The sequence below is a fragment of the Vitis riparia genome, chromosome 7 (assembly GCF_004353265.1).
Source record: "Vitis riparia cultivar Riparia Gloire de Montpellier isolate 1030 chromosome 7, EGFV_Vit.rip_1.0, whole genome shotgun sequence".
NCBI classification, from domain to species: Eukaryota; Viridiplantae; Streptophyta; class Magnoliopsida; order Vitales; family Vitaceae; genus Vitis; species Vitis riparia.
Window position 1 is genome coordinate 29198673 of NC_048437.1, and position 60948 is coordinate 29259620.

The following is a 60948-nucleotide window of genomic DNA, read 5'->3' on the forward strand; positions in this document are numbered from 1 at the left end:
TAAAACTCATACATTGCCCCTAATGTTCAAGTACCGAATATGGATTTGAAATAGATGTCATCTTGATAGGAACTGATGCAAATTCATTACTTTATGATTTATAAACTTTATATTTCTAAGATGCTGTATTTGTTCCTGTTTTGGCAGATGGAGCTGATTTCTAAAGTACGAAATCCATTATCGTTGAATACAAAGATTCTTGGGTAGAGAAGGTCGGACAAATAATCTCTTTGAAATAATTTTTGTTAGGACCTGTTGTTTTCCATTCTATAGTTGGTCCTTTTTCACCTTTTTGTTATTTTAACTCCTTTAGTTGGTGCATTTAGCTAAGAATTACCTTTTTCTGGCAATTGCACCAACAATGGTGCTGTCATTGATATTTGTTCTCTTGCCATTCTTCCCTACATGTTGGTTATAGTTTTCTTATTCTGAAACTGTGAGAGAATTGCATACCATATGCCTTTGATGCTTAGTCAACTTGGTCCTTGAGTTCTAGATGATGTTTGCCCATTCTTCCTATGTACTACCATATCTCTGTGGCTTGTTTCTATGTTTTTATATTAATGGTTGCCTCTTTGAATTGATAAATATTCACAAAAAAATTGGTCTGATCTCCATTGTTTTGCTGCTTTTGAAGCAACCTTCTTGATTTTTCTATTTTTCTGAGTTCCAAATGGAGAATCCCAAGTGTGGGCTTCAGGATTAGATCCTTGAACTATTGGCTTTTATATATGGGTCATGGAGTATGCGGCCAAGTTAGTTTGTAGACTTACAGGCCCAGAGCAAGGGTCACATTATTGGTTAGTCTGATAAGACTTGGTGAAGTTGTATCCCAATGATTATTTCTGTGACACTTTGGAACTTCATACAAGATTTTCCAATTGCAGCAACAGATTGACTGGTATAGCCAAGTCATGGTTGGTACAGCTGGGTCATGGATGACATGACTGAGTTATGAATGAGTTGTGTTGTAGTGTTGAGATGGTACAAGTTCCAAAGCCGCAATTGGAGGTTCACAAGTCTGAGTTTGGTTCAGAAATAGAAACTGATAAGTCATTAATACTCCAAGATTTGAATTCTATACATCTGGAATAAACTAGGTTGCGATGAAGGGCTTGTACTCTAGTGATCTGCAATGGGATATCACCAGTAACAAATGTGGCAGAGTGTTCCAGAATGATAAGTTTTTTTATATTTTTTTTTAATTTTAATTTTTTAATTAAAAACAAAGTTTTATGAACAGAGATAATTTTTATGGTGCTACTCTGCAATTAGGAATTAGTTTATCACATTCCAACTATGCTATGTTGAGCCTACCATCTTTGCACCATTATGAAACCCATGTATTCTAAGAAATTGAAATAACCTATTATTATCAGATTCTGCATTGATAATTTTTGTCTTCACTTTCAGGGTTTGCTATGTATGCATTGTTATAGGGTACTGTGAGGGAGGAGACATGTAAGTTTATGCTTCATGTTTAGTTCAGTTATTTGACAAATTTTAGACCATCTGTTTGGCATAATGATTTCTTTGCTACATGTGTGAACTTTGTATATTGCCTCTTCATTGTTCATACAGGGCAGAAGCTATAAAAAGAGCCAATGGTGTTCATTTTCCAGAAGAGGTTGTTACTCTGGCAGTGGAGTTCATTCCACTGCTGATTTATTGTTTTAACCTTCCTATTTTAAAACCTTGCTCTATGGTACTTCGTGTCATTTCTGTCTGATACTTGAATTTGACCTATGTGCAGAAACTTTGCAAGTGGCTAGTTCAACTCCTGGATGGCACTTGATATTTGCATGCAAACCATATTCTTTCATCGTGATGTCAAGGTCAGTGGAATCTCTTGATGCAACTGGTAGAGGTATCAGTTAATCTCTTATCTGTGTGAATATCAAAAACTATTTTGCTCTAATGGTGTTCTCCAATTGCTTCAGTTGTTCGAATATATTTTTGACAAAGGACCAAGACATACGTCTAGGTAATGAATCCTTCCTCCCTCTTCTCTATTGTTTCTGTTAGGCCTTATGTTAACTTGTCAGTCACTCATGCTTGCTTCTGTTCTATATTTTAGATGTATGGACTGGTTTATATTATATTTTGGATTCAGTTGATTTTGGTCTTGCTAAGATGTTGACTTCTGATGATCTTGCTTCCTCTGTGAGTAGCATGGGCTTATAGAATGACTTTTAATTTCATACTTACACACCTGCTGAATCTAATTACCATGTGTTTCTGCTCCTATTGCAGGTTGTGGGGACTCCCAGTTATATGTGCCCTGAGCTTCTTGCTGATATACCATATGGTTCCAAGTCAGATATCTGGTCTCTAGGTAAAGTATATCACTTTGAGCTTCAAGGATCATCTAGCCTTGATATGTGTTTATTCCTTTGTTGACTATTTAATAAACATCTAACATATGCCTTATCCAGGGTGCTGTATATATGAAATGACTGCTCACAAGCCTGCATTTAAAGCCTTTGTAAGTTTCTTGTTGTGGTTTGTAGAATTATTAGATTGAGTGTTGACTGGCATTCAGAAACTCTATAACCATTACCTAATTAAAATGCTTTATCTAGGAGGATGTATAAGTAGTTTATCATACCACATCTTGTGCTCCTGTTTGGAAAGCACTCATTTCTGTGTGCGTTAGTGCTAATATTATCATTGTTGCAGATCACATTCTTGGTTTTTTATTTTATTTATTTTTTATACACTGCTCATGTCATTGATTGTCGGTGATAAACTTTTCTATTTTCTAATGCCAATTAGCTAGTTTACACCGGGGTTAACTTTATCTTAAGGTCCAAAATAATGCAACTGGAAATGTTTACACGACATCTGAAAGGAACAATTCTGCTATTGGTAATGGATCTATTACCAAAAAGAGTCACAAAAAAAGAATCACCATCAGATAAATGGTTTTTCCTTGGAATTCTAAAAAGTGACCCTATATATAATAATAAATAGATTCCAATTAAGTTAACACTAACAATTTATAATTGTTTTAAATTGCGATTCCATTTTTTTGAGTTTTGATATGTAGCATTCATGATTTGTTCCCTGCCCACATCTCTGCCCATCTTCAGTACGTGTCTTGACAATTTTTTGGTTCAGTAATGAAATATTTGCTAGTTTGTGCTCCTAGTACATTGGCAAAAAAACTTACTGTAATATGTTTTTTGTTCTTTTTTGAGCAGGATATGCAAGCTCTGATAAACAAAATAAACAAGTCTATAGTGGCTCCACTTCCAACCATGTATTCTGGTGCATTGTGAGTTTTTTCCCTACTTCATGCACATTATACTCTGCATATTAGCGATCTTTTAACACAACCTGCATTTCTCACACACACACTAACACTATATATATGGCTTTCACTACTAAAATGGTTTTCCTGATCTATTTTCCTCCCTTCTTTTCCTTCCTCCTGCAGTCGGGGACTTGTAAAAAGCATGCTGCGGAAAAATCCTGAACTTAGACCAAGTGTATGTAATATTTTGGTTTATATGGCTTTTTATTTTATTTTTTTACTTTATTTTCATTAATGTGCATACAATATTATCTTGAAATAAGTGAATGGTTTACCAATGTACTTACATCCATAGTACTTAGTACTTGCATCCATAGTTCTTAGTACTCACCATCTGATGATTCCTCAAAGTGATCTCTGGGGTATAATATCGCTCCATAATTATGATATTGAAGTCTAATACATGATCCATTTTGGAAAAACTTGCCTTCCTAAAAGATTGATCAAAACTTACTTTCACAGCGATTGTCCATAATTTAAAAATTGTAATATACTATTGACCATATATTCTTTGGGGTTGTTCTCTCTGATAGTTGATGCATGTCTTTCTGTTGTTCATGTACATTAGAGTAATGCTTCTATGCTTCTTGACTATGTTGCATGGACTAGGGAGCAGAAATCAAAGTGTGCATGTCTAAATGTTGGATATTTGACATCCAGTTGGAATATGTGAATTTGGATTTGGGTGTATAAGAAAAATGAAAATATATCTTTTGCAAATATAAGCTAGCTATACATATGGTTTTTTCATTATCCCTAGTAGTTACATGAAAATTTCTATTAGATTACAAAGGTACAGTAGAAGCATGACAAATCCACATGTAATATTCTACCTTAACACAGGGACTTACTAGTTACAGCCATTTATATGAACTTAGTGTTGGGCTTGTTTTTTAGAGAACTATCATTGTTCTAATCTTATAAGGTTTACATTTGAAAAATGTGGGCTCAACTTTGAAGATTGGACACATGTCCACACCCAGACCCATACCCATCTCCTTGTACCCCATCCTTGTCATGTGATGTCAGACATGTGTGTGATTGTTAATTTGAAAGGTATGGGTGCCATAGTCTGTTGATAGTATTTACAATTTATTCTAATCTTTGTTTCTTTGGATGTCTCCACCATTCTGAAGTGTAGCTTTATTTTTCCAGGCTGCAGAGTTGCTCACTCACTCACACCTTCAACCTTACATCCTTAAGATCCATCTGAAATCCAATAGCCCTAGACGAAACACTTTCCCTTTCCAATGGTCTGATTCCAACTACATCAAGAAAACTAGATTCCTGGAGCCAGAAGCTGTTCCTATGTTCTCTGACAGAGAGAAGCGGAGATCATTCAGCAATGACAGGACCTTGAATCCTAGTATATCTGGAACTGAGCAAGACTCTCCTTGTTCTAGTCAAAAGATGCAGGAATTCTCCAGTCATTTAAATCGGAAGTTTGCTGAATTATCTGTTGGCAGCACTCATGAAGACATTGGTATTGATAAATCAGTGGTCACAAAGTTCTCAAGTGCTACCAAAACCCCTAGGTCAACACCATCAAAAACTTCTTCTACTCCTAGGAGACAGACAGCAACATCAAAGATATCACAAATTGCTCAAATCGTGATTCAGTAAGTTTTATAGCTCAGAATATATAATTGAATTTCTGCTTGTCTTAGCTTACACAGGGGAATTGATAGAAATGAGATGTCAAGCTCCCCATTTTCTTCTCAGAAATAAAATCTTCTCTATAACCTCATCCCTAGCACCTAGAGTTAGGACCCTAACATTGATGGTGCCCTGCATTTGTAGAGGGTTCCGATATCATGCATAAGCATCCATGCTTATGATGCAAGACTTGCCCATTAGCTGTTTCTGAAAACTTTTGTATGATCTTTTTGTGGGTTGATATATACTATATTGTATCTTTATATCTGCAGTTTCCAGTGTCACATACTCCAGTGAGCAAGTCTTCCTGGTCAACTCGAAGAGCATCACTTCCATTTCCAACAAGAGCTGCTACCTTAGAAACCCCTTACAGACCCAATGTTCGCCTCCTCCGCAGCGTGGAGTCTCCAGATATCTCTGTTAATGCCCCAAGAATTGATAGGATTGCAGAATTTCCTCTAGCCTCCTGTGATGACCCTCTTTTCCCTATCCGTAAAACTTCATCAACATCTGCTCAATGCTCTTCTAACTCACCAGATAGCGGTGACTGTTCAATCACAAAGGACAAGTGTACAGTACAGATTTTGGACAAAGCCTTTGTCAGGCAGAATTTCACTGATGCAGACCATGGAGTTCCTCGAAATGGAAGTGAATGCTCAGAGCACAACCCAACTACTGGTGTTTCTAGCCGCTCATCTTCAGATTCACGACAGCGCAGGTTTGACACCTCATCATACCAGCAGCGCGCTGAGGCATTAGAGGGGTTGCTCGAGTTCAGTGCAAGGCTCTTGCAACAAGAAAGGTTCGACGAACTTGGGGTGCTGCTGAAGCCATTCGGACCAGAGAAAGTTTCTCCCAGGGAAACTGCTATATGGTTGACAAAGAGCTTCAAGGAGACTGCAGCCTAGCAGAGATACTAATACCAATCTAATTATGTTCCCACTTGTACAATGCCTCTACCTATTGACATATCCAACTTCAAAGATAGGATCTCACTATCTGTTAACCGTGTCTTCTCACTTGAAGGCTGCTTAGAGACTTGTAATATGGATTGTAATATCACCTTATTGACAACTCTGTTTGAACCCGAAAGTGTTGGGAAAAATGAGGAAAATGGAAGTTTTTGGAGTCAGTCCATGAGCTTGTAAGTATTTATTAATCTGTTCTGCAGACATTGGAACCGTTCTTAAAACTTAAGAGGAAGTTTAGTGCCCGTAAAATTCAAGTATTGATATATATATATATATATATATATATATATATATATATATAAATTGATATGTCATAATAATTAAAAATTTTAGGAATATTATAATTATTTGTGTATTTAATAATTTTTAAAATGTGATTTGCAAATATAAAATTTAGTTAATAATAGAAGAAGATGAAGTTTGAAAACTATAAAAAAATTTGAAAATAAAAGCATCCCAATGGTTCAAAAGGGATAGGTAAAACGACGTCGTTCCAAGTGCTCCAAATTTTGTAGTGTCCACCGGCTTTGATGGATTGCCAGCATTTTGGCTTGGGTTCGACATGGAAGAAGGTGGAATTGTGGAGGCGTACGAGGTTCAGTACTCTGATCTAATCCTCCTGTCTTCTTCTTCTTCAAGTGGGGTTTCATTATCACTATCAGCAGCAGAGCTGTCAAGGCTTGAATCCATCTCTACTTCAATAATGGGAGCCCTAGGACCCTCCGGCCCCGGTCTCCTTGCAGTCACCGGCGTCCCCAATGCCTCCACTCTCCGACGGAGCCTTCTTCCCTTAGCCCGCAAGCTTGCGCTTCTCAACCCCCAAGATCGTAATCGCATTCTCAAGGTAACCCAATTGAAATTGCGCTAATCATTTTCCAATTCAGAAATTGGGTGGAAAGTAGTTTCTTTTTTGGGGTATCGATTCCTTCCGCTGAGAAGGGTGCAGTTTTGGTTGGGGGTTCTCTGATTTAGCCTGAGGGTTCTCTCATTTTCTCTCCACCGCAGAACAAAGCATGATTGTGTTTTCTCCGTTGCTGTGTAGAATATGCGTTTTCTTCGTCTTCTTTTGTCAATCGTCCCAAACCCTAGCCTTGGTTTTCTCGCGTAGTCTTGTCAAGCGGCAAAACCGAGGCCTATGGGGTTTCTGTGTTCTCCGTTTCTCGTCTTACGTGAAAACACTGTGTTGGCTTTTTTTCGTATTCGTGTGTGTTTGTTTGTTTGTATTTTGGGACAGACATCTAATTATATCAATGGGTTTTCTTCATTTCTGTGTTGATCGTGTTCTCTCATTTTCATCCCCTCCATTGATTTTATATGGAATTTCCAAAATTCATGTAATTTTTCAATGTTTCCAGGTTCCAAATACTTTAAGTAATTGCTGATGTGCAATGGAAATGGATGATAAACTGAAAAAGTAGTTCCTTTGTTTAAGCTTGAACTCTTAATTACCCTGAATCCGAGCTTTGTCAACCCGTCCTCTATCCTATTTCCATCATCTGATCACCATGTTTTGTGGGGTTGTGTTTAGAGCCTGTGATATAGAGCCCCATTGAAGGTCTTGAATTCTGTGAATTTACGTCTACATTGGGTTTTTTTTCTGTTTTCTGGTGATGGGTTTGCTTTTGTATTAAATCCCTTTTGACATGCTGAACATACACTTATTCAAAATCAAATTTGTTTTAGGATTGCGACTCAGCTAATCTTGTCTTCAAGAGTTCTTCTGGTTGATTATCGAATGCCAATAGCAACATTTGTTTAGAAACTTTGACCTAGATGATTATGATGTTAAAACCACTACCAAGCACACAGCATACACATACTTCACTCAACATATTTGCCTCGTTTTGGGACCAAAGTTTGTTTGGTTAGAAATTTTTATTTTTGGCAAGAATCTACCAATGTTAATTTTATTATTGATGGATTTTCCAGGAGCACAGCTTGGGGAGTGACGTTCCTTTGAAGAATTTGGATAGAAGTGTCTCCTCCTTTGCTATGCAACTCAAATATGAACAAGGTTCAAAATCCACTCAAAGTGGACCAAGTCATAAAGTAAATGACAGTGGAAGTGAAGAACAAGATTGTAATGATGTTTATGGTTTGAGCAAAATCCAGAATGAAGAATTTAAGAATCTTGGGAGTACTTTCAAAGATCTAGGATTTTGCATGATGGAGCTGGGGCTCCATCTTGCACGGATATGTGATAGGGCCATTGGTGGTGAAGAGCTTGAGCAGAGTTTGTTGGAATCATGCTCAGCAAAGGGGCGTCTTATACACTATCATTCAACGTTAGACAGCCTCATAATAAAAGAGATGGGGAGGAGAAAGGGGTTTAGCAAACAAAAGGCTAACCACAAAAGGGACCAGGAACGCCCCATAAGGAATGAGCAAACTGCGGCAGAATTTCCCAACTTGGGTAAAACTGGAGATGCAGGTAGTTATTGTTGCGATCCTTCCAACCTATGGCAGAAGTGGCATTATGACTATGGTATTTTCACTGTCCTGACAGCTCCGTTATTTATTTTGCCTTGTCATGCACAATCAACAAAAATGGAAGATCATTTTTGCAAATATTGTGAGCAAGAATGTCCATCCCCTAGTGGACACACATATTTGCAAATATTTGATCCTAATAAGAATAATGTCCTCATGGTGAGGGCTTCTCCTGATAGTTTCATTGTTCAGGTGGGGGAATCAGCTGATATCCTATCAAAAGGGAAACTTCGCTCCACCCTCCACTCAGTGTGCAGACCAGGAAAGCTAGAAAACTTGAGCAGAGAAACATTTGTTGTCTTCTTGCAGCCAGCATGGAGCAAAACTTTCTCTATCTCAGATTATCCCATGGACCACTCTGTGGTAAGTGGCCAGCGTGATGGAATTCACTGTGCTGGGGAGGAACCCGGTAAACTAACTCGAGAAATTCATAGAATAGTTCCTCCACTTGCATCACGGTTGAAGGATGAAATGACATTTGCGGAATTCTCACGTGAAACTACTAAGCAATATTATGGTGGCAGTGGATTGCAGTCAAAGAGATAAAAAGCTCCTTGGTCTTCAGTTCTGTAAATCACTGTATTTGGTAAATCCTCTGTATCCATTCTGTACCAAATCACTTGATTCTTTTTTGACTGGAATTTAACTTGAATCCTTTTCTTACACTGCTGTTTCTTTCCTCCTGACTATTGATGCATGAAGACCATCGAATGTTTGCTCAACTTCGGTTGCTAATGCTATAGGTATGAGTACATTATGGCAGGATCGGTCACCCAGGCAAAACCAAGCCACCTCCAAGAAGAATTGGCTCTGCCCCACTGATCCGTATAGAGCGAAGTAGCTGCCCAGTGATCCCTAGGTAGCACGTCTGTTTGTTTAGTGTTCATGCCGCTGCTGCCGTTTCTAGGACCGACCATACCTCACCTGCACAGGTACCTACATAGTGTAATGTTGGCTGCATATTCAACATAGCGGTTCGACTCGTGTGCCTTCCAAAACCAGGAGTCTTGGAGCCTGCCGTGTACGATTAGCCAGCCTTGTGGCTGCAAAAGGATTAGAAGGCCCCCAAAGCTATGGTTCCCAGCTGGGCTATGATAACTCCGCATCCCGAAGCAATGCTTTACTCCTAGGCACATTACACTAAACTGTCCTTGTGTCATCACCATGTGGAAGAACAATAAGTCTAATACACCAGGAAACTCTGCCACATTAAAATTCAAGGAAAATCAAATGGATGTTCCTTGCTGAGACATTGATTCTTGCCCCGTGTTTGGGGTTTTACGTGAGTCATTGTAAATAATTTCAAACGCCAACCATGTCCTTTGTTTTAGCTGGAGGGTGAGGATGGGCTCAAGGCTTTAGTTTATTTACATATACAGAGACTTAGGATTACAAACAAAACCCTAGACGAATGTCCTTAATCCTCTGCTGATGATATTACACTTCCTTGCAGGCATATTTGTTAAAGACCCAGAAGCAAATGAACGGAGCCCACCCCAAGAAACGCCTGTGACCCTGAAACTGGACTGTGACCATGCAGATTCCAGATTCCAGAGTAGTGCTAAATGAAAGTATAGAAAGACAAAACAGTAGGGAGGTGTTGGGTCAGAAGCACAAACAGAATGTTGGTGTAGAACAAAACATTTCCACAGACAATTCAGTTCCCACTTCGCTATCTTTATCATCCCCCATCCCACCCACCAGACCATCACCACTCCTTATTCAAATTCCCTGTAGCCATGAACTCACTTTTGTCCCCCGCAAGTCACAAATTCCTATCTTCACATAGACCCATCTAAATGCACAAAGATAAATGATAATTATGATATTAGTCCCCCCTATGAAGAATGATTAGACAACATTTTTTGGAATTGTTTTCAGGGACATATGAAAAGAAAGGGTATTTGCTTGGGGTTTGCCCAGCTGAGTTTTCAGTCTCCTTTCAGCCAATTTTGAAAAATGAGGAGGAAATGGAAAAGCACATTTGAAATGTGGATTGATCAATGAGCAAAAGAGGCAAAGGGAATAAAGGCTTGCCCTTTGGGCCAGCAGTGATGTAGTAAGAAACAAACGACTTTAAAAAGAGAAAGCTGCTGATCTTCTCCTCTCTCTCCTTGCTTTTACACATACTTGAAGAACAGCTCTCCCTGAAAAAACAAAAAGGAGAGAAGCTGAGATAAAAAAAGGAGCATGATGACGTCTCTAGGGCACGCCTCCTCAGGGGTTGTGCCATAAACCAAACAGAACAGGAGGTGGACAGATGTGGAGGGTGCGCCCACATGTGGGCCCGTGGGCCCATGCATCGGGCTTGGGGATTTTGAATGGGCCCCCCACAAGGGTGGTTTGGCCCATTTTTGACCAAGGAAAAAAGGCCTATAATAACCCAACCCCACTACTGTTTCAAAAACCAAAGCCGAGCTACTACTGTCTCACTCTCTCTTTCTCTGGTTTTTTTTTTATAGCTGCATGGAAATGGACCACGGAATCGGTATCGGAGGGCGGCTGCCGGAGACCCCACCGGAGCCGATGGAGTTCCTGTCTCGGTCGTGGAGCGCCTCGGCTCTTCAAGTCTCCAAAGCTCTCCCTCCTCCTCCTTTTCCTCTTTCTTTTCCTCATCCTTCTTTTCATTCCAAGGCTGCCAGCTCCGCCACCATTCCCGTCCACGAAGACCTCGCCGGAGAGTCCGAGGAGCCGGTCACCATTGCCGGGAACCCCTTCTCTTTTGCTTCCTCTGCCACTTCTCAGCTCGTCCTCGAACGCATAATGTCGCAATCAGTTAGTAATTTAGTATACATATTGCCGATGTTTTTAGCTTTGAATTGATCAGTTTTCTCATTTATCTGCTTGTTATTTTTGCTCAGGAAGTGAACGCAATTACGCCTGGGAGGTTATCACACAGTAGTGGACCATTGAACGGTGGGCAGAGCTGTGGAGGGTCTCTTACAGAAGAAACAGACAGCCCGCCAGTTTCTCCTTCGGATGAGTTCGACGACGTCGTTAAGGTCATGCATCTTTCTTTTGATCCCTAGGTTGATTTCTAGTTTATTTTCTGCTTCCTGGGACACTGATATCACATGGGGGTCTTGGCTTCAAAGCTGAGTGAGAGCCAAGGACAGCAGAGCTTTCACTCCTACAGAAAATACCCAGAGCCCACTGACTTGGGATTGCTTTTATCATTATTCTTCCAATAAAACAATAACTTTATCATCTTTTACTTTTTTTTTTGTTTTCTCTTTTCTTCTTTGAGGTGGGCTACATAGCTAGGGGTGTCTCTTTGGATTCTGAGGTCCATGACTTATGGGTATTAGGCTTAGCTGTAGTGTGGCTGAGATTCTAGGTTTGAAAAGGGTTCCTTGGCTGAGCAGACGAAAAACTTTAGTGGATTTTGGCTCCATGACTTCAAAAGATGATAAAGGAGGAAAAGGAAAACCAACCTCACAAGTTACTTAATCATCAATTTTTCATAAGCAAAGTACTGATAAATGTACGTGTGGGACTCGTCACTGACGTCTTATCTCGTGTTGATATAATTGTTTTCAGTGACAATAGGTTGGTGATGGTACCCAACTGGGATCACATTGGAAAGGAAAATATTTTATATTTTTGATATGGGAAAAACCCCTTAAATAAATATCCTTAATTAAAAATATTACAATATATATATACAAGATTGGTCATAACATGTACCATTACAGCATTACTCCCAGGAAAAATGCTTTTCTATGGTCATATAGTACATTAGGAGAAACCCCTAAACAATTTTTGTGATTTGAAAATACAGGCTATTGGGTTGTTTTTCTACTGGTGAATTGAGAGGAGGGTGGTGCGTAAGAGGAGATTAATTTAGGGAAAGGTCATATCAGGTTTCCCAAAGCGGTTTTGTCTGTTTTGGGCAAATGAAAGAAGTTGCAGTGTGTGTGGCAGAGCCCTTGTTCTCTAGCTCTTCCCTCCCTTTTACTCCAAACACAAGCCATATCAGTGATAGGTTGGGCAGAGGGGGTGGATGACAACCGCTGTCTCCTCACTGATTATACATTGAAGCCATCTCTACTATAGCGCTGCTCGTGTTTGAATTTTGTGAATGTCCTTGATGTTTCAAGACTTTACTATTTATCTGTCATGTGGGCATTGTTCCAGAGATGAATTTGTCTAACAACTGGACCCAAAAACCTAAAATAGTATCAATTTTTATAGGAGTCCAAACACACCTTTGTCTTACTGTGGTTTTTGTTATATATATATTCGTTTTTCAAAATGCTTGAATTATTTTGAATAGTTTTAAAGTGATGAGACGTTTTTTTGTTGAAAACATTTTTTTGCTTCTCTTAGGATTTCAGTTCATTTTGGATTCTTCGTCACTTTGCATCTCGTATTCACTATTATGCATGCAGTTCTTCAGTGCAAACAACACCCTCCAAACCCAGTTCTTTGGCGGCCGGAGTGGTCCCGGCAGCGGCGGAAACACCCCTGGGGGTGGAGCTAGGACAGTTGGGAGGTGGTTGAAGGACAGGAGGGAGAAGAAGAAAGAGGAGAGCAGAGCTCAAAATGCCCAGCTCCATGCGGCTGTTTCGGTTGCTGGTGTGGCTGCTGCTATAGCAGCCATGGCTGCAGCCACAGCGGCTTCATCTGGGTCAAGGAAAGATGAACATATGACAAAAACAGACATGGCTGTTGCCTCAGCTGCAACGTTGGTGGCAGCACAGTGTGTGGAGGCTGCAGAAGCAATGGGAGCTGAGCGCCACCACCTTGCTTCAGTTGTTAGCTCTGCAGTTAATGTCCATTCTCATGATGATATCCTCACTCTCACTGCTGCAGCTGCCACAGGTACTCCACAAAAGCGCATTTTTCTTTCTTCATATACATTATTGAACCCATTGCGGTGCAACAATGCTTGCCATGACTCTTATAGAATAGGTCTGCAGGGTGCGACGTTGTTTGGCTTATCTTTATCGGACATCAATTAGTTTTCAAATGAGATGATCAAAATCCGATATAAAGTCTGAACTTTCAAGTTAATTGGTAGTTTAATGTGTTAAGCAAAAGATGAATGGCATATTTTTTGATGTATTGCAGCTCTGCGAGGGGCGGCGACCCTGAAAGCGAGAGCATTGAAAGAGGTGTGGAATGTGGCAGCAGTTATACCAGTGGAGAGAGGGATCGGAAATGGTGTTAGTGGTAATGCTAATAACACTCAGCCTAATGGTAAGAACAGCAGTGAGACCTTTCCCAGAGAGAATTTCATTGGTGTCTGTAGTCAAGAGCTGCTTGCCAGGGGCTCTGAGCTTCTCAAGAGAACTCGCAACGGTAATTAGTCTTTCAATTTTGTAAATTCTGTCAAATGCTACTCACAAATGTACAGATTCACAGATTCATTACTAGTTTTTCAATGGTGCAGGTGATCTTCACTGGAAAATGGTCTTTGTTTACATTCACAGAACAGGCCAGGTGGGTTTTATGATTGAATGTATAAATATCATGATTGTGACAAAGAAGAAATGTTGGGTCCATTCCTGTTTTGATTTTTACAGTATCCAATCGGTTTCCTTCAGGTGATGCTGAAGATGAAAAGCAGACACGTAGCTGGGACCATCACCAAGAAGAAAAAGAGTAAGTTCCAATCACATTCTTAATTAGTTAAAGGCAGGCAACAGGATGAGAAAATATACTCTTTCCATGATTTGCAGTTGTAGTCCTGGAGGTGGTGAAGGATATGCCGGCATGGCCAGGGAGGCATTTGCTGGAAGGTGGAGAGCAGCGCCACTACTTTGGGTTGAAAACAACACCGCGTGGAGTTGTGGAGTTCGAGTGCAGGAACCAGAGGGAATACGATATCTGGACTCAGGGCGTTGAGAGGCTCCTCACCATTGTAGCTGAGAGAAGGAATAGATACCGAGAACAAAAATGAGCTACTACTCTGCAACAAGCGTTGGTTGCAGCAGGCAGTGGCAATAGATGATGATAGTTAAGAATTAAGCTTAAGAGGAACTCAACATGGCAGTAGCTTTCCTTGTTCTCTGTGTAAAAAAGGACTAGAAACTTAGAAGTAGATCAGTAGTAGAGGTTAATTTTAGGCTTGAATGTGAAAGAGAAATGATTTTGAATGATTCTAAACCACCATGTGGCTTGGCTTCTGGCACAAGTATCAGTCATTGCATTAGATTCTAATCCCATTGAAAGAGTACAACACTCAAAAGCTTAATGACCCGTAGGCAAGGGATCAATTCCTGGGGCCCAGAATCAATACTCTGATTCCCAGAATCATATTCTGGGGTCAGTTCAGATTCTTATCTACATTTTTCTACCTTTTTCTAGAATGGTTGTGATTGCCTGAAATAACTCAAAACAGAATCACACAGCATACACTCCAATGATCTGTGAAAAAAATCTAATTATAAAGCAATAGGATTTTGAGATTGCCTAGATTTTCACACCACCTTTCCTTAAATTTGAACTAAATATATTTAACCACCATAAATTGAGGTGAGTAAAAATAAGAAATGAGAGAAGTATTTGATGAAAGTTTACACTAATGATAGTTAAATGAATTTAGTCCAAACTTCTATTTACTGTTACCAGATACAAAAAAAGGGGAGAGGCATTACTGAGTAGGAAAATTCATTATATTTAGTGGCGAGAAAAATTACAAAAGCCAACAGAAAATTGTGACATTACATGCTTCACATCAATTTCTTGTCATCCCAAAGAGGCAGAAAAGAAAACAGAGATGGGGAAATAAGTCCTCTTAAGTGTCAGCAGCTCTGAAAACAGTTAGCAGGGCAAGGAAGAGGTTGATGACGTCTAGGTACAGAGAGACTGCAGCCCAGATGTATTCGTCATAGGAGTAACGTTTGATCAGGTTGTCCGTGTCATATATAATGTAGCCACAAAATATGAGTGATGCCAACAAACCATATATCATCACTGAGAGTCTACCCAGGGGAAAAAGTATCTGCAAGACGAGAAATAAGGATGACATTGGCATATTCAGTATACCCATCTAACCATTGGACATAAATTTTGAGTTTTTTCGAGGGTTTGCACAAAAAGAAAATGGGCAAAGAGAGAACAATGTACCTGAATCAAAGCAAAGACCATAAGCACAAGAATGGCACCAAACAAGAAGGGACCCAGGAAATTGAAATCATAGCCTCTCTTTGCCGCCCAGAATGTGTAGAGAGTGAGACTTACAACTACAACAGTTGTTAGAATGACAGATTCCAGAATAACCTTGCCTGTTGCCAATGGAAACAAATAGAGTTTAAGAGGTCATCTGACTAATCATTAAATTCTTTCGCTGATAGAATTTCAAACTTCAATTACAAGTCTGTCCATGTGGAAACAACGTGAATCAAGCTTAAAATAATGATGACTCATATTGTGGTATAAAATCGTACAACGAATCACATTCAACAAATCACATTCACATTAGCAAGATTTTCCATAGACTTGGGCATTAAAAAAGTTTTGAAGACGACAACCTAGTTCTCACCCCTCATAAACCCTAGCCCTTAATCCGCATAATCCATGTGTCCAGTTCTTAATCTCAATAAGGTGAAGACAACAATCTACCATTTACTCCTCCCAAATCCTAACCCTTAATTCACATAACCCGGATATCTATTTAATCGGCTGCTGTAAAATAAGTAAGAAAGCCAAAGGTGTGACAATTAGAAATGTCACAAGAACTTGCAGCAAACTTACCTACTTTACTGCCTCCAGAAGTCAGCATCCAATACCAAAACCAAGATGAAATCCAAGACCAAGGAACCAAAAATATTAGCAGTTAGGCGTTATCAAACCATACCCCTTCTACAAGTACCTAAAAGTCCAATAGTTTATAACTAATGGATTTGTTTATGCAATTCCCTCCTAAAAGTTTATAACTAGTAGGTTTATGCAATTTCGCTTCCAAAGAGCCTTAGCCTGGAATTTTGGCACTCAATTATCTTTCATTTCCCGATTATAAAAGCTTACTGTTTACAGTAAGCATGGATAAAACATTTCGATTTTTTGAAGAAAGAAAACGTTGCACAAACCAACAAAAAGACCTACACATGGGAAATCTTGTTTGAAACTTCAATTTTAAGAATGAAGTTGCAAAGAATTACCCTTCACATGTAGCCTTTGAGGCCTGGCTCAAGTGGTAAAGGGTTGGGGAGGGTTTGTGGGTGGTTCCAGATTCAAGTCCTGATGGGGACAAAAAATTTACAAATCAAGAAAAAAATAAAAATAAAATAGAGGATTACCCTTCTCATGTGTATAAACACAGCATAGGGTTGGGGAGGGTTCGTGGGTGGTTCCAGATTCAAGTCCTTGATGGGGACAAAAAATTTACAAATCAAGAAAAAAAAAGAAAAAGAAAAAAAAAAGAGGATTGCCCTTCTCATGTGTATAAACACAGCATTATTCTCTGATCGCAAATTTAACTTAAACATTTTCTGTTGGTGCCACGGGCAAAACAAGGATGTCTTTGCTTCACCACATTCAATACTCTGTTTTGTGGAATTAATCTCATTAACAACAGAGGTCTTTAATGATGAACACCAAAAGCATTTGTATAAACAGTTAAAACGAATGGTTTGTTTCAAGATTCATATACAAAATAACATTAGGACCCATTAACTTAAGATCAAAAATCAAAACTGAGATCCTCTCACCACAAACTATGATTTCTTTCATTCAAACAAAATAAAGAAAAATAAGAACTAGGGTTCCATCAGTTCAATCAGTTTAACAAACATCAAAATTTAAGAGTTCTTACCACTCGTAAATGCACATGTCAATCCAACAACAAAAGCGAGAGAAACCGTAAAAACTCCAAGAAGAAGATAGTTCACCGGATGCCGCTGGTGATAGTAATACAATGGACACAACACTGCAATAATTCAAAATCCAAAAAACCAAAAAGTCAAACCACGAGTCCAAAACAAAAGAAAACAGGAAAAACAAAAGCAAATGGTACAAAACATACCGATAAAAGGAACGAAGATAAGAACAATGTAGAGAGCCAGTCCGGCCCCGGTGGAGACAAAGAAGTAAGCGATCGGATGTACAGTAACTACGACGGCGGCGACGGCGATTGTGAGAAGCAACTGTACAGCCACGATAGAGTATATCTTCCGAATAAACGCCCACCGGAGTTGTGGATTCTCCAGCATCATCGGATATAGTGGCCGCGCTCCGGCCTCCACGTCAGATTTCGGAAACGTCCGTTGCCACATCTTCGCAGATTGAAACAATCACAATCCACCACACTCAAATCACTGAAATCAAGAGAATGAATCAGAATACCTTGGCGAGAAAGTGTGAGAAAATTTGAGTGAGAAAGTTGGGGGTTTGGAGAATGTAAAATAAGCGGTTCTGGGGATTATGGCGAGAAGAGGTGGGAAGGTTCTTGATTCATCGCGCCCGTGTAAGCAAGTTGACACGTGGGAGAAAGAGCCCAGTCCAACGTGGATGAATCTGGACTTTCTGGACTTTCTGGACCTTTCAGGCGAAATCACTTTACCCTTGTTTGGAAGAAAAGAAAATACTTAGTGCTGTGATTCTCTTTCTGGGAGGTTTTCGGTAATGGCTTCTCGATTAAGGAATAAATGTCTGGTAGTCTAACTTTATATTTTATTTTTAAAATAAAAAAACAAAAATATTTAATAATTATTATCTATTATTTTTGAGAAAAAATTTCTTTCTCCAAAAAATAAAAAAACAGGTGTAACAACTACAACACTATTTTTTCAAATTATTTTTTATTTTCTATTTTTAAAAATATAAAACAAAGAGATCAGGCTTATTTGGCATTTGTTTTTGAAAATAGATTTATAAAATAATTTTTAAAAATTATTCTAGAAGAAAAGCTTGAAAACTTGAAATATTTTTTAAAATTTTTTAATATTTTTAAAATTAATTTTATATCTAGTGTTTTATTTTTAATAATTTTATATATTTATATAATTAGTTTTTAAAACAACTCTTAGAAAATAAAAACAATTAAAAGATGTTATTTAAAAACACTATATTTTATATTTTAAGAATAAAAAACCGTCTTTCTCAAATGTGTTTTTTTGTTTTAAAAAATAGAAAATTATTCTTAAAAATAGTTGTCTAAAAAGTTTAAGGTATTTTTAGATAATATCTTTTTGTTAAGCTAATCACATTTAGTTAGGAAGTTAGCTAACCTATGTAACTATAACTATGGTCAATTAGTAACTATTAGTTGGTAACCAGAGTTAGATTGTAGATATAAAAACACATGTAAAGCAATCGGATGATAAAAGAACAGAACACGTTTCCACTCTTTCAATCCAAAATTTTCTAACACTTTGTTTTTTCGGTTTGCACTTTGTTTTGTACAACAATCTTGTTCTTTTTATTTTCTTCAACAAGACACTTTTAATTATTTTTCATAATACAAATATATAGAATGATTAAAAAAAACATCAAATATAAAAATTATTTTTTAAAAAATATTAAAAATAGGTTAAAAGTATTTGAGGTTCTCAAACAAAACATCATAGAACAGTTTTTGAAAATTATCATTAAAAATTATTTTTTAAAACTAATTTTTAAAATCATTACCAAATAAGACCTAAATCATTAACATGTTTTCAAAATTTTAATTATAAATTAAAATTAAATATGCCTGAACTAATAGTAAAGCAGATTTTTTTAAAATTTTTTATTTATTTATAAAAATTGTTAAATATTGACTAGCGAAAGAAGACCATTTAGAAAATAAAACTAGCAGGATCAATCATATTTTATATTTTATATTAAAGTAAATATTAAAGTAAATGTCCTATTTTATATTAAAGTAAGCGTTACATTTCAGTCTCAAAATAAAGTATAGTAGTTTACTTTTTCAAAAGAGAAAAAAAAAAAGGCCATGGAAATTGACAATCACGTGATAAGACGAAGAGGAGTCTTAACGGATAGTTTTCAAAATTTTGAATTTTTTAAATGATGAATCGACAAAGGAAGAGTCCTCGGTGGAACATGTCCATAGATGAGTCTCTTTCACTTAAACTTTAATTTTACAAATTAATAATATCAGTTTGAAAAAAAAAAAACTAAATCCAATTAGTGTAAGTGGACCAATATAGATCGTTACATGAAAGATATAAATAAATAATATTAAAATATAAGACTATAAACATATGAAATTTGAAGAGGATTATCACTAGAGCTATTGAAAGTTCCCCATCTTTTTTTATTGATAAAAAGAGTGTTTTTCCACATTGTGAGGCGATTTCGACCTAATTAAAACAATTAGACTTTGCTTTTATCTAATAAAAGTTGCATAATAGCTTATAAGGAAAGCCGGTGGTTTCTTTGTGTTAATCTACACAGCAAAAAACTTTGCCCATAGATCTTTCTTTTTAAAAAACCAAACGAATAGGAACAAATGTAAACAAGGCTAAAAAAATGTCTGCTACGGATTCTCTACTATGAATTTGATTATGAAACTGAAGTAGAGGCATTCTCCTAAGTATGGGGAGACATCTTTGAACTCAGGCAATTTCACTTGAATTATTCTTGTGAGTGAATCGTATCAACTAAACTATTTCAAAATTTCATATCCAATAGAAAGTTGACTTCTAATAAATTGTTTTGAAAAAAGTTATAAGATTTTGTTTATGATGATTTTTTAATTTTCAATTTCAATTAGAACATAATTGAATTTGTGAATGCCTTTGTGTGTTAATAATTTTAGATCATCCTATTATTATATTCTCGGTTGAGATGTTTAAAACCTTTCAAACTCTTATCATTTCAAATATGGACATAATTAAAGAAAGTTAGAGGTAACGGTAGGTATGTTGAGATGGTAGATGAAATAATAAAAAAATTGATTAACCAAGTTTTAAATTGTTATATTTTTATAAAAATAGAGTTAGCAACTTAAGGATCATAGATTAACTATTACTTAAAATGTTTTCGTCTTATATTGGATTGATCATGTTTGATTGCATTGTATAGAATTCTTGATTCAATCTAAGCTGTTGAATTAGGGTTGAAAACCTATTATTTAAACTTATTGTCATATTAGAGAGTTATGGTGAAGCTTCAAAACTTTTCTACATCAATGAGGTGTGTTTATTTTTCATTTTTAGAAAAAATTTAGATATTTGAGTTGAATATTAAATTTGACCAATGAGAAGTTTTTCAATAAAATGCGTTGATTCATTTTTGGTTTCCTCTCCTTACTAGCTACTCTTGCTCTTCATCTATTGGGATTGTTGAAGATGAATGAGAATGGTAAATTATTGTATATTTTTCCTTATATATATATATATATATATGATAATATATTAACTTCCTTTATTATACCCTCGCCAGGTGGAGAGTCCAATCTTGAACATGGGAGAAACAAAGTGGGCGCATGGAAGTGGTTTTATTAGAGCATCCGCTAGTTGATCTTCAAATGATACATGAGCAACGTGAAGAACACCGTTTTGAGCTTGGTCATGAATGAAGTTAAAATCAATGGCCATATGTTTCATACATGAAAGAAAATTTGGTTAGAGTAAAGATGAATTGTTAGCTTTTTTCCTATAATGTGTGACCATATATAATTATATTTGTGTAAATATTATTTAAGGGTATCAATTGATAGGTAGGTGAATCAATTGATTGGGTATCCAAGAGTCTTATGTATGGAAGACTCAAATTAAAAATGGGGAGTTAGAAAATTTAATTTATATGAATGTGGTGTTACAACTTTTGTAACCCTATCATTATGAAATTGATTTGATAAATTCTGTTTATGAGTAATGAAGGAAAATAGAAAAGTATAACCTATGCAATTATAGATATGCATTCAAGTTAATAACCCACCATTACCCATTAATTTGTACATAATGGGTGTAAATAATGAGTATAACTCCCATATAGTTTTTGATGGGAAGACTAAGAGATGTACAATTTTTTATAAGTTGAGGTCTCAAGCCACACTCTCATTCTCATGTCTTTTTTGTTGTTTTATTTTTAACAACATACACCACACAAGTGACCCATCCATTATATGAGAGTAGTGAGTTGAGAACCTTGACAATCCAATTCACAAGGTGACTCAATCTCACTTCAAAAGTGTTATTGGTATCATGGATCAAGATAAGAATATGATCATTATTTTAGTACTTACATTTATTTTGTTTTCTGCATCCAAAATTGTTTTTTAAAATAATTATTTCCGCATAAAGTTTATAAATGTTTGGTTAACAATTGGTATCAGAGCTAACCAATTTTGGATCATAAAACATATTTTTTCGTTTTTTGATTATTATTTGATCTTATGGACAACTAAAATATATATGATGTGATGCATATGAATGATGTAGTAACACATATTTTCAATGTTTCATGATTTCAATCATATCTATTGCATGATTTTATGAAAGTTGCAAAAATATGATTAGTAATTTAAATGTGTGATTATGGAAATCTCAAGAAATAATTTTTCTAGTATGTATGTTTATTTACTTATTTGTTTGAAGATGATCATATATATATATGTGTGTGTGTGTGTGTGTGTGTGTGTGTGTATGTATGTATGTGTGTGTTGTTTAACTTATGAAACAAGTGTTGATAAACCCAACGGAGGATCATCACCATGTTTGATTATATGACAAGAGTTTAATAATAAAAGGTTGATGAAGTTTTTACCCAACAGTATTAAACTTATTTACGTTTCAATACTTTTATTTTAATAATTATGTTATATCTATATGATTTATGAATTATTATAATTCAACCCAACGGAGGGATTATAATAATGTACTTTTGAATGATATGATTGTAGTTCAGTCCAATGAAAGAACTATGATATGGTCTCTTATGTTTATGATTAATGTGATATCTAACTTAATTTTTATTGTAGTTAGATTATTGTAAAGTGTGGTGTTAAATATTGACATGATATAAAATAATTTTCCTTTTGAATTAAATTTTATTTTGCAGCAATGAATCCTACTGCTATTACATGCTATTTGTCTGGTATTGAACAATTAAGTGGGGCAAATTTTAAAAAATGGAAGGAACAAATTGAAATTGTTCTTAGTTGCATGGATTTGGACTATGCCTTAAGAGAGCCTACACCCACAAAGCCTACTCCTGAAAGTACTTATAAACAAAAGACTTTATATGAAAAGTGGGAGCGCTCTAATCGCATGAGTATAAAGATTATGAAAGGTTTAATCATTCCTGCAATTCATGGAGCAATCTTGGATTCAAATAATGCAATGAGCTATATTAAATCAGTTGAAGAACAATTCTTAGGAACTTCCAAGTCCTTGGAAAGTACTCTTATGATCAAAATGATAACAATGAAATATAATGGTCATAGTGGTGTACATGAGCACATCATGAAGATGAGTGACATGACTTCTCAATTGAAAGGAATGGACATGACAATTTCTGAAGGTTTTTCTATTCACTTCATAATGACTTTCCTTCCTTTACAATTTGGTCATTTCAAAATTAATTATAATACTAAGAAGGATAAGTGGAAAATGAGTGAACTAATTGCCATGTGTGTTCAAGAAGAAGAGAGACTTAAAGTGGAAAAACCCGATATGACTCACCTCACTATCGGTCCAAATAAAAAATCCTTTAAGAAAGGTAAAGATAAGAAAAAAAAGCAAAGTAATGATGTATCTCACAATGGGCAAAAGGACGAAAATAAGATACAATGTCATTTTTGCCACAAAAAGGTCACAAAAGAAGAGATTGTTCTGGCTTTAAGGCTTGGTTGGAAAAGAAAGGTAAAACTCAATGCTTAGTGTCTTATGAATTTTATTTAGTTGATATACCACCAAACTCTTGGTGGATTGACACTGGTGCAAGCATCCACATAACGAATTCATTGTAGGGATACCTTACAAGAAAGAAACTAAGTAAATGAGAGCGAACCATTACTTTGGGAAATAGATTAGAAGTGGAAATTGAGGCTATAGACACTCTTCGTTTAATTTTGGATACTGGTTTCATTATGGATTTAGTACATACAGTTTATGTTCCTATTTTTACTAGAAACCTAATTTCAGTTCCAAGACTTGATTCTTATGGTTATGAATTAAAGTTTGGAAATAATGGAGTTTCCTTGTTCTATAATTCTTATTTGGTTGGCTTTGACACTTTACATGGTAATATTTATTCATTGAATTTAGATTGTAAATATTCACAGTCTCTTTTATCTTACCATGTGTATGAATTCTCTAAAAAGCGAAATCGAGTGAATGAAAATTCATCCATATTGTGGCATAAACGATTGGGTCACATTTCAAGAGAAAGGATGGAACATCTTATTAAAGATGAAATTTTGACTTCACTTGATTTTTCTAATTTTACTAGTTGTGTTGAATGCATAAAAGGAAAATACACTAAGGTTAAGAAAAAGGGTGCCTCAAGGGCTACTGAATTGTTAAAATGTATTCATTCTAACATTTGGGGACCTTATTCAATTCCAAATATCAATGGATATAAGTATTTTGTTAGTTTTATTGATGACTTTTCAAGGTATTCTTATGTGTATCTTATTCGTGAAAAATCTGAAGCATTAGATGTTTTTAAGATTTATAAAGCTGAGGTTGAAAATCAACTCAATCGGCGAATTAAAAGTGTAAGATCTGATAGAGATGGTGAATATTATGGTAGGTTCACCAAATCAGGTCAACATCTTAGTGCTTTTGCCTTATTTTTAAGAGAACATGATATCATTGCAAACTACACAATGCTTGGAACACCAGAGCAAAATGGTATAGCAGAGTGAGGAAATCATATTCTAATTGACATGGTGAGAAGTATGATGAGTAACTCAACCTTGCTTGAATTTTTGTGGGGTGGAGCATTGAAAACTGTTGTTCACATTCTCAATCGTGTTCCTAGTAAGGTTGTACCCAAAACTCCTTATGAGTTATGGGTGGGTAGGAAACCGACTTTGAATTATTTACATGTATGAGGATGTCCAGCTGAAGTTAAAATTTTTAACCCACAAATAAAGAAATTGGATTCTAAAACCATAAGTTGTAATTTCATTGGCTATCCTGAAAGATCAAAAGGTTTTAGATTTTATTGTCATGATTAGGGCCTTAAAATTGTTGAAACTAGACATATTGTGTTTTTAGAAAATGAATATTTTAGTGGGAGAACTGAGCTTAAAAAGTTAACCTCTAATGAAGTATCAACACCAATGATGGAATATAGTGTAACTCAAGAGGTTTTTCGTAATGAAAATGAGAATGTACCAACTACAGAAGTATCTTTATGTAGATCACAAAGAGAGAAAAGACCTGCTATATCAAATGACTATGAAGTTTATCTTAATGAGTGTGATTATGATGTTGGCTTGGAAAGTGATCCTACTTCTTATGGTCAAGCCATCAATAGTGAAAATTCAACTCTATGGATTTATGCTATGGAAGAACAGTTGAAATCAATGAAAAATAATGAAGTTTGGGATATTGTAGAATTGCCCAAAGGCATTAAAACTATTGGTTGCAAATGGATTTTTAAAACCAAACATGTTTCTATGGGCAATGTCGAAAGATACAAGGCCAGGTTAGTTGCAAAAGGATACACTTAAAAAGAAGGAATCAATTATAAGGAAACATTTTCTCATGTTTCCAAGAAAGATTCCTTAAGAATAGTCATGATTTTAGTAGCTCATTTTGACTTAGAGTTACATTAGATGGACGTTAAAACTGCCTTTTTGAATGGTGACTTGCATGAAGAGGTTTATATGGATCAACTTGAGGGTTTTCAGGATAAAGGCAAGGCACATATGGTATGTAAACTTAAAAAGTCCATATATGGTCTAAAGCAAACTTCTAGACAATGGTATCTTAAGTTCCAAGAAATTCTCATCACTTTTGGTTTCAAAGAGAATCTAGTGAATCAATGTATATAACTTAAGATTAGTGGGAACAAAATTTGTATTATTGTATTGTATGTTGATGATATGTTGCTTGCTAGCAACAATATGAGAATGATTTTTGAGACCAAACAATTTTTATCCAAGAATTTTGATATGAAAATCTTGGTGAAGCATCCTATGTGATAGGAATTGAAATTCATCGAGATAGGTCTCGTGGATTATTAGGATTATCCCAAAAGAACTATATTGAAAAAATTATTAAAAGATTCAACATGCAAAATTGTTCTAACAGTGTTGCTCCTGTTGTGAAAAGGGACTTATTTTGTGAACTTCAATGTCCTAAAAATGATATTGAAAAGAAACAAATGGACAAAATTCCTTATGCTTATGCAGTAGGGAGTATCATGTATGCTTAAGTTTGCACTTGACCAGACATAGCTTATGTGGTAGGCCTACTTGGACGATACCAAAGTAATCCAAGTATTGATCATTGGAAAGTAGTTAAGAAAGTATTGCATTATTTGCAAGGGACTAAGGACTACATGCTTACATACAGAAGAACAAATAATCTAGAGATTATTGGTTATTTTGATTCTGATTATGCTGAATGTAAGGATACTAGAAAGTCTACATCTGACTATACTTTTATGTTATCAAATGGACCTATTTCATGGAAAAGCCATAAACAATCATTAATAGCTTCTTCTACAATGGAGGCAAAATATGTAACATGTTATGAAGCCACATGTCATGCAATATGGTTGAGAAACTTTGTCTCAGGGCTTCATGTTATTGATTCGATAATGAGACCATTGAGAATATATTGTGATAATAATGTTGTTGTGCGATTCTCTAAAAATAATAAGATTACAGGAGGATCAAAGCATATTGATATTAAGTATCTGGTTGTAAGGGAGAAAGTTCAAAATGGAGTTGTCTCTATTGAACATATTAAAAATACACTCATGTTGGTAGATCAATTGACAAAAGGTCTTCTACCTAAGCTTTTTATGGATCATGTTGCGCGCATGGGCTTGGTGGCAAGTTTGTCAATTTTAGATTGATTGAGAGTGTAATGTATGTGATCACATTATAATGAGAATAAAGTTTTTGATTATGATATATTGATGATTATTATGTTACTTTTATACATCCATTTTGTGCACAATCTAGACGTTTAAAAGTTGATGGGACCATTATGTGAATGAATTAGCATTATCACCTTAATGTTGCTAATGTCATAAAAGTCATTGATTCATGTTAATGGAGGTGCTAGTACTATAATCCTTGAAGAATATTGGATCGTTTTGTGATCCAATCATTTCAAAGATTTGTGTTAGTGGTTCCATGAAACATAATCTTAACGTAAGGGATGCTTATTTTTGAGAAATTGTTATGACCACATTATGTTTTAATCTATTACAAATATAATTATGTAGGCCAAGTGTGAGATTGTTAGCTTTTTTCCTGGCCATTGTAAATATTATTTAAGGGTATCAATTGATAGGTAGGTGAATCAATTGATTGAGCATTAAAGAGTCTTATGTATGAAAGACTCAAATTAAAAATAGGGAGTTAGAAAATTTAATTTATATGAATGTGGTGTTACAACTTTTGTAACCCCATCATTATGAAATTTATTTGGTACATTCTGTTTATGAGTAATGGAAGAAAATGGAAAAGTATAACCTATGCAATTATAGAGATGCATTCAAGTTAATAACCCACCATTACCCATTAATTTGTACATAATGGGTGTAAATAATGAGTATAACTCCCATATAGTTTTTGATGGGAAGACTAAGAGATGTACAATTTTTTATAAGTTGAGGTCTCAAGCCACACTCTCATTCTCATGTCTTTTTTGTTGTTTTATTTTTAACAACATACACCACACAAGTGACCCATCCATTATATGAGAGTAGTGAGTTGAGAACCTTGACAATCCAATTCACAAGGTGACTCAATCTCACTTCAAAAGTGTTATTGGTATCATGGATCAAGATAAGAATATGATCATTATTTTAGTACTTACATTTATTTTATTTTATGCATCCAAAATTGTTTTTAAAATAATTATTTTCGCATAAAGTTTATAAATGTTTGGTTAACATGAATATCACTAACATTGTCACAATAAATCCCAAGTGCTTGGGGAAGCTGAATGCTAAGCTTAGTGAGAAGAGAGCACACCTAATTGATTTCGACAATTGTAGTAGCAATCGACCTATATTCAGCTCCTGCAGAGGAACAAACAATAATACACTGTTTCTTATTACTCCATAAGATGAGATTGCGACCCAGATAAACAATATAAACACTTACTTTGTTGAAGTGAAGCCATCCTTATTACTGGCCCAATTTGCATCAGAGAAGGCATGAAGCGAAATGGTAGAGTTATTGTGGATGAAGAGTCTATGGTTAGAAGTACTGCATAAATAACACAACCTTTTCACAGAAACCCAACGGTTTTCTCTTAAGGACCTTGGACCTTTTGACTACTTTCTTCATGTGGAGGTTGTTCCGTATGAACATGAGCTCCTTTTCTCCCAATGTTGATACATCGAGCATTTACTTGCTTGTACCAAAATGACTAATGTCAAACTAAGAGTCTTTATTAGGAATAAGCCAAAATCATGTTTAGAAGGATTCCAAAGAGTTCTATATGAAAAACTGAGAAGTAAAGTTTCAAGTAGTCCATGAGAGGGATTAAAAGTATTCGATGAAGTAAAATTTGTATTTAGTATTTTTTTTATAGTAAATTTTGTGCATTTTTTTTAATCTCTTCAAAGATTTCCACATTATATTATTGTGTTTTTGTATCTCTAATTTTCTTTATATTTTTCTTTTAATATAGTTAGAGCATGAATTTCATATTTGTAAATAAGTCCATATTAGAACAACAATTTCCCTTGCATGTTTCTTATGTATTTGCTAAAAAATTAAGAGAAAAACGGAGAAGATTAAAATTGTGAGGTACTCTTTGAGATTTTTATAACATTGGTTTACTCTTTGTTAGCTATAATCCACAATTAAAATTCACTCGTAAAATTCAAATTTTATAGATTTGAAAGAGCTAGTGATATTGAGTTTCAAATCAATAGCAACTTTTGGTTTAAGTCATGATAAACATTCAACAAGAAGCAATATTTTTATAACTTATTTAAATAATTTTATTATAATACATTTTCTCTAAGAAAGAATTCTTAGACTATGTTTGGTTTTAAAAAAATTTGAAAAAAAATGTAAGGAAAAAAATAGAAGGAAAGAAAAAGTGAAGAAAAATAAAGATCGGATTCAAAGTCAACAAATGATATATTATTTGCTTAAATTTATTTAATTTATTTTAACCCATCAATGTAAAGATTAACTAATTTGAAAATGTATAAGTTTGTAACTAGTATTAATTATATTCGATCTTTTTTATTTATATTTTTCATACCACAACCAAATGAGAAAATAATTTTGCTTAATGTTTTTTCTTTCTTTGATACATTTTGGGAATTCAACATAACCTTAATATAAAGTTAGGAAAGTGTTTGTTATGGTAGAAATTCTTTTTCATTCAATCATACTTAAGAAACTTTTATTGGTAATAAATACATATGGTATACAATTAAGTACACTCATCAACTCCATATTGAGCTTAAACAGGGATGACGAATAATTGATTTTAAAAATTAATTTAATTTAATTTGTATTTTCTTATTTTTAATATAATAATAATAATAATAATTTTTTTTAATAAAATAAGTTATAAAAATTTATAATATTTTAATTATTTATAAAGTTTACTTATTTTAATGTAATTAAAAAATTTTAAAAATAATTTTTTTTTTGAAAAAATTTAAAAAATTTTCAGAAAAAAGTTAAAGGATGGGTACTATTTAATTTTTTCGATTAAACATGAATAAAAATTATTTTAAATAAAGGGAGGAGGGTTGGAATCGTTGGATAAGATCATCCGTACCTAATCTTGAAATACCAAACGCACCCAACGGAGACTAGTGGAGTCGTCGCTTGACTTTCGGGCAAAAAAATGAACTTCCACGTGGAATTTTCCTCCTTTTTCTTGCTAAAGCCGTGTACACAAACCGCATGTTATCAATTTATCACCACAAACCATAGGGCGGCTGATGATAAAGCTGCCATGTACTGACAAAGATTCAAACACTAATCATTTTGTTTTCTTCGTCTTGCTAAAATCATGAGAAAAGCAAGTGGGGTTGTATCCTTTTAGGTTTTGTTGTCGTAATTGTTTTTTAAAACAATTTTAAAAAACAGTTTTAAAAATTATTTTAGTTAGCCTTTAAATTTTTTTTACCAGACCTTAAAATACTAAAAAAAAAAAAATTAAGAAAAATAAATTTCTTACATTTAATTGCATTATAAAAAATATGAAATAAAATAAAATATAATTAAAATTAGTTAAAAATTTATATATATTTCAATTATTTAAGTTTTAAGTCTAATAGTTAAATGAAATTAGTTTGAAATATCTTTTATTTTCATTCCTTTATTTTTATTTTTATTTTCTTTTACCATAATTAACCTTCAAAGTTTGTCACCAAATTGCTAAAAGTTAGGGTGGGGGCTTGTTAGTTGGTGTACTTGACTAGTATTGATTGACTAGAAGGCTGCTAAAATTATTTGGAGTGGGGGGCTCTTCCTCTTGGGCCCAGCTGCATAGCTGCCCAATGGCTGCAATCATCATTCTCTCCGATTATAAAATGAGAGATCTATACCTTGATTTCCACACACTGTAAAAGGGGGCAATGGCACTATTAGGAGGTAATCCTTCAACGCAGGGAATCAGGCTTGATTTGAAGACAACAACCAGTGTTTTTGAGCCAGGAGATTTGAGTGTGAGTTGCATTCGAGTGGAGACTTCAAACATCGCTTCCCCTCCCAAGCCATTGTTGATTGTTACACCAACCATTCAAGGGACATACCCAGTTCTCTTGTTTCTTCATGGCTTCGAGCTCCGCAACACCTTCTACACTCAGCTCCTTCAACTCATTTCTTCCCATGGATACATAGTGGTGGCTCCTCAGGTGCTTTCTCAACCTCTCTTCCCTGTTAACTATCCTCCTCCCCCTATTTTTCTTTTTCTTCTTCTACTAGTTTCCCATTTAGTTGTACTTAATATATAGTACGGGATGATAGGGCGGGTTCAAGATGAGTTATCCATTTCAACCTCGTTTCGTTTATTCAAAATAATTTTTATTTCCATCTTATTAAAAAAGTTAAACCGATAGGGTGAGTATGCGAATTTACCATACTCACCTGGCTTTGCCTATTTAACTTTTTTTTTTAAAAAATTATTTATTTTAATTACATTAAAATAAATATGTTTTATAAATAATAAAAATATTATAATTTTTTATAATTTATATTATTTTGGACGGATGGAACGAGATAAGACTAGATAATACCTAAACCCATTTTGAACCTGTCTCAGGTTTTAAAAAAATTCCAAATTTGTTTAAAACTCATTTATTTAAATTTTAAACTTGTTCCACTAGAAACGGAGTGGAGTGGGACAGGTACTCGAAAAAACCCGTCCTATTATTATCCCTATATATATTTATAAAATTAAAGGTAATGATGTTTGTAATTAAAGTATTGCACTCTAAATTAGTTTAATATATTTTAATATATTGACATAATGATTTAATATATAATTTAAATTTTTTTAAAAAGATATAGGTTAAATCATGGAAAAGTTATGAGTTTGAACCTTAGTGTCATAAGAGTAGGTGTGAGCACGATTGAGTTTAGATAGGCTTGAACCACTACAAGAATCAAATCATGTTGGTTAGCTTCAACTAAATTGGATTAACCCCAATTAAAATCGATTTATTTATTCACTCAAACTATTTTAATTTAACATGAATTAATTTAGTTAATTTGATTTAGAGCAAAATTGAAATTATACATTTCCTTTTTGTATTTGATCGTTTTTCATAAAATCCAAATGATTGGTATTATCATATAAAATAAAATTAATAACAATTGAAAAAATAAAAATGTCTAAGTGGGTCCACGAGCTACAAGTTGATTGGGGTAGATAAACAGTTAGTAGCTAGTGGAAGTCTTGCAGTGGCTTAAGCCACGAATCTTAAGAAAAACGTGCGAGGTAAGCTGGATTTTTATGGATTTAAAGTATTAATTATTGGCTGATTTGTGGGAACATCTACCAAGGCTGGGCTGGAGACCCCACTGTTGGACAAATTGCTTTAATTTTCCCATCAGTACCCCGTACTAGAGGTGCAACCTGTTTCACAGGTTGACCCGAATGAAATCCAACCTAACCCAATGTTTAGATGAGCTTTGGTAATTATTTTTGACATCTAGGTAGGTCTTATATTAGGGTTTTTCAATCTTGAACTCAATTTGAATTATACTGGACCAACGTTTGGGAAATTGAACCTAACCCGAACTTGATTTAATATTTTTAATCAAGTTCATCTAAAAGATTGCAAGGCATTTGGGAGAACTTTCAATTAATAACCGCATGCACATTTTCTATTAGTCTCCAATCTCTTACATGCAGTACTGTGAAATGGTTTTCTATATAGTTATACGGACTATTACCTCCTTCTGGAATTCAAGAGATCAAATCAGCAGCAGCAGTCACAAATTGGCTATCCTCAGGCCTTCAATCTGTGCTCCCAGAAAATGTGAAACCAGACCTACTCAAGCTTGCTCTTTCAGGCCACAGCAGAGGGGGAAAGACAGCATTTGCTCTGGCACTAGGGTATGCTGATACATCCCTCAACTTCTCAGCCCTACTAGGACTAGACCCTGTTGGTGGGTTGAGTAAATGTTGCCAAACAGTTCCCAAAATCCTAACCTATGTTCCTCATTCCTTCAATCTAGCAATCCCAGTTTGCGTAATCGGCACCGGGTTGGGCGATGAGCCAAGGAACTGCCTAACATGTCCATGTGCCCCAGATGGAGTGAACCATGTAGAGTTTTTCAGTGAGTGTAAACCTCCTTGTTCCCACTTTGTGACTACTGAATATGGTCACTTGGACATGTTAGATGATCATCTTTCAGGCTGCATTGGGGCGATTTCGGGTTATATCTGCAAGAGTGGGAAGGGTCCTAGGGACCCCATGAGGAGATGTGTGGGTGGCCTTTTTGTTGCATTCTTGAAGGCTTATTTGGAAGGTCAGAGTGGAGATTTCAAAGCCATTGTTGATGAACCTGATCTGGCTCCTGTGAAGCTTGATCCTGTTGAGTTCATAGAGGCATGAAATCATGGATTCTTTGCTATGCTATAAAGAGTGTGACAGCAGAATTTTTTTTTTTGTTCCTCTTTGGGAACAAAGATTCAAATAAACGAAACTATGTTGTATTGCTAATGACCACTAATATTCTCAAGACCCATCATTTGTGTTAGACTAAGAATGGGGGATGAGGTGTTCCATATTACAAGAACATCACATGTGAGACCAGGGTCATTTTTGATGGGGTTTCCACTTATTATGTTTGTTTTTTCTCTTACATGGCAGTGCTTAATTGATAATAAAAATGCAGTACAATGATTCTTGGCTTTCAGTACTGTGATCAATACTTTTGGAGGTTTCACTTGGCAGTACACTGCCATCCAACTCAGCTAAAGCACCATTGATTAATTGGAATTTGCATTATTCTAGTACTGGGTATATATACCTTTGGGAGCAAATAACATATGAAGGCGTGTGGAAAGACTATGTTTGAGGAGTATTTTTGGAAACGGTTTAGAAAAATAATTTTATCATATTTTGTAAATCAAAATTTTATTTGAAACCTTGAAATATTTTTAACTTGTTAATTTTCTTTGTTTTTAAAAATAATTTTTATCCATAATACTTTATTTTTAGTTATTCTTTCTATTTATATAATTATTTTTAAAAAATCTTAAAAAATAAGAAAAAATAACTTAAAACTATTAAAATGTATTATTTTAAAATATTATATTTTCTGATTTTAGAAATAGAAAATTGTTTTATGTTTTTAAAACTAAAAAAATTGTTTCCTGTTTTTTTGGTTGTTAAATATATTTTTTTCCTTTTTTTTTTTTTGGAGAAATAGGAAACTATTTTAAAAGATGGTTATCAAGTAGGACCTCATTTGCCGAGCACTAAACTTTGACATTTGAAATTCACTTGATAATGAGTTGATGGGGAAGATGCACAATGGTCGTCAACATTCATATGGGGCTTTCCTTTATTCATTAATTCCTCTAGCTTATAAGGCTATGGGCCATCAAAATTTATACACCAAAGTTGTGTGTTGGTGAAAATTGTCGTTGGTGGGGTAACGTTGGAAATAGGTTTGCTAGTTAGATGATTACAAACATCCTTCTTCTTTTGTTATAGGAGAGGAATCGAGGAAGACGTTCATGATATTTGTCCAAATATTAACTTCATTTAATCATTATATTTGTCAAAATTTTAATTTCAATTCTTTTGGAATAAAATTTTATTAATGTGATAAGGTAAGGTTATGTAAGATAAGGTTTAAGGGGGTATTTTAGGCATTTTATATTAAATAAGGTAATTGAGGGTATTTTAAGGATTTTCATTAAATTTTCAATGACGACAATTAACAATCACCTATACGTCAATGGTCATAGTTGGTCAAAAGGGTGGTCTTGCTCTAATTAGGCTGGTCATGGGGTGTTGGTATAATTTTTCAAAATTAATGGACTAAAGTGTAATTGTTGACGATAATAGTATGCTACCATGTAGAAGTACAATCTTATGCTATAATACTATGAGCTTGTTTTATTAACAATATTTTCTATAGATGAGATGAGAATTTACCAAATTAATGACATAAGTAAAAATTTGTAAAAGACTAAGAACTATTTTTCTTTAGGGGGCTAATTCTCTCTATTGATGAGTTATTTGTAGTCAACCAAATAAACTATAACAATATGAAACCTTTGCTCCCAATATGTACTATTGAAACATTACAGTAAAACCTTCATAAATTAATAATTTCATTTAAATAATGAATTTTTTCAATTCCAACTTGGACTAGTATACTAAGTTAATAACTCACTAAATACATAAAATAATAATATTTTCAAAAATATTTGAAGGCCCCAAAAAATATAAATTAATAATTGATGAAAAACATAATATATATATATATATATATATATATATATATATATATATATATATATATATATATTGAGTAACTTCATCATATGGTCAAACTAGGAGGATTTGGCCAAGATGTGATTTATCTCTTTCCTTGATTGGAGTGGAACTTTGGTTTTCTTTAGTGAGGAACCGTTTCACTTGATGGATAGTCAAATGATCAAGACGAAATGCTTTAGGATGGTCGAAAATTAAGGTAGTCTATGATAAAAGACAACCCGCTCTTGGGCTTAAGAATATGTATTAAGTATTTTTTTTATAACTTTTATTTTATTAATTAAATAGATGAAGATATGCATTGATTACATTTTAACTATTTGTCCTAGTCTTTAGTTGCTAGTGAGTTGCATGAGATATGGGTCATTCATTTACATAGTTAGTTTGTTTCTATTTTAGTGGTCATTTGTGTGAGTATTTTTTTGTATTTAAACACTTGCTCCATGAAAAGTAAGACATCCATCAAACTTATTTATCATCTCATCTTTGGGTTGTATTGGGAGGTGCTAACCCCTCGAAGCTTTTAAACCTGCTCTTACTAAACCTTTCCTTATCGCATTGTGAGTCTAAGATCACTTAAAATTAACCATTATTTATGAATCCAAGATGATTACTTGGATTTAGCACAAATTTTATGAGAGACAAGAAAGGTTAATTCTTTTGAGAATGACACCCAAATCCTTTGTGTCCCCTTCAAGGTTAACCATTATATAGGTGCTTAAATATCTAAAAGAGAAATCAGAGAATGCAAATATGAAAGGATCGATCCATATCGTCCATACAATATGCTTTTGTCTATACTTATTATTATTCTTTCTGTTCAAAGAAAGAAAAGGACACACCCCTTGAAGATGAAACCCAAGATACTTGTAGTATGTGGCTTATATTGAGTGAAAAACATATAGAGAAAAATGGGCAAATACCCTTGTAGTACGGTTCAAGAGTATTTTTGAAATTTTAATACCTGAGGGTTAGTATAAATACCCTTTTATGTAACCCTAATTCAAATATAGTGAAAGTCTTCTTTCCTATTCTTGTAGACGTAGACAATCTATCGAACCATGTTAAATCCGTGGCTTTTTTTTTTTTTTTTTCCCTCTAATTTTTTCACTAGGAATTGTTGCATGAAGATCAATAATACTTTGTCCTAGCTCATTGCAAAGTGCAGCCAAACTGTCTTTATTAAAATTTGTCATTTTTGGCTTGGGTCACTTTCCTGAGTTTTGTTTGGGGGTGGGGGGACCATTTCAAAGGTTAATCTTTAATTGAAATATAGATGCTATGTTTTTAAAAATAAAGTTTTTATTATTTATTTATTTATTATTTATTTATTTTTTATTTTTTATTTTTTAAATTTTGGGGTGGGGACCATTTCAAAGATTAATCTTTAATTGAAATATAGATGCTATGTCTTTAAAAATAAAGTTTTTTTTTTTTTTTTTTTAATTTTGGGGTGGGGACCATTTCAAAGATTAATCTTTAATTGAGATATAGATGCTATGTTTTTAAAAATAAAGTTTAAGGTGACATTTTAGCCAAGAATATTCCCCCAAGTTCATTTAGGGTGTGTTTAGTTCTTAATAGTACAAAGCAAAGAAAAAAAATACCTATGAAAATAATTTTTTTATGTTTAGTTTTATTATGAAAAGATATGAAATAAATTAAAATACATTTAAAATTAATTAAAATTTTATTCACTTTAAAATTATTTTATCTACACGTAGAAGTGGAAAAGTAAGTTAAAAGGGTTTAAAGTAACACTTAAAAAAAAATTTATGACTTTAAATCTACTTTTTTTTTTAATTTTTTTTAATACTTTTCATCTTTATTTATTTATTTTTTTACATTTTTCCTCAAATTTTTCGCCAACCAAACATTAGTTAAATCATAAGAGTTTGAGCTAAAACCTCAAAAAAATATAAATGGAGATGGAGATAAAGGTATAAGTATAACTAATGGGGTTTTGCTGAATCCCATTAATTATGCAGATTGAAGGCAGCACAAACACTACATATTTTGCGTCTTCTAAGTTCTACACTTCTGATAGTTTGAAGCTCTATTGCATATTTCTTCAAACTCATGTCGCAAGGCTGCGTGTGAAGGAAATATCGGGTGATTGGAGTTTAAACGTGTTTTTTTATTAGAATTAATTGGTTAAAAGGGATGAAATAATTCTCATATGAATTTGACATTTTCTATGTTATTGTTTGAAGAATAATCTATTTTTGACTATTTTAAGTATTTAGAATCAGTATATTTTTGACAAAACCCTTTATTATCAATCAACATATTTTTTATTATTTAGAATAGAAAAATATGGAACTGGATTACCATGTGGGGGGTGAACGCCAATCCTCCACCCATTATAGGATAAGACCGCCTGTGTGTTTCAACATGCCGAGAGAGAGGGAGAGGGAGAGCAATGGCAGCGTTAGAAGCTAGGCCTGCACCGGCGGCAGCAACAGATGTTTTTAAGCGAGGAAAGTACACAGCGAAACCCATAACAACTTGTAACGCTCCAAAGACATTGTTTATTGTAACACCAGACACTGAAGGAACATACCCAGTTCTCCTGTTTCTTCATGGCTACAACATCTGCCCCTGCTGCTATACGAACCTCCTTGAACATATTTCTTCTCATGGATATATTGTTGTGGCTCCTAGGGTATCTGTCCAACTCCCTTTTCCCTTATTTTTTTATTTTTATTTTTACATTCTTTCATAATCAACTAATATTATGCAATGGTTGATGGTTTGTCTAGTTACTCAGCCTATGTTCTTTGTACGGCCGACCGGATGTCAACTCTGCAGCGGAAGTCGCCAACTGGTTAAGCTCGGGCCTTCAACCTGTGCTCCCAGAAAATGTTGTTCCAGACCTAAGCAGGCTCGCCCTTGCAGGCCATAGCAGAGGGGGTTATCTAGCATTTGCTCTTGCACTGGGGAATGCCAACGTATCCATGAATCTCAAGTTCTTAACCCTAATAGGTATAGACCCGGTTGCTGGGGCAAATAAATGCATGAAAATGTGTCCAAAGATCCTAACTGGTCCTCATTCCTTCAATCTGGATATCCCGGTTATGGTAATCGGTACGGGTCTTGGGGGCGAGTCTGTCATCGGCTGCATACCATGTTCTTGTGCTCCTGATGGGCTCAACTACGCGGAGTTTTTCAACGGGTGCAAGGATAATTGCCTTGGCTTTGTTATTCCAGATTATGGTCACATGGACATGTTAGATGATGATTATTGTACCAATTGCATTGGAACATCCATTGGGGCGATTATGGGTTCCATGTGCAAGAGTGGGAAGGGTGATAAAACATCGATGATGGAGTGTGTAGGTGGGCTTGTCGTGGCCATGCTGATGGCTCATTTGGAAGGGGAGACTGGAGACCTGGACGCCATTGTTGATGAACCTGGTATTGCTCCTGTCAAGCTTGAGGTTATGGAGGACCCAGAACCATAAGTTAATGTTCATGAGGAATGCCCTAATGGGTGTGGCTATTGAGGTTTTTAGTATTTTGGGGATAGATAAACTTCCAAATTTGTTGCTAGTTGTTTTTTTCCTTTGTCCTATATCTCAATATTTGTTGCGGTTTGTTTTCTTTGCTTGTTTTCTTTGCTCCATAGCTAGGGGTGCAATTTCGAAGTGTTAACCCAACCCAACCTGATACCCAACTTGAGTCGGACCTGATGCTAGGATGGATTTGGATAAACATTTTCATTATTCGAATTGAAATTGAGTTAAGTTTTTACAATTGAAACTCAATTTGGATTGAGTTTGGCTCAATATTCAAACAAATCGAGTTTAACTTGAATTTGTGCTTTTTCATTTTTAATAAAAAATATATAAGTTTATTTTTACTATTTTATTATTATATTAAAATTTTATATTATTAATATTTTAAATTTTGATATAAATATATAGATTTTTTTTTTACACCACTATGAATGTATTTTGAATCTTATAACCTAATCAACACAACCAATTTGAATTTAACTCGATCAGTTTGAGTTTAACTTGACTAATTCGAATTTAAACCGAATTTAGAAAAATGAGGTTGGGTTAGACTAGGGCCGAGTACCTCATATTAGAGGTTGGGTTGAATTTAACTTGAATTGATTGTTTGTTAAATAAGATTGGGCTTGCGTTAATAATCAACTTTACCAATTCCCCCAAGTTGCATGGTGATATGTTCATATCTTCATCTATCACTATGGTGTGCAGGTAGGTATAAATATTTATATATTCAACAGATCATGTAAATCAAGTCTAAGAATATGACACTGCCCTTTCTTTGACCAGATAAAGGGAGAGAAGGTGATAAAATCAAAAGAAAAGAAAGGTAGCCAATCTAAAGCCCTGCTTCCCATTCACATATTCCACCATTTTATTAATTGCACCAGACATTTGCTTTTGACTATGTGCATTGCAAAGCTTCTGTTGCATTCACTTTCTTTTTATTTCTCTTATCTTACTTTAAATGAGACAAGGGTGCATTTTGGAAAAGAAAAAGGCCACACAGTCATGATGTTGAAGAAAATAAATTTGAAATATTATGAGTTTAATTAATAGGGGAAAATCAATCAAGTGCATGAATCTAAAAAATAATGAACGTAAAAATCTTAGCTAGCTCTAAATCTAAAAAGTAATACGAGTTAAAAAAAAAATGCAATTAATAGTAAAAAAAAAAGGTTGTGAACTGCAGACTTCTGTATTTAAATGTGGGTGAGAGAGAGTAAAAACAATATGCAATTATCTGTATTTAAATGTGGGTGAGAGAGAGAGTAAAAAGTTAAAAACAATATGCAATTAATAGACTTTTGTATTTTGTTGTGTGTGTGTGTTAATAGACTCTTGTATTTTGTTTTATGTGTGTGTGTGTGTGAGAGTAAAAACAATATGCAATTAATAGACTTTTGCATTTTGTTGTGTGAGAGAGAGAGAGAGTGTGTGTGTGTGTGAGAGAGAGAGAGTAAAAACAATATGCAATTAATAGTAAAAAAAAAGGTTGTGAAAGGTTGTGAACTGCATACTTTTGTATTTATATGTGGGAGAGAGAGAGAGAGAGGAGAGTAAAAGCAACATGCAATTAATAGTAAAAAAAAAAAAAAGGTTGTGAACTGCAGACTTTTGTATTTAAATGTGGGTGACACATCAAGAGGATTGTGGCTAAAGCAGAAAGGTTTCTTGGTTTAGCAGTTAGGAATATTTCATCATATATTCTTTAGCCATTTCGATGCAAGATAAAGTAGAAATCCTATTATCTCAGTCCTACCATGCTAACTTCTTTTGAATTTTATAATCCAAACATACTTTACTAAACAGCATAAATATCATCATCCTTACCCCATTCTTTTCCATCCAAATTAAGTTCCCAGAAGTAGTTTACATTTAAGAAGAAGACAGGAAAAATGGCTTCTACTCGGGAGACAAGACCAAATATGGAGGTGATTAAAAAGAAACTGTTCAGAAGTGCCATGCAGGGTAAATGGGATGAAGTTGTGAACATATATAAGGAAAATGAAGAAGTTCACATGGCCAAAATCACAAAATCAGGGGACACAGCATTACATGTAGCAGTTTCTGATGACCAAGAGCGTATTGTGGAACAGCTACTACTCATTATCCGGGGTAAAGCTAAGGTCAAGGAGGTTCTCAAGATACAAAATGAGCGAGGGAATACCATTCTCCATTTAGCAGCATCTATGGGGAGCATGGAGATGTGTAAGTGCATTGCTGATGCACTCCCGGACCTGATTGGCGCCCGCAACCATGACAGTGAGACTCCTCTCTTCTTGGCTGCACTACATGGGAAGAAAGAAGCTTTTATTTGCCTCGATGAAATATGCGGATTGGATAAGGGCAACACTTACTGTAGGAGGAATGATGGTGATACCATTCTTCATTGTGCCATCGCGGGAGAATATTTTGGTGAGTGCTTTGCTAGAATCTTGTTCATAATCTGATTAAAGTATATCTTATCCTTTGAAAATAATCTGATTAAAGATTTTTCATTGTGTTTGATAGATTTGGCTTTTCAAATAATTCGCCGGTACAAGAATCTTGTTAACTCCGTAAATGAGCAAGGATTGTCGCCTCTCCATCTCCTGGCCACCAAACATTCTGCTTTCAGAAGCGGTAGTCATTTTCGATGGTTCACCAACATCATATATCACTGTAAGAATCACTTTTCCTTCAAAACTACTTCCTTCCTCAAATAATGTCTGGCAGCACATTTCCCTTTCCTCAATAGGTCTTACTTTGGTATTCCAGTTCTGCCTAGACGTGAATTAAGCACAATCCTCTGCACGGGATTGGTGGCAAATCAAGTGGATTTCATGGGAATAGGATTTTATCTTTTTGACACTCCATTTGAGTAAAAGAGCTTTTCTCTCTTTGAAAGCCTGTACAAACAAGGCCTTAAATGTATTTTGGCAATGATGAACATTGTCTCATAACTACAGTTTTCACTTTGCTCTATTGACTGTTATTTTCAAGGTATATTTGTTGAAAAGCTTAAGGAGGAAACATTCAAGCAGGAGGAAGCTATCGTAAAAACTTTTGATGAAGAAAAGGATCCTCTATGTCCAGAGAACTACCAAACATGCATCAATTTCCTCCGATTGCCCTGGTCGGCCTTGACAATACTATGTGGGTGACGATATCATAGAACTACACTTTTTCTTTTTATTTGTTTAATCATATTTTATGTTGTCCCAACTAAGTAGTTTTAGTGTTTTACCATATAAGTAATTTTGCTTTGGGAGGTGATTTTTCTGGGACCTCCTATAGTATCTATTAATCTTAGACTAGATGAGCACCATCGAAGCATGCGACCCTGAATTCGCATATTCTATGAAGACTGCAAATACAAATCAAAATCAGTCTACTTCCATCCGAAGTTAGGGCCATCAGGCCAATTCACTGAAGTTATTTCTTGCTAGGCTTTCAGGCTTAAATTCATTCGGGTCTGGATTAGGCACTGTTCTTATATATTTGTCTTTGGCACTTCCATTTCCTGTATTCTAATAAAAAAGCCCTCATTGAGCCTCTCCCCATTTTCAGTTGATCCTGGAAACCGTCCAAACACAAATCTTGAGCAATCAGAACAGAAGACTACCAATGGTAAGTATCATCTCTTTTGTTGTGCATTAACTATGTTTCAAAATTTTAAAAACATTATAAAGGAAAAAAAAATCCCCAGTTATAAATTATTTTGCTGAGATGTTAGCAGCTTAGCTATCATAGAAACGTGAAATGCAAGAAGTCAGTGCAAGCCTAAGTTGAGGTAAATTATGCATGTTGGCCTAGAAAGATACATATTTAGTAGTAGGAGGAATAAAGTTTGTTTTAGAGGTTCTCTCTATTGATTCTCTCACAGACTCTGGAACATAAAATAATCTTCTGCAAAATAGAGGGTGACACTTTTCATTGAGTGTAGCGCAGAGAATCTCTTATGCGAAGCCTCTGTACATGTAGTAATACTCTTTAGCAATAGGCTTATTTGCATGGTGATATCCATGGATCTGTGAATTGGCAGCAAAGCTGATGCCTTGCTTTTTGAATGTTCTGTTACGACTTCCCTATATGCTATAAGTAGTCATTAAGCTACTTCCCATTTTCAGCTAATACCGGAAAAGATCCAAGAACTGGTGGGCAAGCTGATCTGGAGGATCCCAGTGGTTAGCAATCATCTTCTTTATCTGGCATCTATGTTTAATGGGCTTCAGAAAAAAAGCATGAGCTGTTCCTATATGCATTATCACAGTATACTCAGAGCAGCTTATGGACCATTGTCTTGTGCATGGGGGGCAGCCTATATTGAAATTAAATGTCACTTCAGAACCTTTGTAAGATCAGAAAAAGAATATTTTGAGACATTAAAATGAGCCAACATGCAACAAAAAAAGGGATAGATTTTTCTGCTAGCTCTCACATGGTTGTATCCAATTTTGCTATGTAAAGGACCAATCTCCTAGAGGAAGTGCATACTACTGTCTTCCATTTCCAGGAACATGAAAAGTGAAAATAATGCAGGAACATGTTCAGCAACACGTTTGTAAAATTTGTTTTGGGCTATATCTTTTGAATGCGTCATTTTTTTTTATATAAAAAACAATTACAAGATCTCTGAAAGAACCATTCGGGTTGGTTTCCGCTAGTAAAATAGCCTAAGTTTCTGCATATTATAGGTTGATTGTAATGATCTCTATGTTTCCTTTTTAATTTTTGTGTTGTGACAATTCAAATAGAATTTTCCAATTATTTTGTGCAGGAAACCAATCAAACATGAAGGCGAAAGGAGAACTGCAGTCACAAGGGCATCAACTGATTCCCTCCAATTACCACACTTGCTTTAATATAATCAAGTTTGTATTCAAGGCAATATTAGTAATTCTCGGATTTGGTAAGCCTTTCCATACCATCCTTTACACCAATCCTTTAGACTTCAATTGTCTAGTATGCAGGACTTCAATTTTCTCAAAGGTTGTTATATCTGATGGTACTAAGGATTTAAGGCCGTAAAGAAGGTACGGCAGAAAAAAGAGAAGCACGTATGGGCTGCACAGATCTTGGATGAACTTCTTTGTCATGCTTCTTTTTATGAGTACGAAGATAATGGAAGAAATCCTCAACAACCATCACAGACGAAGGATGCTGACACAACACCTTATAGCATCTCGGATGACCATGGTGTTTCTTTTGACAACACCTTAGAAAGTCAGCATCTACCGGGAGGCACAGCAGCTCAACCTTCTTCAGCAACTAATCAAGAGGGTGAAGATAAAGGAGCTCCCGCTGATCAAAGCTCACCAGAAGCTCAGCGAAAACAGAATGACAATGGTAAAAATAAGAAAAATGAACAAGGTAACAATTATCTCTAGCAATTATATTTATTCTTGGCAAGAGTTTTATCTTTGATCGAATACTTGTCATCCATTATGTGGTCAGAATTTCTTAATAAATAAAATTTAATCATCTGATGTTGGCAGATAAGAAGAAACCATCGGAAATGGAGAGAAAAGAGACACCCTTATTAGTTGCAGCAAAGAATGGTGTGGTGGAAATTGTGGAGAGAATTCTAGAACTTTTTCCAGTGGCCATCCATGACAAGGATTACCAAAAAAAGAACATTGTGTTGTTGGCAGTGGAGTACAGGCAACCCCATGTTTATGAGCTGTTAGTCAAAAGAAAAGTCCTCAAAGACGCCGTGTTTCGGCACGTGGACATAGATGGCAATAGTGCACTACATCTGGCTGCAATGCTTGGAGAGAATAAGCCTTGGCTTATACCTGGTGCCGCTTTGCAGATGCAGTGGGAAATAAAGTGGTACGAGGTATGCAATTATCCATTATGATTTCAGTATTAACTTTCCATTTTAAATGGTGTAGACCATAAGAAATGAAGGGTACGATATATTGGGGTAGGAGGATTAAACCCTAAACCTGCTACTCTCAGGGACACTACTAATTGTGGTGGAAATGCTTGCCTGAACAATGTGAGGTTCAGAAGTTTACATTCTGTTGGCTGCATCATTCTAGATAATCGAGTAATACCAGATTCTTAAGAAAATTAATTAGAATATTTAAAGTTATGATCAGACAAAATGCGTAAATGTTTTTAATTTTGTAAAATTATATGATATATTGCTATATAGAAAAAAAGAAAACGGATGGAGAAACTTACGAAGAACTCTTCCTTTTCCTTGTTAATTTGAACTTTGAACTATGCAGTTTGTTAAGAGGTCCGTGCCACAACATTTCTTTGTACGCTGCAACCAGAAGGGTGAGACTGCAAAGGATATCTTCACCGAGAAACACATGGATCTTGTCCAAGCTGGTGGTGAATGGCTGTTCAAAACCTCTGAGTCATGCTCCGTGGTGGCAGCCCTCATTGCAACCGTGGCCTTTGCAACGTCTGCCACTGTGCCAGGTGGGGTGAAAGAAAAAGTTGGAACACCAACGCTAGAAGACAAGCCGGCATTTGACATTTTTGCCATATCTTCTCTTGTTGCGCTTTGTTTCTCAGTCAATGCTGTGATCATGTTTCTTGCCATTCTAACCTCTCGATACCAAGAGAGAGATTTTCGCATCTACTTGCCAAGGAAACTTCTAGTAGGCTTGACATCGCTCTTTGTGTCCATAGCTTCCATGCTAATCTCTTTCTGTGCCGGACATTACTTTGTCCTTATGGATAAACTGCAATACACTGCCATTCTTGTATATGCAGTAACCTGCTTTCCAGTAATCTTCTTTGCCGTGGCACAGTTTCCTCTGTACTTCGATCTTATGTGGGCCACTTTTAAGAAGGTGCCACAGCGAAGCTACAAGGTGGCTCCTCTCTAATGTTTTGCCTTACATAGATTTGACTTCGTTGTTTTGGGCTTGTGGATTCCATGTTTTAGCGGGTGGTTTCTTCTTAGTGATGGTGAGAAGAGATTTTATTGATATTAAATTTATGTACAAGTGTCTTCTTCTATATTAAATGTTATGTGATTAAATGATATGATGGACTATTGAATTTGTGGTTACAATTGAATTGAGCCATTATAAACCTTGCTTACAAAAAGCAAGATGCCCCAGGGAAAAGGAAGATCAGGGATTTATTTATTTATTTATTTATTTAATTTTTTTAGGTATGAATATATGTGTTTTGAGTTTTTCCTTATGCTTTTCTTGCGCTTGTTGAGAAAAATCTCTATTAGCACAGATTTAACTTCATTCCTAGATAGATACAGTGCTCCCTTGAGTATGATTTTATTGAAAACCATCATCTTTTTGCATGATTTTATGTAGCCTTATTTCAGCCATCGTGGCTTATTGGTTTTCAATTGTTGAAATGTTTATATGCAATAACACATCTCTTTCATTTTTCAAAATTTTAATTAATCTCAAAATAATTTTTCTCTTATTTTTCTCATTATTTATTCTTTTCTTTATTTTAATTTCCTCAAGATGATACTTTCCTTGAGTTTTTGTTGCCAGATAGAGATCCTCTCACTAGATTTTACTTTATTCCACAATTATTCTTTCCTTGAATTCATTGAAAAGAATGTCCTTCTGTGCAAGAGTTTAGCTTTACTTTATTCATCAGTATTATAATTGAATGAGTCATTCACATTTAAAAAGTAATTTGATGCGTTTTAAATATCCCATTTTTATTTTTTCAAATTTTCTAAATAAAATTTTAAAATATGATAGTTAAGAGGATAATGAAACATGGATGTTCTCTTTTTGGGGTCCATAAAATTGTGCTCATCCCGAATCCAGAGCAAGGTATCACTTTCAGTTTATGGTGGCTTGCCACAGTTGGGACAGCTTGTTTGCTCTACATATACAATAATCATCCTTGGTACCTTCAGCAATAGAACAGTAGTAGTTGTTCTAAGAAGAGGAAGAATGGCATTTGTCGTGGACACAGAACAAGGGGCCACTGGACCAAGCTTGATTTCATATGCCATGCAAGGGAAATGGGAAAAAGTTGTAGATATATGCAAGGAAGATCCGTGGGTTCATGATGAGAAGACCACTACATCAGGGGACGCGGCATTGCATATAGCAGTATCAGATGGCAGAGAAGATGTAGTGGTAAAACTAGTCCAACTGATGGCCCATCGCAACGTGTATCTGATTAATATAAAAAATGATCGAGGGAACACCCCTCTCCATTTGGCGGCGTCAGTAGGCAACGTTCGCATGTGCAAGTGCATAGCTGCTGAGTATCCAGAACTGGTGGGTGTTCGCAACAATGAAAATGAGACCCCTCTCTTCTTAGCAGCTCTCCATGGTATAGCTGCAATCTTTGCCTTCATGTCTATGCCGTCATTCAAAATATTCATCTCACCCTTAGCATTAGGTTAAGAGATCATTCTTCCCATATTTCGAGCATTCAATTTATCCCATTCTCTTGAAAGTTCAGCCACATATCTCATGAAGTTCATGGCTTCCTCTGCTATCTCATATTCAATATGACATGCACAACTAGCAATTTGAGAATTAAAAAAAGAGAAAACAAAACAAAACAAAAGAAACAAAAATTCTAGAGAAGAAAAAATTATTAAGATTAACTAAAAACTATACTAAAAATATGAACAAAGAAAAAGAAACAAATAAAAAAAATTAGTAAAAAGAAAAAAAAAGTCACCAAACTTGTGAAGAAGATCACAAGTACTCTGAAAAGGTCATATCACTGTAAAGTGGCACCATCCTCGGCAACGGCGCCATTTGATTCGTTCCCAATTGGTGTCTCAGCTGATTCATGTCCTCTCAATGGTCCCTGACAGTGGTGCCATTTGATTCGTGTCCAGCTGGTGTCCCTTGATTGTGGTCCTTAAAAGGGAGTAATCAACAAAATTTATAACCTATTACACCATGTACTAGGATAACCTTAGCTAGCATAGCATAATGGCTCTAGGGTCGTTCACTGGGATGAGTTTTTACTTCACAATTGATATTAATTCAAAGATGAATTGGTGCCTTTTCATTTCAAGGTTAGCTTTAAAAGAAAACATAAAGATGTTTAAATGAAAAAGGTTTGGTTTTAAACTAACCAAAAATAGTAACTGATTTTACTTGTAAAGAAAAGTGTTTCTTGGAGTTTAGATCACTAGGTTCAGGTTCCTTGTACAAAAAGGGAGTTTCGATCACTTGTTTCTTTTCCTCGCATTAGAGAATTAACATATAGTTAATTCTCTAACCGGTGGGGTATAGATGCTTCCCATTAAAGGGTTCAAACACTAAATCCCTCTCACTGATGCACCTTGCAATGGCTCGTGCCTCTCACCTAACATTTGCCATTCAAGGTGATCTTTAACCTTGGATTACCCGTCAAAAGCTCGCAAGAGATAACTAATGAATGTCTCTTTAGAGTCCAAAAGCTTACCAAGTATTGGCAATTCTAGAAAATCTTACCTTCAAGTCACTTCCCAAAAGCTTGCAAGAGGTAAACTAGTGCATCTCCATGGACGGAGATCACTTGCCTTACCAAGTGTTGGCTCAAGTGAATTGAAGGTGTTTTAAGTTAACTAAAAATATAGAAACCATTAACGGGTCATACTTTCTCTTCATTAAAAACTAAAACAACAAAACTTCCAATTTATGCATGAAGAAACTTACCCAGCTTTCTTCACTCCAAGAGACAAAGAGCCTAGCCACTCATCCTCTGAGGAAAAATCCTCATAGTTTGATTTGTTAGAAATAAAAATAATGAGAAAAGAAAAATATATATATGAAAAACAGAGCAAGTGCTCTGTAATATATTTTTCTTCCTTATACAAAAGGTTGTCTCCAAGAACAAGCTCCCGAGATCTCCCTCCTTTGTCAAGAAGATTACAACTATATATAAGAGGTTATTCACCCCTTTGTTCTTAATTAAGAACTAAGGAATCCTATGATAGGTGGGTTACAAGGAGACTTTGGGGATTTACACAACAAATATCTAAAGCAAAATATCTCAAGATGTCGGTCGAAAATATCAGGAAGCTTCAGGAGAACACCGCGGTACTGTATATTGAGAGAAAAACTCTCCGGGTAAGCGCTGTCAGAGGATCCGGATATGTCTATCCGGAGAAGTTGAAACGTCCTCCTCTCCCATCCGGATGTGAGATATCCCGCATCGCCAGGCTATCTGGATCAACTCCATCCGGACTCCCCCGGGTGGAAGGAGCTATGTTGCAAGGGGGACCGTTTGCGTGTGCAAGGTGTAGGGACCCCTCTCCCGGATGACACGGAGCGCGCAAGGCTATCCAGATCAACTCCATCCGGATTCCCCAAGAGGACATGTGGCGCACTCTCCTATCCGGACTCCCTCAGGGAGAAGCACACAACATTCATGAACATCACACCCGGACGATAGCATATCCTATCCGGATATGTTGTCCGGATCATTGACTTCCGCCGCCATCCTGTCCGAACGCCCTGTCCAGACATCTTTTACTCCTTGCATTCCAGATTTGCTTATGGCAAAGGACTTCAAAGCTTCGGTTCTTCATGTTTCTGAGCTTTCCATTGCTTTGCCATGGATTCCAAAGAACTCTCCTCAATCTCTGATTGCTTTGGTGATTAAAAAGCTATCAAAACACCAAAACTTAACACAATTTGATTATAATTGATTGCAAGGGTCCTTAATATGTTAATTGGGTTAAAAGGTGATAACTACTACTCAAAAGTGTTTAAAAGAGTTTATTACAAGCTATCAAATAGCACTTTTTGAGTAGTAATCATTTAGCAAGTTACTAATGTCCAAAAAAAAAAAAGACTAACTTTTACTTTCAGTATCACTGATGAAGAGGAAGATATATTTGAAGTAGAAAAACAAAGATATTGAAAAGTTTCTCATGGAGCTCAGCAAAAGAAATTGACATGTCACGGGCATTAATTGCATCAATGACGGATTTGTACTCATCATTGAGTCCTTTAAGAACCCGATCAATAAGATTCTCATCATCAACTAGCTTCCCCAAAAGGGCAAGTTCATTGGTACGAGTCTTTATCGCCTGCATATATTCACTAATTGATTTTAAGCCCTTAGTATACCGCTTTAATTGTTCCTTCAATTGTTTAATATGACCATGAGATGGTTTGGCATAGGTATTGGCTAAGGTTTTCCATGCATCAAAGAAAGTGGTGGTACGGGCAATAAGTGGTTGTAGTGAAACGAAGATAGCACCAAGGAGAGTGCTAAAGATGAGATGATCCTGACGCTTCCAGGTTGTGTATCTCGGATTTGGGGATGCAACACCAGTGACGGTGACTGTGGGTGGTGGTGGAGTATGAGTGCCATCAATGAAGTGATGAAGATCATAACCTTCAAGAAGAGATTGGATTTGAAGGCTCCAAGTGAGGTAATTGGTGGATGATAATTTGGTGATATTGGAGAGATTGATTGTAAGGAGATGGTTAGGATCTTTGGAGTTTTGGATAGTGATAGGATCGTTGGTGGAAGAGAGGGATGCACCGGAAGCCATTGAAGAGACTGATTGTAGATTTCTTTTGGTGTTTCTAGGGAAAAAAAAGGAAGAAAAGATGCCCAAGAAGATTAAGCTCTTGATACCATGTTGAATTAGAGAGAGAATTATTGAGAAACAATGACTTGACTTTTCCATTGATTAAGAATGAATATAAATACACAAAAATGGGCATTGCCGTGAGTTACCCAAAACACAAAAATAGGAAACAATCTACCCAAAACACAAAAATAGGAAATAATCCTAGAATTAGGGGATTACAACAAAAATAGGAAATTATAACCAATTACAAGAATTTAAAAATATAAAGAAAATATATTGCAATGAATTCTCTAATAAGATACAGCTTAACTTCCCTTGCTTAAATCACCTACTGCCCCTGTAATTTTTTTTTGCATTTTTTTAATCTCTTCAAAGATTTCCACATTATATTATTGTGTTTTTGTCTCTCTAATTTCCTTTATATTTTTATTTTAATATGGTTAGAACATGAATTTCATATTTGTAAATAAGTCCATATTAGAACTGCGATTTCCCTTGCATGTTTCTTAAGTATTTGTTAAAAAATTAAGAAAGAGAAAAACGGGAGAAAATTAAAATTGTGAGGCACTCTTTCAGATTTTTATAACATTGGTTTAGGCATTCTTAGCAATAATCCATAATTAAAATTCACTCATAAAATTCAAATTTTATAGGTTTGAAAGAGATAGTGATATCAAGATAGCAATAGTTCCTTCTTAAATTTTACGAAAATATAGTGACATTTATAATGAGTTGCTATAAACATAGGGTGTCACTACAACATAGCGTTACTTTATCTACTGACACCATAGAGGGTACCAATTGGTGACGTATTTGGAAGGGACACCAAAGCAAATAAATGGTGACACATTTAGAAGCGACACCATATATTTTTAGTGATGCTTAATTTGATATAGAGTTGTGTGAGATATATAAGGTGTCATGTTAAATGCATCACCTTTGAGTTATGGTGTTACATCATTATAAATGATTATGGAAGATATGATTGTTTTTGGTTGATTAGCCTGTTAATAAATAAAGATCAACCTGTGCATATTTTGTCCATAAATATAATAATCATATCACATTTAACTTATATTTTCATAATGCTTGTGGATTAACTTGTAATACCTTACATCATCTAGTAATATTTGTATATCAAATGTTCACAAAACGATAGTACATCAAACCCACCAAAACTAAAAGAAAATTGAATGCACATTAAAACATAATTTAGAAATGTTAAGCATCCTAACATTCATGTATACCTGCATTTCATATGAATAAAACTAGCTAACCATAAAATAACACAAGAGGTGCATCCAAAAACCCAAAATTCTCGATACCAAATAAAGTAACGTTTATGTCCTATAATGTATAACATAAGAGTCATATCTAAAAACCCAAAATCTTGTTGTCATTTTTTTTTTTATTTTTTTTTTTTATTCTTCATATTGTCCTCCCAAGAGTGTATCCTGCATTTCATAGTTTAATGAGTTTTAGAGTTCTTATTGAAAATAAAAATTAATTAATGTTATAAAAAATAAACAAATCTAAGTACTAATGTTTTCTTTTTTCTTTTTCCCATTTTGATATAAAAATAGTTCGTAAAGAATAAGTAATGTCATACAATACTAATGGAAATTTCATATAACAACTAACAGACTAACTATGTATGATCACGATACATCAACATGATTCATGATTAGTCATAACACAAAAGTAGTCAATTTTCCTATAATTTCATCAAATTCTACTTAAGAATATGTTTTTTTAATTTTATTTTTATTTTTTATTTTTTTATTTTATCATCAAACTGAAATCAAATGAGAATAACATTAATATCACAATAATTGGAAGTATGAAACTATGTACAATTCATTAAATGAGTAAAACCTTTAATGCAATAATGGTAGAATCAACAATTATCTCTTTAATGAATTTCATAACAAAGTAGTCACATTTGAACTCAAATAAAAACAATTCAAGAAAATAAAAAATAAATCAAAACTACAAAATCAAAATATAAATCTAAAATTTGAGAAAATACTAATCTTCCACTTAAAATCTACACTTTTTAAATTTATTTTTTTATAATTCATTATGCTTTTAAAAATCATTTTTAACATTTAATTCTTTTTATATTTATTTATTTTATTTCTTGCAAGGATTTTCTTAATTTCAATATATATTTTTTTAATGTTCATTTTGTGAAATAACAATATACATTAAATTTCATCTCAATTATATAAAATAAAATTTTAGTAACAATATATAAAAATGTTTTCAACTACTAATATGATAGGACATGATATTATAACAAGCATGAAAATTGTGTATATAAGACAAAAAACCTAAGTCATTATTAAAAAATGTTAAGAGAAAATTGTATGAGAAAAAATTAAAGAACTTTTCATAATTTTTATTTTTATTTTTCATTCATAACTCTAATTGATATTTCTTTTTTCTAATTAAAATAATTAATAAAAAAATTTGGATATGAAAAATATGTTCAAATAAAAATAATAAAAAATAAAAAACATCAAAGGAAAATATATTCAATATTTAAAATTTTTTACTTTTAATATTCTTTAGATCAATAAATTATCAAACATCTTTTTCAAAAAAAGAAAAAAGAAAAATGAAGAAAATGAAGAGCTTTATAGAAGGAATTGGAAAATTTTTTGTAATAAAAGGATTTTATTGAAATTTCCTAACCTTGAAAGGAAAATTTTATCATCAATTTCACATTACTCCAAAGTTTGGTCAATGGATATAAAAACAATAAGAAAAGAAGGCAAAAATAAAACATATTTTTAGAATCCTTTTGCGGGAGATGACAATATTGAGAATAATTTTCTCAAAAATTAATTTTCAAATATGACCAACCAATATCTTCATCACAATATACTATAATATTCTTAGAAAATAAACAAACAGTCTATTAAAGGAAATTTCATTAAAAATCAAAAGAAAATTATAAAACATCTTCTTAAAAAAAGAGAAAAAAAAGTTTTATGGAAGGAATTGAAAAAATTTATCTAATAAAAGGATTTTGTAGAAATTTTCTAACCTTGAAAGGGAAATTCTAAATTTTGGTCAACGGATATGAAAACAATAAGAAAAAAAGGTAAAAACAAAAAACATATTTTAAGAATAGAAAAAATATGAATAGAACAAGATGAGATATTAACCATAATACCATGTAAAAGAATAAAAAAAAATCAAAATATAAGATTTGATCATTTTTATAATTATAAAAATTTTCATTCCTATTTAAATTTTAAAAAACAATTCATTTACATTAATAAATAAAAAATCAAATTAATTTTTCATTGTTAATTCCAACATTCCAAATCAACTCCAACATGATATGGAAACTATTTCATTTTTCCTTTTTGGGAGATGACAATATTAAGAATAACTTTCTAAAAAATTATTTTTCAAATATCACCGATACATATCCTCATCATAATATACTATAATATTCTTAGAAAACAAACAGAAAGTCCCATCAAAGGAAATTTCTTGTAAGATCAAAAGAAAATTTCATACTGTAAAATGTTTATCCCTCATTCTGAGTATGAAAGATATTAAAAAATCATTCATTTATCTTCTTTTCATTCATTTTGGTGTTTATGGGTATAACAATGAAACAAAAGATATGATAGAATGTTAAATCTAATTTTTACTTTCCCACAACTCAATAAAGAAACACTATTTACACAATCCACGTTACAGATATACCAAATCAATGAATATAAATCAATTGTGTTAATAAAGATTTTGACATTAATAAAAAAAATAAAATGAAAATGATAGATCTAAGAGATTTTGGGTTACCTGAGAATCCACGAAGTAGAGAAGAACAATTGTGTGTTAACTATGAGTGTGAAAAAAGGTAGAAGAAAATTATGGTTAGGGTTATGGAATGAGATTTTCAATGAATATAAATTAATTTTGCTAATAAAGATTTTGACATTAATAAAAAAAATGAAAATGATAGATTTAAGAGATTTTGGGTTATCTGAAAGTCCACGAAGTAGAAAATAGTAGTCGTGTGTTAACTATGAGTGTGAGAAAAGGTAGAAGAAAATTATGGTTAGGGTTATGAAATGAGATTTTTTTGGATTCTGGGTATGTGGAAACAATGAGTTTTTTTTATATACTATTATTATTCTCAAAGTGGGTCCATTGAGTTATAGTATTTTAACATTTTTATTTTATATGGTGTCACTTTTCAAAAACTGACACTATAAACTTAAAATTAATATCATCTATCTTAATTGAAAATTTTTATATGATATGTCACCTTCATGGATTTTAAGCCATATGGTGTCATTATTTTAAAAGCGACACCATAAATTATTTTTGTAGTAATTATAATACATTTTCTCTAAGAAAGAATTCTTAGGCTCTGCTTGGTTCTCAAAAAATTTGAAAGAAAATGTAAGGGAAAAAATAGAAGGAAAGAAAAAAATGGAGAAAAATAAAGATTAGATTCAAAGTCAACAAATTATTTTTATATGCTACTATAAATTTATTTAATTTATTTTAACGCATCAATGTAAAGATTAAGTGATTTGAAAATGTATAAGTTTGTAACTAGTATTAATTATATTCAATTTTTTTTTTCATATGGCAACCAAATGAGAAAATAATTTTGCTTAGTATTTTTTCTTTCTTTGATATTTTTGGAAATTAAATATAAACTTAATATAAAGTTAGGAAATTATTTCTTCTGGTAGAAATTCTTTTTCATTCAATCGTACTTAAGAAACTTTTATTGGTAACAAATACATATGGTATACAATTAAGTACACTCATCAACTCCATATTGAGTTTACATAAGGATGATAAATAAATGGGTTGAGTTTGGAATTTAAATAAATGGGTTAAGAAAACCTAGGGTGAGTTCAGGTAGAAATTCTTTTTCATTCAATCGTACTTAAGAAACTTTTATTGGTAACAAATACATATGATATACAATTAAGTACACTCATCAACTCCATATTGAGTTTAAATAAGGATGATAAATAAATGGGTTGAGTTTGAATTTAAATAAATGGGTTAGGGAAATCTAGGGTGAGTTCAGGTATTGTCTTGTTTTAGCTCTTTTTGTACCAATTATATATAAAATTGATTTTAAAAATTTAATTTAATTTAATTTGTATTTTCTTATTTTTAATATAATAATAATAATAATAATAATAAAATAATTTTCAATAAAATAATTTATAAAAATTTATAATATTTTAATTATTTATAAGGTGTGCTTATTTTAATATAATTAAAAAATTTAAAAAATAATTTTTAAAAAAAATTTTAAAAATTTTTTTAAAAAAGTTAAAAGGGTGGGTAGGAGAATTTTCCATATCCACCCACCCCATTTAATTTTTTCGACGAAACATGAATAAATTTTATTTTAAATAAATGCAGGAGGGTTGGATGAGATTAGGAATGACAATGGGGCGGGTTTTTTCGGGTACCAGCCTCGACCCGCTCCTATTGGGACGGGGTTCAAATTTTAGAAACGGGTTTGGGACGGGGTTGGAATTTTTTTTTAAAACCTAGGACGGGTTTGGGGCGGGTTCGGTATCGCCCCATCCTGCCCCGTCCCGCCCCGTTTATAATATATGAATATATGAATCTCCGCCTCCAGTGGGATTTTCCGACAAGTTCGTCGATAAGTTTGTGGTTTTCGGCTTAGTTCCGGTGAATTGGCCGCGTTTTGAGTCGCGAATCTTGTCGGAACACCATGATTCTTTTCGATTGGTTCTATGGACTTCTCGCATCTTTGGGGCTATGGTAAAAAGAGGCAAAGATCTTATTTTTAGGGCTTGATAATGCGGGAAAAACGACGTTGCTTCATATGCTGAAAGATGAGAGATTAGTTCAGCATCAACCAACGCAGCACCCGACGTCCGAGGAATTGAGTATTGGGAAAATTAAGTTTAAAGCCTTTGATTTGGGTGGGCATCAGATCGCTCAAAGAGTCTGGAAGGATTATTATGCCAAGGTGGATGCTGTGGTGTACCTGGTTGATGCGTATGACAAGGAAAGATTTGCCGAGTCAAAGAGGGAGTTGGATGCCCTCCTTTCTAATGAGTCACTGGCATATGTTCCATTTCTCATTCTGGGAAACAAGATAGACATACCTTACGTTGCCTCTGAGGATGAGTTGCGTTACCACCTGGGCCTGACCAACTTCACGACTGCTCGGGGCAGGGCGGGTATGAGAATTTATCATACCCGCCCTGTTTAATTTTTTAAATGGGACGGGGATGGGAATTATTTTAAATAAACGGGGCGGGGTTGGGATGGGGGCGACCCGTCCCGAACCCGCCCCGTTGCCATTCCTAGATGAGATCATCTTACCCATCCCACCTCATTACCATACCTAATCTTGAAATACCCAACGCAGATTAGTGGAGGGCAACAACTAATGAAGGCAGCCTCGTGTTTTTTGGCCGCTTGACTTTCTGGCAAAAAATGAACTTCGACGTGGAATTGTCCTCCTTTTTCTTGCTCAAGCCATGTACACAAATCGCATGCTATCAATTTATCACTACAAACAATAGGACGGCTGATGATAAAGCAGCCGTGTACTTACCACCTTTAGAGAAAAAGATTCAACTACTGATCATTTTGCTTCCTTCGTCTTGCTAAAATCGTGAGAAAAGCAAGTGGGGTTGTATCCTATTAGGTTTTGTTGTCCTAATTGTTTTTTAAAACAATTTTAAAAAACAGTTTTTAAAAATAATTTTTGAAAATAATTTTTGAAAATAATTTTTTTATATTTTATAAAACAAATCCCTATTTGAAAATTTAAAAATAGTTTTTAAAATTATTTTAGATAGCCTTTAAAATACTAAAAGAAAAAAATTGAGAAAAATGATTTTCCTATATTTAATTGTATTATAAAAAATATAAAATAAAATATAATATAATTAAAATTAATTAAAAAATTATATATTTTCAAATTATTTAAGTTTCACGTCTTAGAGTTAAGTGAAATTAGTTTGAAATATCTTTTACTTTCATTCATTTTTTTTCCAATTTTCTTTTACCATAATTAGCCTTCAAAGTTTGTCACCAAATTGCTAGAAGTTAGGTGTGGGGCTTGTTAATTTGTGTACTTGACTAGTATTCATTGACTAGAAGGCTACTAATTATTTGGAGTGGGAGCTCTTCCTCTTGGGCCCAGCTGCATAGCTGCCCAATGGCTGTAATTCATCATTCTCTCCAATTATAAAATGAGAGATCTATAGCTTGATTCCCACACACTCTTAAGAGGGGGCAATGGCACTGTTAGGAGGTAATCCTTCAACGCAGGGAATCAAGCTTGATTTGAAGACAACAACCAGTGTTTTTGAGCCAGGAAATTTGAGTGTGAGTTGCATTCGAGTGGAGACTTCAAACATCGCTTCCCCTCCCAAGCCATTGTTGATTGTTAATTACACCAACCATTCAAGGGACATACCCAGTACTCTTGTTTCTTCATGGCTTCGAGCTCCGCAACACCTTCTACACTCAGCTCCTTCAACTCATTTCTTCCCATGGATTCATAGTGGTGGCTCCTCAGGTGCTTTCTCAACCTCTCTTCCCTCTTAACTATCCCCCTCCCCCCATTCTTCTTTTTTTCTTGTGCTAGTTTCCCATTTAGTTGTACTTAATATATAGTTAGGGATGATAAAGAGGGCAGGTTCACCCATTTCAACCTTATTTAATTTGTTTATTCAAAAATAGTTCCCATCTCTATCCTATTAAATAAATAAATAAATAAAATAAATGAGGTGGGGTGGGGTAGGCATGCGGATTTTTCATACTTGCCTTGTCCTGTCTATTTAATGTTTTTTGAAAAAATTTATTTATTTTAATTACATTAAAATAAATATATTTTATAAATAATAAAAATATTATAATTTTTTATAACTTATTTTATTTTAAACAAGATGAAACCAGATAAGACTAGACTATACGTAAACTCACTTTGAACCTGTCCTGGGTTTTAAAAAAAAAATTCAAATCAACCTCAAACTCATTTATTTAAATTTTAAACTTGTTCCATTAGGGGTGGGGTGGGGTGAGACAGGTACTCGGAAAAAACCTGTCCTATTATCATCCCTAAAAACCTGTCCTATTATCATCCCTATATATAGTTATAAAATTAAAGGTAGTGATGTTTGCAATTGAAGTATTACAATCCAAATAAGATATCTTAATATATTGAAATAATAATTTAATAAAATTTTAAAAGATATAGGTTTAAAGGTTATAAGTTTGAACTTAAGTGTCATAAGAGTAAGTGTGAGCATGATTGGGTTTAGATCGGCTTGAACAATCAAATCAAATTGGTTAGTTTAAACTAAATTGGGTTAACCCCAATTAAAATTGATTTATTTATTCACTCAAACTATTTTAATTTAACATGAATTAATTTAGTTAATTTGATTTAGAGCAAAATTGAAATTATACATTTTCTTTTTATATTTTATTATTTTTAATAAAATCCATATGATTAGTATTATCATATAAAATAAAATTAATAACAATTGAAAAAATAAAAATGTCTAAGTGGGTCCACGAGCTACAAGTTAATTGGGGTAGATAAACAGTTAGTAGCTAGTGGAGGTATTGCGGTGGCTTAAGCCACGAATCTTAAGAAAAACGTGTGAGGTAAGCTGGATTTTTATGGATTTAAAGTATTAATTATTGGCTGATTTGTGGGAACATCTACTAAGGCTGGGCTGGAGACCCCACTGTTGGACAAATTGCTTTAATTTTCTCATCAGTACCCCGCACTAGAGGTGCAACCTGTTTAACAGGTTGGCCCGAATGAAATCCAACCTAACCCTATGTTTTAAACTTGGAACTATTATTTTTGACATCTAGGTTGGTCTTATATTAGGGTTTTTCAAACTTGAACTCAATTTAAATTACACTGGACCAAAGTTGGGAAATTGAACCTAACCTGAACTTGATTTAATATTTTTAATCAGGTTCAACCAAAAGATTGCTAATTTTTCAAAAGATTGCAAGGCATTTGGGAGAACTTTCAATTAATAACCGCATGCACAAACACATTTTCTATTAATCTCCAATCTCTGACATGCAGTACTGTGAAATTGGTTTTCTATATAGTTATACGGACTATTACCTCCTTCTGGAATTCAAGAGATCGAATCAGCAGCAGCAGTCACAAATTGGCTATCCTCAGGCCTTCAATCTGTGCTCCCAGAAAATGTGAAACCAGACCTACTCAAGCTTGCTCTTTCAGGCCACAGCAGAGGGGGAAAGACAGCATTTGCTCTGGCACTAGGGTATGCTGATACATCCCTCAACTTCTCAGCCCTACTAGGACTAGACCCTGTTGGTGGATCGAGTAAATGTTGCCAAACAGATCCCAAAATCCTAACCTATGTTCCTCATTGCTTCAATCTAGCAATCCCAGTTTGTGTAATCGGCACTGGGTTGGGCGATGAGCCAATGAACCACCTACGTCCATGTGCCCCAGATGGAGTGAACCATGTAGAGTTTGTCAGTGAGTGTAAACCTCCTTGTTCCCACTTTGTGACTACTGAATATGGTCACTTGGACATGTTAGATGATCATCTTTCAGGCTTCATTGGGGCGATTTCGGGTTATATCTGCAAGAGTGGGAAGGGTCCTAGGGACCCCATGAGGAGATGTGTGGGTGGCCTTTTTGTTGCATTCTTGAAGGCTTATTTGAAAGGTCAGAGTGGAGATTTCAAAGCCGTTGTTGATGCACCTGATCTGGCTCCTGTGAAGCTTGATCCTGTTGAGTTCATAGAAGCATGAAATCATGGATTCTCTGCAATGCTATAAGGAGTGTGACAGCATATATTTTTTTTTTTGTTCCTCTTTGGGAACAAAGATTCAAATAAACGAAACTGTGTTGTATTGCTAATGACCTCTAATATTCTCAAGACCCATCATTTGTGCTAGACTAAGAATTGGGGATGAGGTGTTCCTTATTATAAGAACATCACATCAATAGATGATCATTAATTGTTTCCAATTATTATGTTTGTTTTTTCTCTTACATGGCAATGTTTAATTGATAATAGAAATGCAGTACAACGATTCTTGGCTTTAAGTACTGTGATCAATACTTTTGGAGGTTTCACTTGGCAGTACACTGCCAGCCAACTCGGCTAAAGCACCATTGATTAATTGGAATTTGCATTACTCTAGTACTTGGTATATATACCTTTGGGAGCAAATAAAATATGAAGGCATGTGGAAAGATGACGTTTGAGGAGTATTTTTGGAAACGGTTTTGAAAAATAATTTTTGAAAATAATTTTATCATATTTTGTAAAACAAAATTTTATTTGAAAACTTGAAATATTTTTAACTTGTTTTCTATATTTTTAAATATATTTTAAAAATAATTTTTATCCATAATACTTTATTTTTAGTTATTCTTTATATTTATATAATTATTTTAAAAAAATATTTAAAAATTAAGAAAAAATGACTTAAAACAACTAAAATGTATTATTTTAAAATATTATATTTTATGATTTTAGAAATAAAAAATTGTTTTATGTTTTTAAAAATAGAAAATTGTTTCCTATTTTTTGGTTGTCAAACATATTTTTTTCAATTTTGTTTTAGAGAAATAGGAAACTATTTTAAAAGATGGTTATCAAGTAGGACCTAATTTACCGAGCACTAAACTTTGACATTTGAAATTCACTTTGTTGAGGCCTCGCGTCCCTGATGATCCACGTAGTTGCCACATGGATGGACGCACGATCTCAACCAATATAGATTCCTGGTTCAGCTGTTCCTGCAAAAGGCGTCTGGACAGGGTGTCTGGACACACCCTCCGATGGTTTTGTCAGCCATGGTTAGAGAGAATAATAAGTTGGTCTTTTACTAGGTATTGCAGGCTTACCTTCCTCTTTGTATGAAGACTCATATATATAGTACCAGAAGCTCTGTTTCCCTCTTTAATGGTAGAGAGATATTTTGGCTTGTCATGATGCCACTAGGTGGTGGTAGGATCATCATCACCCTACGGACGACTGACAGAGATCGTGGGAGGCGCTGTGATTGTCAGAGATCGTGGGAAGTGACTTGTCGTCACTTCATTCCTATCCTTTCACTCTGTAGGTGGCGGAACGTGGGCCATGGCAGACTGTTGTGATGACGTGCAAGACTTGCTTACTTTTGTCAATGATCCGGATAAACATACCCGGATAGGTTATGTCGGTTGTCCGGATGTGTTGTGGCGGTCGTCCGGATGTAATGTTTGTGAGTGCCGTGTGCTTCTCCTTTTAGGAAGTCCGGATAGGAGAAGCGCGCCACGTGTACTCTTGGGGAAATCCGGATGGGGATACTCCGGATAGGATCGCGTGCCACGTGTCATCAGGGGATGGGTCCCTACACACTTGATGAGAAGGAGTTGATGGGGAAGATGCACAATGGCCGTCAACATTCATATGAAGCTTTCCTTTATTCATTAAT

At 34.4% G+C, this 60948-nt stretch overlaps 8 protein-coding genes and 1 pseudogene across 14 annotated transcripts in view; 8 read left to right on the top strand and 1 right to left on the bottom strand.

The window, feature by feature from the left end:
- LOC117919160 (serine/threonine-protein kinase Nek2) overlaps positions 1–6109 on the top strand; it is an 8568-nt gene extending 2459 nt beyond the window's left edge. Inside the window, 15 exon segments of the mRNA XM_034836266.1 lie at positions 148–175; positions 178–212; positions 1113–1117; positions 1414–1461; positions 1582–1627; positions 1754–1824; positions 1941–1984; positions 2114–2163; positions 2254–2335; positions 2436–2485; positions 3204–3277; positions 3440–3491; positions 4472–4910; positions 4913–4935; positions 5245–6109. Coding sequence (XP_034692157.1) covers positions 148–175; positions 178–212; positions 1113–1117; positions 1414–1461; positions 1582–1627; positions 1754–1824; positions 1941–1984; positions 2114–2163; positions 2254–2335; positions 2436–2485; positions 3204–3277; positions 3440–3491; positions 4472–4910; positions 4913–4935; positions 5245–5880 — 1683 coding nt within the window. The 3' untranslated portion in view covers positions 5881–6109.
- A 358-nt stretch (positions 6110–6467) lies between these two features.
- LOC117918289 lies at positions 6468–10956 on the top strand. Of its 4 annotated transcripts, none has more exons than XM_034834812.1 (3): positions 6468–6787; positions 7873–9019; positions 10896–10956. In XM_034834812.1, exons 1-2 carry the CDS (start codon positions 6506–6508, stop codon positions 8977–8979), a joined length of 1389 nt encoding a protein of 462 aa, XP_034690703.1. In that variant the 5' UTR covers positions 6468–6505; the 3' UTR covers positions 8980–9019; positions 10896–10956. The 4 variants fall into 4 exon arrangements, with proteins under 4 accessions (XP_034690703.1, XP_034690700.1, XP_034690701.1 ...); XM_034834809.1 differs by lacking the exon at positions 10896–10956 and adding an exon at positions 9136–9681; XM_034834810.1 differs by lacking the exon at positions 10896–10956 and adding an exon at positions 9177–9681.
- On the top strand, positions 9172–14590 carry LOC117918288 (VAN3-binding protein-like). Its single transcript, XM_034834808.1, has 8 exons — positions 9172–9365; positions 10896–11208; positions 11295–11435; positions 12825–13257; positions 13507–13737; positions 13829–13878; positions 13983–14040; positions 14118–14590. The coding sequence occupies exons 1-8, from the start codon at positions 9319–9321 to the stop codon at positions 14336–14338; spliced, it is 1494 nt and encodes a 497-aa protein (XP_034690699.1). The 5' UTR covers positions 9172–9318; the 3' UTR covers positions 14339–14590.
- A 352-nt stretch (positions 14591–14942) lies between these two features.
- On the bottom strand, positions 14943–17985 carry LOC117918290 (protein LIFEGUARD 2-like). Its single transcript, XM_034834813.1, has 4 exons — positions 17405–17985; positions 17195–17308; positions 15508–15665; positions 14943–15382 (listed from the first exon to the last, which is right to left on the bottom strand). Exons 1-4 carry the CDS (start codon positions 17652–17654, stop codon positions 15176–15178), a joined length of 729 nt encoding a protein of 242 aa, XP_034690704.1. The 5' UTR covers positions 17655–17985; the 3' UTR covers positions 14943–15175.
- A 12029-nt stretch (positions 17986–30014) lies between these two features.
- LOC117917855 (chlorophyllase-1-like) lies at positions 30015–32869 on the top strand. The gene is made up of 2 exons (XM_034834294.1): positions 30015–30357; positions 31885–32869. Exons 1-2 carry the CDS (start codon positions 30079–30081, stop codon positions 32563–32565), a joined length of 960 nt encoding a protein of 319 aa, XP_034690185.1. The 5' UTR covers positions 30015–30078; the 3' UTR covers positions 32566–32869.
- Positions 32870–36822: 3953 nt separating this feature from the next.
- LOC117918826 (chlorophyllase-1, chloroplastic-like) lies at positions 36823–38192 on the top strand. The gene is made up of 2 exons (XM_034835743.1): positions 36823–37126; positions 37224–38192. The coding sequence occupies exons 1-2, from the start codon at positions 36884–36886 to the stop codon at positions 37923–37925; spliced, it is 945 nt and encodes a 314-aa protein (XP_034691634.1). The 5' UTR covers positions 36823–36883; the 3' UTR covers positions 37926–38192.
- A 1484-nt stretch (positions 38193–39676) lies between these two features.
- Positions 39677–44967, top strand: LOC117917853. 4 transcript variants are annotated; one of them, XM_034834287.1, is made up of 9 exons: positions 39677–40394; positions 40491–40640; positions 40962–41114; positions 41529–41588; positions 42089–42145; positions 42739–42870; positions 42975–43307; positions 43457–43800; positions 44198–44967. In XM_034834287.1, exons 1-9 carry the CDS (start codon positions 39875–39877, stop codon positions 44807–44809), a joined length of 2361 nt encoding a protein of 786 aa, XP_034690178.1. In that variant the 5' UTR covers positions 39677–39874; the 3' UTR covers positions 44810–44967. The 4 variants fall into 4 exon arrangements, with proteins under 4 accessions (XP_034690178.1, XP_034690179.1, XP_034690180.1 ...); XM_034834286.1 differs by having other exon boundaries at positions 39678–40394; positions 42975–43331; XM_034834288.1 differs by lacking the exon at positions 42089–42145 and having other exon boundaries at positions 42975–43331.
- A 10168-nt stretch (positions 44968–55135) lies between these two features.
- LOC117918246 lies at positions 55136–60594 on the top strand (annotated as a pseudogene).
- Positions 56752–59271, top strand: LOC117919171 (chlorophyllase-1-like). The gene is given in 3 exon segments (XM_034836286.1): positions 56752–56904; positions 56906–57034; positions 58594–59271. Coding segments are annotated over 3 exon segments (960 nt in total).
- Positions 60595–60948: the final 354 nt, after the last annotated feature.

Bases quoted from the DNA above. Each gene is read 5' to 3' on its own strand.
- LOC117918289 (XM_034834812.1), top strand. From the start codon at position 6,506: ATGGAAGAAGGTGGAATTGTGGAGGCGTACGAGGTTCAGTACTCTGAT. The intron at 6,788-7,872 runs GTAACCCAATTG...TGGATTTTCCAG, and splicing joins ATCGTAATCGCATTCTCAAG to GAGCACAGCTTGGGGAGTGA.
- LOC117917853 (XM_034834286.1), top strand. From the start codon at position 39,875: ATGGCTTCTACTCGGGAGACAAGACCAAATATGGAGGTGATTAAAAAG. The intron at 40,641-40,961 runs GTAAGAATCACT...GTTATTTTCAAG, and splicing joins CACCAACATCATATATCACT to GTATATTTGTTGAAAAGCTT. The intron at 43,332-43,456 runs GTAACAATTATC...TGATGTTGGCAG, and splicing joins AAATAAGAAAAATGAACAAG to ATAAGAAGAAACCATCGGAA.
- LOC117918290 (XM_034834813.1), bottom strand. From the start codon at position 17,654: ATGTGGCAACGGACGTTTCCGAAATCTGACGTGGAGGCCGGAGCGCGG. The intron at 15,666-17,194 runs GTAAGAACTCTT...CATTGGCAACAG, and splicing joins GACATGTGCATTTACGAGTG to GCAAGGTTATTCTGGAATCT. The intron at 15,383-15,507 runs GTACATTGTTCT...CTCGTCTTGCAG, and splicing joins TGGTCTTTGCTTTGATTCAG to ATACTTTTTCCCCTGGGTAG.
- LOC117917855 (XM_034834294.1), top strand. From the start codon at position 30,079: ATGGCACTATTAGGAGGTAATCCTTCAACGCAGGGAATCAGGCTTGAT. The intron at 30,358-31,884 runs GTGCTTTCTCAA...TTTTCTATATAG, and splicing joins ACATAGTGGTGGCTCCTCAG to TTATACGGACTATTACCTCC.
- LOC117918826 (XM_034835743.1), top strand. From the start codon at position 36,884: ATGGCAGCGTTAGAAGCTAGGCCTGCACCGGCGGCAGCAACAGATGTT. The intron at 37,127-37,223 runs GTATCTGTCCAA...TGGTTTGTCTAG, and splicing joins ATATTGTTGTGGCTCCTAGG to TTACTCAGCCTATGTTCTTT.
- LOC117918288 (XM_034834808.1), top strand. From the start codon at position 9,319: ATGCCGCTGCTGCCGTTTCTAGGACCGACCATACCTCACCTGCACAG. The intron at 13,258-13,506 runs GTACTCCACAAA...GATGTATTGCAG, and splicing joins CACTGCTGCAGCTGCCACAG to CTCTGCGAGGGGCGGCGACC. The intron at 13,879-13,982 runs GTGGGTTTTATG...GGTTTCCTTCAG, and splicing joins ACATTCACAGAACAGGCCAG to GTGATGCTGAAGATGAAAAG.